Below are 70258 nucleotides of genomic sequence, written 5' to 3'. Positions count from 1 at the left end.
CTATGGACATTAGATGTCATTGACAACGGGTCACGTCATTAGGAGAATGACGTGATGGACAAGACCCAATCCTAAGCATAGCACAAGATCGTGTAGTTCGTTTTGCTAGAGCTTTTCCAATGTCAAGTATCTCTTCCTTAGACCATGAGATCGTGTAACTCCTGGATACCGTAAGAGTGCCTTGGGTGTACCAAACGTCACAACGTAACTGGGTGACTATAAAGGTGCACTACAGGTATCTCCGAAAGTGTATGTTGGGTTGACACAGATCGAGACTGGGATTTGTCACTCCGGATTACGGAGAGGTATCACTGGGCCCACTCGGTAGTGCATCATCATAATGAGCTCAAAGTGACCAAGTGTTTGGTCACGGGATCATGCATTACGGTACGAGTAAACTGACTTGCCGGTAACGAGACTGAACGAGGTATTGGGATACCGACGATCGAGTCTCGGGCAAGTAACATACCGACTGACAAAGGGAATAGTGTACGGGGTTGATTGAATCCTCGACATCGTGGTTCATCCGATGACATCATCGAGGAGCATGTGGGAGCCAACATGGGTATCCAGATCCCGCTGCTGGTTATTGCCCGAGAGCCGTCTCGGTCATGTCTACGTGTCTCCCGAACCCGTAGGGTCTACACACTTAAGGTTCGGTGACGCTAGGATTATTAGGAAGACTTGTATGTGATTACCGAATGTTGTTCGGAGTCCCGGATGAGATCTTGGACATCACGAGGAGTTCCATAAGGGTCCGGAGGTAAAGATTTATATATGGGAAGTTGTAAAACGGACACCGGAAAGATTCGGGGTCATACCGGTATTGTACCGGGACCACCAGAGAGGTTCCGGGGGTCCACCGGGAGGGGCCACCCCTCCCGGGAGGGCACATGGGCTGCATGGGGAAAGGAGCCAGCCCCAGGTGGGCTGGGCGCCCCCCCCCCCCCTTGGGCCCATGCACCTAGGGTTGGGGGGAAACCCTAAGGGGGGCGCACCCCCCTTGCTTGGGGGGCAAGCCACCCCTCCCTGGCCGCCGCCCCCCCCTCTAGATCCCATCTAGAGGGGCCGGCCCCCCTTGCCCCTTCCCCTATAAATAGAGGGGTGAGGGGAGGGCGGCCGCACCACAAGCCAAGGCGCAGCCCTCCCCTCCCCAACACCTCTCCTCCTCCGTTGTGAGCTCGGCGAAGCCCTGTCGGAGTACTGCTTCTCCACCATCATCACGCCGTCATGCTGCCGGTGGAGCTGTCTTCCTCAACCTCTCCTTCCTCCTTGCTGGATCAAGACGGAGGAGACGTCGCTCGTACCGTACGTGTGTTGAACGCGGAGGTGCTGTCCGTTCAGCACTTGGTCATCGGTGATCTGAATCACGTCGAGTACGACTCCATTATCACCGTTCCCTCGAACACTTCCGTACGCGATCTACAAGTGGTATGTAGATGCAAACTCACCCCTTGACTCGTTGCTTAGATGAACTCATAGACGGATCTTGGTGAAACCGTAGGAAAAATTTTAATTTTCTGCAACGTTCTCCAACACCTCCATCTTACAACTATAGAACTTGTCGGAGACTTCATATCTCTCGACCCGGGCATGAGCTTGGAAAACCATTTTCAGCTCCTCGAACATCTCATATGCTCCGTGTTGCTCAAAACTCTTTTGGAGCCCCGGTTCTAAGCTGTAAAGCATGCCGCACTGAACGAGGGAGTAATCATCAGCACGTGACTGCCAAGCGTTCATAACGTCTTGGTTCTCTGGGATGGGTGCTTCACCTATCGGTCCTTCTAGGACATATGCTTTCTTGGCAGCTATGAGGATGATCCTTAGGTTCCGGACCCAGTCCATATAGTTGCTGCCATCATCTTTCAGCTTGGTTTTCTCTAGGAACGCGTTGAAGTTGAGGTTGACATGAGCGTTGGCCATTTGATCTACAAGACATTTTGCAAAGGTTTTTAGACTAAGTTCATGATAATTAAGTTCATCTAATCAAATTATTTAATGAACTCCCACTCAGATTAGACATCCCTCTAGTCATCTAAGTGATACATGATCCGAGTCAACTAGGCCGTGTCCGATCATCACGTGAGACGGACTAGTCATCATCGGTGAACATCTCCATGTTGATCGTATCTTCCATACGACTCATGTTCGACCTTTCGGTCTCTTGTGTTCCGAGGCCATGTCTGTACATGCTAGGCTCGTCAAGTTAACCTAAGTGTTTATGCATGTGTAAATCTGTCTTACACCCGTTGTATGTGAACGTTAGAATCTATCACACCCGATCATCACGTGGTGCTTCGAAACAACGAACTTTCGCAACGGCGCACAGTTAGGGGGGGACACTTTCTTGAAATTATTATGAGGGATCATCTTATTTACTACCGTCGTTCTAAGAAAATAAGATGCAAAAACATGATAAACATCACATGCAATCAAACAGTGACATGGTATGGCCAATATCATATAGCTCCTTTGATCTCCATCTTCGGGGCGCCATGATCATCTTCGTCACCGGCATGACACCATGATCTCCGTCATCATGATCTCCATCATCGTGTCTCCATGAAGTTGCTCGCCAACTATTACTTCTACTACTATGGCTAATGGTTTAGCAATAAAGTAAAGTAATTACATGGCGTTCAATCATTGACACGCATGTCATACAATAATTAAGACAACTCCTATGGCTCCTGACGGTTGTCATACTCATCGACATGCAAGTCGTGATTCCTATTACAAGAACATGATCTCATACATCACATATATATCATTCATCACAACTTTTGGCCATATCACATCACCAGGCATATGCTGCAAAACCAAGTTAGACGTCCTCTAATTGTTGTTGCATGTTTTACGTGGCTGCAATAGGGTTCTAGCAAGAACGTTTTCTTACCTACGTGAAAGCCACAACGTGATATGCCAATTTCTATTTACCCTTCATAAGGACCCTTTTCATCGAATCCGCTCCAACTAAAGTGGGAGAGACAGACACCCGCTAGCCACCTTATGCAACTAGTGCATGTCAGTCGATGGAACCTGTCTCATGTAAGCGTACGTGTAAGGTCGGTCCGGGCCGCTTCATCCCACGATGCCGCCGAAGCAAAATAAGACTAGTAGTGGCAGGAAAATTGACAACATCTATGCCCACAACAAATTTGTGTTCTACTCGTGCAAAGAAACTACGCATAGACCTAGCTCATGATGCCACTGTAGGGGAACGTTGCAGAAAATAAAATTTTCTATGCTTCACCAAGATCAATCTATGGAGTTCATCTAGCAACGAGAGAGAGGAGTGCATCTACATACCCTTGTAGATCATGAGCGGAAGCGTTCAAGAGAACGGGGTTGAGGGAGTCGTACTCGTCGTGATCCAAATCACCGATGATCCTAGTGCTGAACGGACAGCATCTCCGCGTTCAACACATGTACGGTTGGGAAGACGTCTCCTCCTTCTTGATCCAGCAAGGGGGAAGGAGAGGTTGATGGAGATCTAGCAGCACGACGGCGTGGTGGTGGATGCAGCAGCGATCTCGGCACGGCTTCGCCAAGCTCTACGAGAGGGAGAGGTGTTGCAGAGGGAGAGGGAGGTGCCAGGAGCATGGGTGTGCAGCCCTCCCTCCCCCCCCCCTCTTTATATAGGGCCACTAGGGGGGCGGTGGCCAGGGGGAGAAACTTGCCCCCCAAGCCAGGTGGAGGCGCCCCCACCCCTAGGGTTTCCAGCCCTAGGCGCAGGGGGCCCAAAGGGGGAGCACAAGCCCACCAGGGGCTGGTTCCCCTCCCACTTCATCCCATGGGGCCCTCCGGGATAGGTGGCCCCACCCGGTGGACCCCCGGGACCCTTCCGGTGGTCCCGGTACAATACCGGTGACCCCCGAAACTTTCCCGATGGCCGAAACCTGACTTCCTATATATAATTCTTCACCTCCGGACCATCTCGGAACTCCTCGTGACGTCCGGGATCTCATCCGGGACTCCGAACAACTTTCGGGTTACTGCATACTAATATCTCTACAACCCTAGCGTCACCGAACCTTAAGTGGATAGACCCTACGGGTTCGGGAGACACGCAGACATGACCGAGACGACTCTCCGGTCAATAACCAACAGCGGGATCTGGATACCCATGTTGGCTCCCACATCTTCCACGATGATCTCATCGGATGAACCACGATGTCGAGGATTCGAGTAACCCCGTATACAATTCCCTTTGTCAATCGGTACGTTAGTTTCCCGAGATTCGATCGTCGGTATCCGAATACCTCGTTCGATCTCGTTACTGGCAAGTCACTTTACTCGTACTGTAATGCATGATCCCGTGACCAAACACTTGGTCACATTGAGCTCATTATGATGCTGCATCACCGAGTGGGCCCAGAGATACCTCTCTGTCATACGGAGTGACAAATACCAGTCTCGATTCGTGTCAACCCAACAGATACTTTCGGGGATACCCGTAGTATACCCTTATAGTCACCCAGTTACGTTGTGACGTTTGGTGCACCCAAAGCACCCCTACGGTATCCGGGAGTTACACGATCTCATGGTCTAAGGAAAAGATACTTGACATTGGAAAAGCTCTAGCAAACGAACTACACGATCTTGTGCTATGCTTAGGATTGGGTCTTGTCCATCACATCATTCTCCTAATGATGTGATCCCGTTATCAACGTCATCAAATGTCCATAGTCAGGAAACCATGACTATCAGTCGATCAACGAGCTAGTCAACTAGAGGCTCACAAGGGACATGTTGTGGTCTATGTATTCACACATGTATTACGATTTCCGGATAACACAATTATAGCATGAATAATAGAAAATTATCACGAACATGGAAATATAATAATAATCATTTTATTATTGCCTCTAGGGCATATTTCCAACACCACAATATTGTGTGAGCGTCTGCCATGGCAACGAACCCTTGCTGTCAAGCAGGTGGCTGAGAGCTGCCATGAGAGCCTCATCGCTGAAGCCACCCTGGGTCATGACAGCGCCATACAGGTCAGGATGGACGTCGAGGGGCTTGCACTCCCTGATGGTTGTTGCCACCTCCTTCACCGCCTCAGTCATGTTGCAAAAGACATTGATCTCCTCCTCCGTCAGGCATCCTCACTTCCTCTTCCTATCATGGCCGAGGTCAAATGGCTTGTCGAAGGGCTTATCATGGCCATCAAGGACCTCGACGTCCGGGGTCCCAGGGAAGTCTGGCATGGGAGAACCAAGAGGCTCCCCTGAGCCCGTGGCATGCTTCCCAGTTGCGAGCCCGAAGGAGAAGATGTGATGCATCTGGCTGTAGTTCTGTATGGGTGTGTTGAGGAACTCAGCGTCCCTTGGGTGGTCCTAAGAATGAAACACAAGTGTTGTTAGTTGCGATTAGGAGTAGGCAATGGTGGACAGTATGAAAAGGAAGAGGGTTCTGAGCTAATCACGACATGGACGGCGTAGTGCTCTGCCTCCAGAACTATGGAGCAAGTGTTCTCATCCCATGAGGCGCCGCTAAGGTCTCTCGGCTTGGACAATTGGTCCACCTCTCCACATCCTCAGGTGGTTGTACACATGGGTGGCGGACACCTCCTGCCCACAGAACTCGAACACCTGCTTCGCAACGGTTTTCAAGTGCACCTCCTTGAAGCCCTTGTCAGTCCTAACTCCACTAGAGATGAGCTCACACATCTTGTTCAGCATGAACATGTACATGAACAACTGCCACTTCATGTTGTTCGACCTACCATCCTTCTTTGCCTTTGTTGTCGCTACCTTGAGTGCAGCGGCAGCAGCAGCAGGAGGAGTTTGCTCAACGAGCCCTACTAACACATAGACAGAATCAGACGCGAACACCTCTGAATCTGGTGCCATCTCGGACATAGGCTACGAGTCCTCGACAAACAATGGAGCACTGGCTGTGGACAAGACAAGGGCCTAACTAAGATCTTGCGTCTGTGTGGTCATGTCCTACAATCGTAGCACACGTTGACAGTAAGCATAGCACACAACATACCGGACAATCCATGAAAGCAGGAGCATACATGTACATGGTTCATCACTATCATACCAACCACATGCTTCATCACTATCATACTAAGCACATGGTTCATCGCTATCATACTAAGCATACCGGACAATCTATAAGCAGAAACATACATCTACAACAAACATCATGCTACAAATGGACCACCAATAGCTACAAATCACAGATCTAAGCACGAATCAACACAAGCACAAGGTTCAACTTCAAACTCTACTACTAATCTAGCCTACCACATGCTTGAACATCTAACCCTACCACAAATTGCAACCGCAACATAGCAATCAACCATATCAGCTCACAGATCAGAGCACTAATCAACCATGCATCTACATCAAACCCTAGCTGCAGCTCAGATCTAGCTAGAAGGAACAGAGAGAAAGGGGGGTTGAACTCACAGAGGCCATGGCTGCAGCTCGAGGACGAGGGGGGAACGGTCGTAGAAGATCACCGTTCGCCGGTGAAGGACCGCCGACGCCGTGGACCGCCGGCCGATGAATATGCGCCGCTTACCTGCTCGTCGGTGTCGATGCGCGTCGGCGGGAAAGCTCGAAAGGGGGAAGAATGGTGGCGGGAGTTGGGGTGGTGAGGGAGGGGGCTAAATAGGGGCGGACTCGGCAGGAGGTGAGCCGAAATCCTCCCGCCGATTTTTCGGCGACGCGGGCGAGCTCGCGCCATCTCCCTGGTCGCACGAGGAGAGAAGCGCATCGCCTTCCCCTGCGTCGCCCGAGCCAGGCTCGTGAGCTACTGCCAATTTGGGCGTTTGCCCTGGGCATGGCCTGGAGGTGCTTTAAGATTCATGCCATGCGCGCCGCACAGTAAACGCAGGCAACCAAACGGACCACTTTCTTTCCGCGTGGGCCAGGCTAGGCCATATGCAGGCAACCAGACACGACCGTAGTGACAACGTTCAGCTACAACTACTTTGTACACGGGGACGGGTTTGAAGCGCTTCCTTTAGCAATTTCATCTTTGCTATGACAAATTCGTTTTGATCCTTGGGGACATCTGGCATCAGAGAAACGAATGCACCTTCAGGCAAAAGAGTGCAAGCATGACTGAAGTTTTGGCAAGCATCACAAGGACTGTGGAACTGTGGCGCCAAGCAGGAGCAACACACCTGGAGCACCCTTTCTGGGATCCTCCATGAGAGAACAACCTGCTCTGAACTAGCAACGGCTAGTTTTTTTCTGGCCTGTTTTTTGCCTTCTTCCTTTTTAATCCTTGATCGCAAGATCGAACTCCACCTTGTGTTTTTTCCCGCCTGCTCCCTGCTATGAAATCAATATATACCAGCCATCAGCTGGCCCGTTCAAAAAAAAAAAGACAAATTCGTTTCCCTAAGCTTATAAATTCGGTCCCCCCCCCCCCCCCCCCCCCCCCCTTCCCTTTCCCACCTTATAAATGACCCTCTAACGCTTCGCTACGCTCCCACACCGTTACGCCAAGCAACAACCAGTCAAGAACAGCACAAAACCAACTCACACATACTTGCTCCCAGTGCTGAGGAGTAACATATCGACAAGAAGTGCAGAAACAATGAGACCAGGAGCAGGTTTCAATGCGACGGCGGCAGCAACGAACGCTGCGGTAGCTCCTCTGGCCGCCGGCGCCGCGCACTCCGCGTGGCACTCGCCGGTGCCGTACCTCTTCGGTGGCCTGGCCCCGATGCTCGGACTCATCGCCTTCGCCCTTCTCATCCTCGCCTGCTCGTACTGGAAGCTGTCCGGGTACCTGGAGGGCAGCGCCGGCCGCGGTGACGAGGAAGGTTCCGCCACCGACGGCGCCAAGCCGGTGGCGTCGGACCTGCCACCAGCAGCGTGGGAGGAGAAAGTACTGGTGGTCATGGCCGGCGACGTGAAGCCGACGTACCTGGCCACGCCCATGTCAAGCAGAGACCGTAGCAGCAAGGGAGAAGAGGAAGAGAAGAAGGTGTCCATGGCCGCCATGGCTAGCACCAAGGATGCTGGTAATAGTGAGCACAGTCAGAATCGGAGAGAACGAGATGACCACCACCTCCCCTAGGTGTGAGTTTTGCACCCTGTTCCTTTTTAGGCTTAGGTGAGCTGGCGGTGAAGCCTTTTGATTCTTCCAAATAGGAGAAAGTTCATCTGCAGTTCTGGACTATGCAGGGAGAGCGTAACCCCGGTCAGAGCCATGTTTTTCGTGGGGTTCTTCAATTTTCGCAATGACCAAATGGATTAGATCGGCAATCAAGGTCATGTTTTTGTGGATTTATCTCTAACTTTTCCCATAATGGGAGTGGAATTACAGCATGAGAAATGCAGCTTTTGATAATCTTTTTGTCGCCTGAGAAATAGTTGGTGCTCTATTTCCTTTCCTTTTGTTTTCTTGCCTTGAGTAATGGAAATGGGCATATTTTTCTTCTTTCTTCCCTTCCTTTCTATCGTGGCCAATAGACCCCGTGTGTGTGTGTAGGAATCAGCAGGTAGGGCACACACTTCGCATGTATGAGCAAATCAAGGGCAAAGTGGATGGGAGTTAATCGTTTCCGGCAGGACAGGACGCGGTGCGTCGATGGGCATACTTCTCATGATTGCGAATATATGATAGGATCAGCCGATCAGGGGGTACTCTCACTCTCAGGAGAGGAGACTTGCTTGCGCTGTTTGTTTCCTTGTGGCCAATATTGTTTTCAGGATATCCAGAGTCAGCCAATCTTGGGAGACAGGGCCTAGTGAGCAGATTCTTGAAGACGATGTAAGACATCCTCCATGATGTGAACTGTTGACCTGCACCAGTCACTAGGAGTCTAGGATGAATGTATGCTGCTATCACCAGGGGTATGATTAGTGCTTGGAACGATACCTTGGCGCCCAGACCAAACCACGTCTACAAAAGTTTGAAACGGCCGCCGGTGGCCGGAGGCGTGCTGATTCTGTTAGATGCTTTTGGGTTAGGTCGTGGCAAAAAAAAATGTCAATAGGAGTAGGTCGTGGCAAAAAAAATTGGACATTCGAGTAGGTCGTGGCAAAAAAAAAACAGGTCTGTGAGAAACATTTGAAAATAACATTGTTCACGCCCAAATTTGTCTTTTTTGCCACACGCTCCTCGAATGTCCAAATTTCACCAAATTTTGCACGAATGTCACGCAAATGGACATCTTGCTTGCAAAAAAAACAGATTTTTTATTGGACTGTGCTAACCACCAGTCGACTGGTGGTTAGCAACAGATCCGGACGACCTTCGATCAATCCTCCCGTTCGTCCCGCTGCGTCGTTCTAGCTTGCATGCATGCATCTTCATCTTATTTTTTTCTGTGTGTGTTCAGTCCACTAGCAGTTAATTAGAGTTGCTAGTCATATACATGTAGAAAAAACAAAAATGATGATGTCATCAAAGATTCTTCCCAATGCGAAAATTCAAAATGTTTTGTAGCACAAATCATCGCTCTGATTAAAAAACTGTTTTCACGTAAAAGATTCGTAGCGACGAGATCTTCGAAACTAGATCCCATGTTGATATGTTTCGACGACTTTTTTTTGGGTCAGAAGTTACCGCGTGTTCTACACAATTTATCATATCTGTGGTGCCTAAGTTATCATGTTGTTTACACAGAAATTACCGGGGCATGAAAAAGTTTCTCCAACCTTCTATTCACAAGCACATGCGTGCATGCATTAGAAGAAAATTTTCATGTCATTCTAGTTCTCCTTGTTCAAAACTTCAAAATGTTTTATAACTCAAATCGTCGGTCCAATCAAAAAGTCGATTTCACATAAAGTATCTATCACGACGAGACCTTCAAAACTAGATCTCATGTTGATATGTTTTGACAGACTTTTTTTATGCAAATAGTTATCAGGCCCGGGCTAAGTAAGTTATCAGATCTGATGTGTGTCTATTATCATGCTATTTACACATGAGTAACCGTGGTACATTTTCAACAGCTATTTTTTGGACAACGTGGTGTTTGTGCGTGAGTTACCATGCCCGCGGTCCGTATATTACCATGTTATTTACGCATAAGTTATCAAGGTTATGTTTTCAAACAATTGCCTCCCCCGCCATCAAAGTTATCACGGGTGTTTGCACATGATTTATCAAGTTTACGGTGCGTATATTATCATGGTATTTATATGGAAGTTATCAGGAGGGGTTATGTTTTCAAACAACTTCATCCCCTCCCAACACCCCGGACCGTAAGTTACTGTGGTATTTATGCGTAAGTTATCACGTATACGGTGCATACTATACCATGCTATTTGACGGAAGTTGTCGGTGATGTTTTTAAACACCTCCTCCCCCGGGTCAAAGTTATCACGGTATTTGCGCATGAGTTATCAGGTTTATGTTGTGTAAATTATCATCCTAATTACGTAGAAGCTATCGGGTGATGTCTTCAACTTTTTCTCCCTATCAAAGTTATCACGATGTTTACGCATGAGTTATCATGTCTGTGGTGTGTAAAATATCATGCTATTTACGCATAAGCTACCGGGGGTGTATTATACCATATGTAGCCTGATACCTACAAAAATTAACCATGTTGATAACTATAGTACATCTAGCCCGATAACTGCATAGTAAGCATGTTGATAACTATAGTAGATATTGTCTGATAACTATAGTAGATCTTGCCCGGTAACTACAAAATAACCATGTTGATAACTATAGTATATCTAACCCGATAACTACAAAATAAACATGTTGGTAACTATAGCGCATAGTAACTATGTTGTGAGATGGTGGATCTTGCCACTCTTCAAAATTGATGCAGAAGAGGATGGGCGTTGGACATTCCTAATCTACTCAACTCCTCCCAAATCAAGTACACGCTGAAGCATGTTTTCAGAATTGATTGAACATTGTTTTTCTTGATCTAAGATTATTTCTTACGAATCCTCATCATCACCTGCTTACGAAAATATAAAAAAACGAATGTTCAATAAAAATTTCTCCCGAGTGAAAGTAACCTCAGTGCTTGCATGTAATTTGTGACTACGTCAAGTAAATTACCATGTGATTTACATCAAAATTAGCGCGGGTATATTTCAACAATTTGTTTGGATCAACATTTGTGTAGGTACAAAGTCTCGATAAGGTGGATCCTTCGCTCTGTTTATTAGCAACCAGGATCAACTCTGAATGGCAAAGGAAATTTGTTGTCTATGTAGCGTACAAATTAGAAAACTAGTTCAAAAATGCGTCAAAGGTTCTGCTAGCGTAGTGGCTAGTGCCTCTTTGTATCATGAACTGGTCCAGAGTTTGAATCCTGTTCACAATGTAATTTTTTGGCTTAAAAAAGTGCAACAATGAGAGAGAAAATGAGTAACGCCCAAAAATCACGGCAACCTCCCATTAAAAGCCCCTGCTAAAATCGCGGCGACCGGCGACCTCCCACAAAACGTGAAACGGCAACCTTCCAGTAAAACGTGGTCAACGCCCAGCTGTCCCGCCGCGCAAATCGCTACCTAAAATAATAGCCAGGCGATCACGATCCAACGGCTTCGACATCGTCCGGATCTATTGCAAAAATTCGGACGGCAGGAATATAGCTTTCTCGTTTTTTATTTATTTTCTCTATTTTAATCATTGTACTGTTCACTGGGCTTATCTGAACCCGGGCACCAAAGTGGATATTCGTGCATAGCTCTGCATTCCCCAAAATAAATATATGCGAAAACAAAGGTAAAACTTTCCAATCTCCGCTTCCATGCACGCACATAGCCTTTACACGATTGAAGTTGAATGCAGTGAAATTTGGCCAAAGTCGTCAACGAACAGAGTACATCAGATGTGCAACAATAGCACAGCCGTTACAACATATACAAAAATACGTACGACTAAAGCATCTATCAGTTTCTTTCATAACAACACCATCAAGAAGGGAGAACGCTCTTGCACCGATGTCTGCCACGAAAGAGAAAATATGCAACTTTTGGGGGGGGGGGGGGGGGGGGGGGGGGCAAATGAATGCACTCTACTAAATTTAAGCCTTCACAAAAAAAGCTTTAGGATATGGATGACTGGATTGAAGCAAACTTCAGGCCCAAATTTTTTTTTGACAACATGGAAAAGCTTTAGCACTTGCTACTACCCCAAAAAATACCTCGTAACATGCCCCGAAAATATCACATGTGCAAACATGAAATAAAAATGTTAACTGGTTACAGAAGGCATCAATTCGAGTTCAATTCAATAAGTATGCATTTCCGTTTCAATTAAATTTACCTTCAATTCATAAATTCAGAAGTTACTTGGTGTCCCTAGTTTAGTATAATAGGTACACGAAATTACTTGGTGTCTCAATTCTCAGTCCAAGAAACTCATTGTATGTCGCTAGCGCATGGCCGAAGCCATGACCATCCGCCCTGAGCACTTGGAGGACATCGTGAATGTCTTTCATGACGGTGTTGATACGTCTCAAATGTATCTATAATTTTTTATGTTTCATGCTCTATTCATGTAACGTGACCCCAAATCCAACCGAACATGTGCGTCCTCACACATAAATAGGTGACTAGATTTCCTCCCAGACAGTACCGGTGAGGCGGGGGGAGGGGGGGGGCGAACCTGAGTTGTCACTATAGTTTCTAGTAGCCTTTTCTGTTCTAGTAAATGTATATGTGCAATGCACGTTGATATTATGAAGAAAATTAATTACATGTTGATGTTAGGTAGGATATCAATTACGCATTAATTATGTGATTAACACAGACTTGGTATTTGGTTGGTATTAATTGGATGCTAAATATGTTAACCCACAATAAAATGACTTGGTTTGATGGTCGTGATTAATTGGATTCCTTTTTCTTCTCAAGTTTTCAATCTGATAGAACAGACTACTTGTTTTCCTTAATTAATACTAGCAATGTGACTGTGTATTGCAACGGATTCAAAGTAGAATAACTTCCGCTCACAAATTTGAAAGAAAACACTATAGTTTTGATATACATATATCATTAAATATATATTACGTTTCATACCTTTCCGCGGGCTCAGAAACGAATTTTCGCTCATACCTTTCCCTTCTCACCCCCTTGTCACCTACTCCTCCTCAGACCTGGTCACATGTGTCGTGTTGTGCCTGGTGTGTCGGCCAATTAGCATGTATGTATGCCCAGCATGTCGCAGGCCCTGCCTGACACGGCACGACACCTTTATTTTTATTTTTTTTATAGGCAAAAAGACGCGCCAAAGCCCCAGAACAGTCCAAAATGGCCCAAAAGCACGCGGCCCATAAGGGATAAACAGCCCACGGGCTAAAATGTGTTTGCTGAGTGCATATGGCCAGGTCTGCTCCTCCTACGTGTGCGATTCATTTACTCAGAAAAAGAAGGACGTCGATAACTGCCACATGTGTGGCATCTAGTGGAGTTGTGCCACACGCCCTGTGTGGCACGGAGACGATCCCGCTCGCACGACAGCGTTCGAGCGCAGGCAGCGACAGCCCGCATGTCCAGTGTGTGGCAAAATCGCCCACACGTCCGGGCGATCGACCGCACTGCCTGCACGACCTAACGCGCCACTTCGTCCCGGCCTGCCTTCCAACCCCAGTCTGACCTGCCGTCGTCGTCTCCTACCTCTAGATCCCCTACCTCCACCGTCTTCCTTCTCTTGTTGCCATGACAACCAGAGCAGATCCCTAGCGCCTCCCCATCCCCCCCCCCCACTGCTACCCCCCCCCCCTCCCCCCCAACCCCGCCCGCTACGACGAGCTAACAGGTCGATATCCGATCTCCTTTTGTTTCTTGTCCTTCTTCTATCCAGAAAATTGAAATTGCATATTACCCACGAACATGGCAACTAGATCCACGGTGTCATGACAAACACACCATGGATTTGTGTGTATTCACATTTGCCCACCAACGTACGCCAGATCTGCCATATTCTATCCTAGAGTTGAGCTAAGCTTCTGAGTTGGGTTGGTGCGAGAAGTTGCTGCATAAGAATGTGCAAGAATCACTAAAAATAGGGGAAGATAGAAGGAATTTGGGTGGTGCATAGGGAGGGAGGAAAATAATTGCCACTTGTTTCTGATGTTAGTTGCCACCTATCTTTGCCGTCAAGTGCCACAATGTTGTGTTGTTACTTGCCATCATATTATGTTCGATGTTGCCATCGGTTCAAAATGATAGTTGGCATCCAGATTTTAGAAAAGAGAATGAATGTGCATGTCCTACTTGCCATGATATGTTGGTTGTCTATGCAAGAAATGTGATAAGATTGCCATGTTTTCTTGTATGTGCAAACAGAAAGAATGCATTTTGCGGATATTGATGCGTTCTTGTTCATGCAGTGACTGAAAACACAGTGAGAGAAAAAGCGGAAAAATGAATCATGAAGACGGCACTGATCCTTGGTTTTCTCAAAGGCCGGAAACGCCCCCTTGGGATGCAGCGGAGTACAATCAACTCATTTCCGCAAGGCCGTTGCTGCCACTACTAGAGCAATACGCGAGCATCGGTACGATGCATGATCAAAAAAGGGACAGTTGCCATATTTGTGACGAGGAAGATGGCATTCTACTTATGTCCTACAATGTCATTTTTCGCAGGTTCTTATGACCCAACCACACACACGGGGATACCATGGCAAGTTCAGGCACAGGGCGCTAACGCTGACAGATGTACGGGCGACCAACTTCAAATAGCCAATGTGGCAAATCAAGGTAATGCATACGAAAAAGAAACATACTGGTGTGGACATGAAATTAAACTTGTAAGGATGGCAAAGACTTACTTATATGGAAAAACGCAGGACCTTCATGTAGCACGTGGCAACAGGCGGCAACCATGTACCTGCCATCAACGTCGTACACAGGTGAGGCGTATGAAGTGAATTTGTGGACAGTGAATCATGAGAAGGAACATAGGTGACATTGGGGTTTTTGTGGTGATTTAACAAGACGCAGTTGCCATGCCTGGACAGCTGCAGTTGCCATGCCTGGACAGCTGCAGTTGCCTTGACTGGACAACTGCATTTGCCATGCCTGGACAACTGCAGTGCTATGCCTGGGTTACCATGCCTGGACAGCTGCAGTTGCCATGACTGGACAACTGTATTTGCCATGCCTGGACAATTGCAGTGCTATGCTTGGGTTGCCATGCCTGGATAGATGCAGTTGCCATGCCTGGACAGATGTAGTTGCCATGGCAAATCAATTGTAGTTTCCATGTCTAATCAAATGTGATTGCATGTGTCTAAACAACTGTGGATGACAAGTGTGAACAAAAACTTGTGTGGCATGGTTGAACCACTACATGTGCCATGTTGTACAAACTACAGTTGCCATGCATTGACCAACTACTAAATGATCACAGGTTGTTATGGTGGAATGACACCGGCAAACATCTCATGGCAAGCTTCACAGTTGCAGGACAACGCTATTGCAGATAGAGCACAGCAAATTGGAATGACAAACCAGATGCGGTTAGCACATGCGGCACAACAAGGTTAGAAAAATGTGAACCAGAAAAAAGTAGTAGTGCATTTGCTTTTGTGGAAAAGCATGGGGGGAGTGGATTTGTCACGGTGGTGGCAGAAAGACAACAAAAATGCTACCAAGTGGACGCGTGCAAATAGTCATCTATTGTCTTCAGGATTTTTCAATTTTTGTATGCATGTGTGCAACATTCGTGATTGATTCCATTTTCCTAGTGAGCTCGTACCTAGTATCCAAGTTTTGATACTAAAAGATGTTGGTTCCATACCTTGGCAACAGTAACTGCCATGTTTGTTGGACTGCAGCTGCCATGAATGAAAAACTGCAGTTGCCATGCATGGCCACATGCAGATGCCATGACTTGTTGTATGAATGATGTCAAGACAAATCAGATGTAGTTGCTATATTCCGTTGCGATAAACCTGCCATTGAAGCAATGCTTACACACGCACCTATTTTTTTGCAGGGCCTTCGACTACAATCAACAGCGGCGTGGGGACATCTACTGCGGGAACCTCTGAGCACACGGAAGAAGCGTTCCACCAGCCAGTCAACAGTCCTGCCACAAACAATGCAGAATCTGTGTCGGAAATGGCAATCGTTCCAGCAATGCCGACAAGCACACCTTTGCACACCAGCATAAGAAACACTCAAGCAGATGAAACAGCTGTCGATACTGAAGTGAATGATGAAACTGATGACGAAGCACAAGGGGATGAAGAAGATGGGCAATCAGAAATCATGGTACCTCAGCCACCATATGTTGGGCAGAGATTTGATTCATTTGAAGATGCCAAGGAATTCTACCAGAGATATGCAATGTTCCATGGGTTTCCGGTGAACACCGAATACCATAGAAAAATTGAAAAAACTAACGAGTATAGCAGAGGTGAGATGAGGTGCTACAAGGCACGAAAGAACAAGAAGGCTAAAGGTGTTGCGCCCGTCGTGCCGGAATGAAAGAGAGGTATCATTGTCAAGAAGGAATGCCCTGTCCGGTGTAAGCTAAACGTAGATGGAGCATGGTGGGTGGTCACTGAATATTTTTACGAGCACAACCACAAACTCATAAAAAAGTTTGACCTGGTAAAATTTCTGAGCGCCCACAGAGGATTCAGCCCCCTCGAGAAGAAATTCATAAAGCTGCTACATGATTGTAATGTCGGTCCATCAAGAATGGTCCAGATATTGTCCATGATCCACAGCAAAAATGGAACTCTGAGTAGCATGCCCTACATCCCGGCAGATGTCACAAACCTAAAGGCAAAGTACCATAGAGAGAGCAGGTTGGCTGACATAGAAGACACGATAGCCTACTTCGACGAGAAGGCAAAAGCAGATCCTGATTTCTTCTACAAGATAAGATTCGACGATGAGGGCTGTCGGTGTCAAAACCGGAGGATCTCGGGTAGGGGGTCCCGAACTGTGCGTCTAAGGCTAATGGTAACAGGAGGCCGGGGACATGATGTTTACCCAGGTTCGGGCCCTCTCGATGGAGGTAATACCCTACTTCCTGCTTGATTGATCTTGATGGTATGATTATTACAAGAGTTGATCTACCACGAGATCGTAGAGGCTAAACCCTAGAAGCTAGCCTATGATTATGATTGTTCTTGTTGTCCTACGGACTAAATCCTCCGGTTTATATAGACACCGGAGGGGGCTAGGGTTACACAGAGTCAGTTACAGAGAAGGAGGTCTACATATCCAAATTGCCAAGCTTGCCTTCCACACAAAGGAGAGTCCCATTCAGACACGGGACGAAGTCTTCAATCTTGTATCTTCATAGTCCAACAGTCTGGCCAAAGTATATAGTCCGGCTATCCGAGGACCCCTTAATCTCGGACTCCCTCAGTAGCCCCTGAACTAGGCTTCAATGACGATGAGTCCAGCGTGCAGATTGTCTTCAGCATTGCAAGGAGGGTTCCTTCTCCGAATACTCCATAGAAGATTTTGAACATGAGGGTCGTGTCCGGCTCTGCAAAACGAATTCCACATGCCATCGTAGAGAGTACAGTATCCAACAAATCTAATCTGCTGACAACTTTTCATAGTGTGACATCACGCCACGGCCTGGTCATTATTCAAACTATTTTTCTCAACCAGCCACTGCACATATTGCGAGGCGGTTTCCTTGGCACGTCTTGTCGAAGAAGAGACCGTGTCCCCTTATCACGGGATTCTCATCAATACGGGTGTGGGTAACCCAACCGCGCCATCAATCATGGCGCTTGGGGAATAAGCGATTTTAACGGGCAAGTGGGGAGGCGCATAGTTTCTACCGCCTTTATAAAGAGATAGGGATTCTCCTTTTTCACCCACGCCTTCTTCCTCCTTCGCTCATCCATTCTCGCACTCTCGAGCTCCAGTGCCCAAGTTCTCACCTTCTCCGTAAAGCCGTTCGAGACATGTCCGGAGCGGGAGGCAAGTGGATGGCCTCCTCTGTCACGGAGGAGGATATTACGAAGCTCCGGGAAGCCGGATACCTGGCCGCGGACATCGTGCACCAGTTTTCAGACGCAGGGCAGATCGTCCCTACTCTAGAACCCCATGAGAGGGTGGTATTCCTTGCTCACTTCGTCCGCGGACTGGGATTCCCCCTCCACCCATTTGTCCGCGAGATTATGTTTTACTACGGGCTGGACTTACATGATCTGGCCCCTAATTTCATCCTCAACATCTCGGTGTTTATCGTCGTGTGCGAGGCCTTCCTCCGCATTATGCCCCACTTTGGCCTATGGCTGAAGACCTTCAATGTGAAGCCGAATGTGGTGGTCGTCTAGCAAGCAGAGTGTAGAGGCGCCATGGTGGGCAAGATGCCCAATGTCACCTGGCCCGAAGGCTCCTATGTGAAGACCGTGAAGGGGTGCCAATCGGGGTGGTTCTACATCACCGAGCCGCGCGACACCAACTGGGCGGCGGCCCCCGAATTTCGATCCGGCGTCCCCCTGCGGCTTACCTCCTGGACAAAGAAGGGCCTAGCCTGGGGCTCGTCGGTGGAGCTGACCGGACTCCAGACCTATATCAAAAATATGATAAGCAAGAAGATCAAGCTTGTCAACGTGGTCCAGGTCATGCTCCTCCGACGGATCCTCCCATGTCAGAGACGGGCTTTAAATATGTGGGAGTTCGACCCGGCCGAACACCAGATGCTGCGAGAGCTCTTCGGCACGATGCACGAAGACGTCTGGAAGGTGTTGTTCAAGGCCACCGAGGTACCACAGCCCATAGCCGAAGATCGCGGACTCAGCGCAAAGCGCCCCGCCAATCCGGTAAGTTTTACATTTTGCAAGATGCGCATTTCCCCAGTATGTTCATGGGAGGAATCTAAGCCTCCACGTCATTTTAACAGGACTAGGTAGCGATAGCGGAGCGGATTGACTGTCCGGCCCCGCTACCCGAAGATCAAGCATCGTCTCTCTTAACTGAGATGTTGTTCCCGGTGCCCTATGAGGTGCCAGAGAAGAAGGCCAAGAAGAAGGCCACGGGGACCAGGAAAGGTCTCCGGCGCAAGGTTGCATTGGACTCATCGTCCGAAGACACCGAGGCACACTCCTCCAATAAAGACGAGGAGGAGGAAGAGGAAATCCCTCCCCCAACCAGGGGGGAGAAGAAAAGGAAGGCCGCCCCATCTGGGGAGGCCGAAGGGTCCAAGAAGGGAAGGATCTTCCCTCCTGGCCACTCCACCACAGCCGCCTACAGCGACGAGGAGTGGTTTCCCAGGGACAAGCCCCTGGCGAAGTCGTAAGTATCTAGACACTATAATACCTCCGGTACGTTTTGCTTTATTGCTCCTTATCATGCCAATCATACTCGTGTAGTCCAGCCAAAGCCCACATCGACGTATCCTCCTCGGACGGGTCTTTGAGTCAGTCGGCAATGAACAGCGATTCAATCCTGACGGCTTCCACCCCCCGGCCCGCGGACGACAGTGAGGTGTTGTCCCAGAGGATACCGGACCAGGAGGAGACGGTTCTGGAGATGCCCCAAGGCGAAATCCCAGACGTCGGGCACATGGGGGAAAAGACCCCCATGGATTCCAATGACGGGGGCAGCAGCAAGTCTGGGCCCCATCCGGATACTACACCGGAACCTCCAGTGGTTCCACATTCAGGTAGGCAGCCCCTCACTAAGGAGGGCGAGCCGTCTGTGCCGATGACCTCTGTCCATCCAGAGGCATCGGACAACTTGCTGGAAGCGCTTCACAGCGCTTCCATTGATCAAAAGCACCGCACTGTAATGAGTGCGGTGATTGAGAAGGTTCGGTCCGCCAAAAGCGGATTGACCGAAGCCTATGCCAGCCTTCTAACAGGCTTTGAGGTAAGTAATCAAATTATTAGAAAATATCATAGCATAGACAGTAGCCCCTGATGCTCTTTTTGGTGTTCGGAACGAAAGGCCGAACAAAGGATCAATCATTCACAAGAGTCTAATAAGAACATGTCTATAAGCAGGCGTCGCTGCTGGCCACTGCCGCTCGCACTGCGGAGGTCTCCGGACTAAAGTGGGACTTGGAGCGGACCGAGGAAGAGCTCGGCCCCGTGAAGAGGCAGCTCGAGGAGAACAAAGGTACATAGTACCCTGTCTGTATGTTTGATAAAGAAAAAATGGTTTGAGCTCATGAAAACGTCATGGACTTTTAATAGGGGCCGTGACCGAAGTGGCGGCCCTTAAGAAGGCGCTGACCGAGGCCGAAAACAAAGCGACCAAGGAGCGCACCGAGCACGAGAAGCAAGAGGCTCGGGTTGATGAGGTCTAGGAAGAGCTCCAGGATTTCGTTAAGAAATACGAGTCCCTGGAGCGTGACTCTAAGACGCAAGAGTCCGAGCTTGCGAAGGCCCTCCAGAGCACAAAGGATGCCAAGGCCGAAGCTCAGAAGGCCCTCCAGGAGGTTCAACCGACCAAGAAGATTGCGGCGGGTAAGACATTCAATATGCAAAGCAAGCATGTGAAGGAGGCTTTCTTTTTACTTACCCAAATTTGGAGCTCTCCAGAAGCATTCGTAGATCTGTCGCATAGTATATCTGATGCCGCAGAGTTCTACCGAGCTGAGGAAGGGAGCTCGACGGAGAAGTTGTTCTGGTCTCAGTACATTGGGGCCAAACAGCCGATGCCCTTGAGCGACCAGCTGAAGCAACTGGTCGAACTACACAAGGTGGCCGAACTGGCCATGAAGGACCTCATAGTCCGGATGTGGCTTGCCGAGCCCCTGCCTAGCAACTATTTTGGCCTTGTAAAGCGGCTTGTGAATGCCTACCCGAGGCTTGAAGCCATAAAGTGGTCCGTCTACATTGAAGGTGCGCGCAGGGCCTTCGCCCGTGCGAAAGTGCACTGGGCAAAGATGGATGCCGAGAAGCTGGTGACGGAGGGGCCGTCGAAGGGCAAGGAGCACCGCCACCCTGAGAAGTATTATGAGGGTGTCCTGAAGGGTGCCCGCTGTCGGTGTCAAAACTGGCGGATCTCGTGTAGGGGGTCCCGATCTGTGCGTCTAAGGCTAATGGTAACAGGAGGCAAGGGACACAATGTTTACCCAGGTTCAGGCCCTCTCGGTGGAGGTAAAACCCTACTTTCTGCTTGATTGATATTGATGATATGAGTGTTACAAGAGTTGATCTGCCACGAGATCATAGAGGCTAAACCCTAGAAGCTAGCCTATGATGATTATGAATGTTGTGATCGTCCTCATATGGACTAAACTCTCCGGTTTATATAGGCACCGGAGAGAGCTAGGGTTTACATGGAGTCGGTTACAAGGAAGGAAATATAATATCCGAATCGCCAAGCTTGTCTTCCACGCAAAGGAGAGTCCCATCCGAACACGGGACGAAGTCCTGAGTCTTGTATCTTCATGGTCCAACAGTCCGGCCAAAGTGTATAGTCCGGCTGTCCGGATACCCCCTAATCCAGGACTCCCTCAGTAGCCCCTGAACCAGGCTTCAATGACGATGAGTCCGGCGCACAGTTTGTCTTCGGCATTGCAAGGCGGGTTCCATCTCCGAATACTCCAAAGTAATTATCGAACACTTAAACCGTGTCCGGATCTGCAAGATGATCTTCGCATACCATCGTAGAGAGAATAATATTTCACAAATGTAATCTGCTGACAACTTTAGACAACGTGACACGACACTACGGTCGGGTTATTATTTGAACCGTTTTCCCACAACCAGCCACAGCGCATATTGCGAGGCAGTTTCCTTGGCACGTCTTGTCAAAGCAGAGATCATGTCCCCTTATCACGGGATTCCCATCAATACGGGTATGGGTAACCCAACCATGCCGTCTATCATGGCGCTTGGGAAATAAGCGACCCTCAACGGGCAAGTGGGGAGGCGCACCGCTTTCGTCGCCTCTATAAAGGGATAAGAGTTCCCCATTTTCACCCACGCCTTCTTCTTCCTTCGCCAGTCCATTCTTGCCTCCTTGAGCTCCAGCGCCCTAGTCCACGCCTTCTCCGCACAGCCAAACATGTCTGGAGAAGGAGGCAAGTGGGTGGCCTCCATCATGAAGGAGGAGCATATTGCGAAGCTCCGGGCGGCCGGATACTTGGCTGCAGACATCGCGCACTGGCTACCGGACGCAGGGCAGATCATTCCAACTCCGGAACCCCACGAGAGGGTCGTGTTTCTTGCCCACTTTGTCCGTGGACTGGGATTTCCACTTCATCCCTTCGTCTGCGGGCTCATGTTCTACTACGGGATAGATTTCCATGATCTAGCCCCAAATTTCGTCCTCAACATCTCGGCGTTTATCGTCGTGTGCGAGTCCTTCCTCCGCATCAAGCCTCACTTTGGCTTGTGGCTACGAACCTTCTGCGTAAAGCCAAAGATCGTGAGCGGCCAGCAAGCGGAGTGCGGAGGCACCATGGTGGGCAAGATGCCCAACGTCACCTGGCTTGACGGCTCCTTCGCAGAGACCATGAAAGGGTGGCAATCGGGGTGGTTCTACATCACCGAGCCGCGCGATGCCAACTGGGCGGCGGCCCCGAATTCCGATTTGGAATTCCCATGCGGCTCACCTCCTAGGAAAAGAAGGGCCTGGCCTGGGGCGAGCCTGTAGAGCTGACCGGACTTCAGAACTGTATCAAGAATATGACTGACAAGAACATCAAGCTTGTCAACATAGTCCAGGTCATGCTCGTCCGCCGAATTCTTCCGTGCCAAAGACGGGCTTTTAATCTGTGGGAGTTCGTCCTGGCCGAACACCGGACACTTGGAAAGCTCTACGGCATGACACTTAAGGACGCATGGAAGGTCCTGTTTAAGGGTACCGAAACACCTCCTCCCATGTCCGAGGACCGCGGACTCCATGCCGCGCAGCCCCCTCGTCCGGTGAGTTTTCTAATCATCACCATATGTAGTTTTCCCAGCATTCTCATGAGAGGATATTAAGTCATCGTGTGTACTTAATCAGGAGTACGTGGAGACGGCGGAGCGGATCAACTGTCCGGCTCCACTGCCAGAAGGTCTGGCAACCGCTCTCTTGACGAAGATGCTAGTCCCGGCGCCTTATAAAACGCCGGAGAAGAAGGCCGAAAAGAAGGCCCCGGGGACCAGGAAGGGTCTACGACGCAAGGCCGTACAAGACGCCTCGTCCGAAGACGACGAGGCACACTCCTCCCATAGAGGGGAGGGGGAGAGGGAAAGGGACGCCCCATTCGGGGGGGGCGAAGAGTCTAAGAGGGCGGCCCAGGGGATAAGGAAGGGTCCCTGGCGCAAGGCCGTCATAGGCTCATCGTCCGAGGACGACGAGGCAGATTCTTCCCACGGAGGTGGGGAGGACCACGAAGAAATGCCACCTCCCCGCACTGGGGAGGAGAAGAAAAAGAAAGCCGCCTGGAGGGGGAGGCTGGGACACCTAAGAAGGGAAAGGTGTCCCTTCCGGATTACTCCACCATGGCCGCCTACAGCGAGAAGGAGTGGCTGCCCAGGGAGAAGCCCCTAGTAAGATCGTAAGTATCCATACTTCCATTGTACTTTAGTGCGACTTTGCTTCATGGTCTGTTATAACGCCGAACACGCATATGCAGTCCGGCCAGGGCCCATCCCGAGGTATCCTCTTCGGATGGGTCTTTGAGCGATTCGGTGATGAATTCGCTCTCAATGGCCACTTCCCCTCGGCCTGCGGATGACACGGAGGTGTTGTCCCAAAGGCTCCCTGAGCAAGGGGAGGTGACTCTGGAGACGCCCCGGGGTGAAACCCTAGACGCCGGGCTCACGGGGCGCAAGGTCCCTGCAGACTGTGCCGACGGGAGCCGCAGCAAGTCGAGCTCCCGGCCAGAAACTGTACCGGAACCTCCAAAGGTTCTGGATTCGGGCAGGCAGGCCCTCGCTAAGGAGGGCGGGCTGTCCGTGCCCACGACTTCCATTACACCCGAGGCGCCGGATTGTGTGCTGGAAGCGCTTCACGGCGCTTCCATGGATGAAGAGCACCGTACTCTTATGAGTGCGGTGATTCAGAAGGTTCTGTCCGCTAAGAGCGGACTAACCGAAGCCTGCACCAGCCTTCTAATAGGCTTTGAGGTAAGTAATCAAAGATGTGTGAAATTATCGCCTAATAGACAGTAGCCCCTGAGACTCTGCTTGGTGTTCGGAAAGAAAAGCCAAGCCGAGGGTCCATTTTAATCCGCAGGAGTCTAATATTAAATGTCTATGTGAATAATCAGACGGAGCTGGTTGCCGCTGCTGCCCGCACGGCGGAAGTCGCCGGACTCAAATGGGACCTGGAGCAGGCCCAGGGATAGCTCATCCTCACGAGGAGGCAGCTCGAAGAGAAAAAAGGTGAGTTATACCTCGTTCACATATTACAAAGAATAGAAAATTTTGGTGACCCTAAGAAAGTTTCATGATTTGGTAATAGGGGCCACGACCGAAGTGGCGTCCCTGAAGAAGGCGCTGTCTGAGGCCGAAGATAAGGCGGCCACGGAGCGTATTGAGCGCGAAAAGTAGAATGCTAGGGTGGGCGAGGTACAGCAAGAGCTCCAGGAGCTTGGCAAAAAGTTCGAGTCCTTGGAGCATGACCTCAAGACGAAGGAGTCTGAGCTTGCGAAGGCCCTTGCAAGTGTGAAAGATGCCAAAGCCGAAGCTGAAAAGGCCCAGCAGGAAATCCAGGCGGCCAAGAAGATAGCGGCGGGTAAGACATTTTTTATGCAAAGCAAGCATGTGGAGGAGGCGTTTCTTTTACTTACCAGAATTCGGAGCTCCCCAGGGGCCTTCGCAGATATACCACGCAGCATATCAGATGTCGCGGAGTTCTACCGTGTCGAAGAGGGGAGCTCAACGGAAAAGTTGTTCTGGTCCCAGTATGCGGGAGCCGAACACTCGATGCCTCTGAGTGACCAACTGAAGCAATTGGTTGAACTCCACAGGGCGGCTGAAGTGGCTATGAAAGATTTCATAGTCCGGATGTGGCCTAGTGAGCCCTTGCCCGCCAGCTACTTCGGCCGGATAAAGCGGATGGTGAATGCATGTCCGCGACTGGAAGTGATCAAGCGGTCCGTTTGTATCGAAGGTGCCCGCTGAGCCTTTGCTCGTGTGAAGGTGCATTGGGGCAAGCTGGATGCGGAGAAGCTGGTGAAGGATGGACCGCCAGAGGGCAAGGCGCATCGGTATCCAGAAAAATATTATGATGGCGTTATGAAAGGCGCTTGTCTCGTGGCTGATGAATGTACCAAGGACACGATTTTGGAGTGAATGTACTTCTGTCATTTTTGTAATATAAAGATGAAGTTACTTACGCTATGTAGCGCTTTTTGATTTAAAATATTACCTTCTCTGCGGTTGTTTATAAAATTCTGAAAGTAGGCCAGTCGTCGGCTTCCGCCCCCATATAACTAGTATCGGGGTGTTCCTGGAAAACCCAGACACTCTTTATCCAAATATTTGGTTCCTAAAGGAGGTGTTTGGCATAGTGAACAAGGCAATCGGACTATACGGCTTTATAACTTTCACTTAGCCATAGAAGTCTATAATTTTAAATTTCGGCGAAGCCCCTAGAATTCGGAGGGCCGAATTGGGGCGCTATATACGCCTAGATCGGACGAGGCCGATTCCTCACCTAAAGCGGAAAAATCTTTAAGGATTTTAAGACCTCTCGAACAGCAACCAGCTCTCGCCACATCATGCCGGTCAGTTTTCGACTTTCTCTACTGAGGTGCTTGTTCGGAAGAACCGGGACACAATCGCAGTAGTTCTCCATGCGCTACCTTAGCCGATATAAAGGAACGTAAGGTACCAAAACAAGGGAGCCGGGCTAACCCAACTATTGACCCAAGACATGATTCAGAGCTGATGCATATAATGCTATAAGTTCGGGGTGCCGCACTATCAAAAGTGTTCGGACTTACCTTGCCGTATTAAGGGGGCGACGTAAGAAGCCCCTGGCAACCTAAACGTACCAAACTGTATGGATGCAATAGTAAATAAACATTTATGGAAAAAAATGTGCAGATAGGAATAATAAGCTGACGCTGTATATAATCTCCCATTGATGTACAATACGTCTAAGCGTATGTTTACAATGAATGCATTAAGCAGAGGTAAATAGGACTATTTGACATGTCCTATCCAAGGGCAGGCCACATATAGGTATATAAAACAGGTATTAACGATCGTGAATAGATTCCACCTGGGTATCCCCTTTGTGCGCGACACCTTTTGCCTCCTTGGATTTCTCTCCTGTGGAAGTCCGACAATCCGGCTCTTCTGAAGAGGCTGCCTGAAAGCAGGTTCCTGAAAGATAAAGGGGGTTATTAAAGTATGTTGCGGCTGGACCGCACTGTTGACTGTGCCACTATTGCGCCTTCGCCTATGCCCATGGTATTTTGAGTGCGTAATTGTGTACACGCGACACGAGTGCTGCCTTAGTAGGGCTGGAGCAGAGGTCGGACTGCTATTCGCGCTCTTGGCGTGCCTGGCGATCCTGCTGCGGGGTACTTCTGACTCGCTTGACGGTGTTCGGAGTTGTTGTCGGCGGATTGGTGGTTTGCTGGGGGGAAGCTGCTTTGTACTTCTGCCACGAGGGCTGCAGTATGCTCTTCTGTACGGAGAGAGCGGTCCACCGTTGACTGTTATGACCCCACGAGGTCCTGGCATCTTGAGCTTAAGGTATGCATAGTGTGGTACCGCATTGAATCGAGTGAATGCGGTTCGTCCAAGTAGTGCGTGATAGCCGCTACGGAAAGGGACGATGTCGAAGATTAACTCTTGGCTTCGGAAGTTATCCGGAGATCCCAAGACCACCTCCAGTGTTATGGAGCCCGTGCAACGGGCCTCTACCCCTGGAATTACACCTTTAAAGGTAGTTTTGGTGGGCTTGATCCTTGAAGGGTCGATGCCCATTTTGCGCACTGTGTCCTGATAAAGCAGGTTCAGGCTGCTGCCTCCGTCCATAAGGACTCATGTGAGGTGAAATCCGTCAATTATTGGGTCGAGAACCAATGCGGCTGAACCGCCGTGACGGGTGCTGGTAGGGTGATCCCTACGATCAAAGGTGATCGGACAGGCTGACCATCGGTTGGATTTTGGGGCGACTGGCTCCATCACATAGACGTCCCTCAGTGCTCACTTTCGTTCCCGTATGGGAATGTGGGTAGCGTAGATCATGTTGACCGTTTTCACCTGGGGGGGGGGGTAAATTTCTTCTATCCTCCCGTGTTCGGACGCCAGGGCTCATCGTCATCATCGTTGTGCAGCCCCTTGTCCTTGTTCTCGGCATTTATCTTGCTGGCCTGCTTGAAAACCCAGCAGTATCTATTAGTGTGATTTGCTGGCTTATCCGGGGTGCCGTGAATTTGGCATGAGAGGTCAAGTATGCGGTCCAGACTAGACGGTCCCTGATTGTTTCTTTTGAATGGCTTTTTCCGCTGACCGGATTTTGAGCCACTGAATCCGGCATTGACTGTCGTGTCTTCAGTGTTATCGCCATTGTTCCGATGCTTATGTATGTTACGCCGTGGCTTGCCGTTATTGTTGCAGACGCCTGAAGTGCTTGAGTTTATTGGCGTGGTGCTGCTGCGAGCCAACTAGCTATCCTCGCCTGCGCAAAAGCGTGTCATGAGTGTCATGAGGGCCACCATGGATTTTGGTTTTTCCTGGCCGAGATGCCGGGAAAGCCACTCATCGCGGATATTATGCTTAAAGGCTGCCAGGGCTTCGGCATCCCGACAGTCGACAATTTGGTTCTTTTTAGTTAGGAACCGAGTCTAGAATTTTCTGGCTGACTCTCCAGGCTGTTGGGTAATGTGGCTCAAGTTATCAGCATCTGGTGGTCGCACGTATGTGCCCTGGAAGTTGTCGAGGAAAGCGTCCTCCAGGTTTTCCCAACTGCCAATGGAATTTGCCGGCAAGCTATTTAGCCAGTGCCTGGCTGGTCCTTTGAGCTTAAGGGGAAGATACTTGATGGCGTGTAGATCGTCTCCTCGGGCCATGTGAATGTGGAGAAGGAAATCTTCAATCCATACTGCGGGGTCTGTTGTGCCATCGTATGATTCGATGTTAACGGGTTTAAACCCTTCTGGGAATTCATGATCCATTACTTCATCAGTGAAGCAGAGGGGGTGTGCGGCGCCTCTATGCCGGGCTATGTCGCGACGTAGTCCGACTAAGTCTGGTCGGTTGTGTTCGGCCCGGCCGGATTTATTGTTAGTGTATCCGGTATGACGGTCATCGTCATGTGCTGTGGCACCCCCGTGATCCGTAGATCGATCTTGGTTGTCTTGCATTGTTTTCCATTCTGTCTCTCAGGTCCTGCGTATTGCGCCGGGCCATAGTAAACTGGCATGGGGGTGCGGGCTGGTATTCGGGCTGATATGTCGTTTTATCCCGGCCACGAGGTGGCCGGTCAGCCGTGTGGCACTCGAGTCCATATTCCTCGGCTGCCAGGACTTCTGTCCATCTGTCTGTGAGCAGGTCTTGATCAGCTTGGAGCTGCTGCTACTTCTTTTTCAGGCTCCTCACAGTGGCCATAAGCCAGCGCTTGAAGCGCTCCTGCTCCACGGGGTCCTCAGGCACGCCGAACTCGTCGTCGCCAAGGCTAATCTTGTCTTTCAAGGGGGGCATGTAGTTGTCCTCCTCCGGATACCCGTCCGTCGCCTGTTCATCTGGGCTGACCTGCCCGTCTTCCTGCTCGGCCTACTCGAAGGCAGGCTGATCGGGGTTGTATTCATCTTCGGCGCCGTCCGGATTGTTTTTGTCTCCAGTGCCGGTATTGCTGTGGCGGGGCTTGGAGCAGCGCTGGCGACGCCCATGCTTTTCTTTCTCCTTTGAGGGGTTATCCTCCATTGCCTCATCGCCATTGGTTTCTTTCGGAGTGTCCACCATATATATGTCATATGAAGAGGTGGCTGTCCACCGCCCCGTGGGTGGTGGTTCTTGTTCTTCTCCTACATCGTTGTCCAAACCGTCGATGTCTTCGGAGTCGAAGTCAAGCACATCGGTCAAATCATCGACCGTGGCTATGAAGTGGGTGGTGTGTGGGCAACGAATTTCCTCCTCGCCAGCTTCTGATACGTCTCCGTCGTATCTATAATTTTTTATTGTTCCATGCCAATATTCTTCAACTTTCATATACTTTTGGCAACCTTTTATACTATTTTTGGGACTAACATATTGATCCAGTGCCAAGTGCCAGTTCCTGTCTGTTGCATGTTTTTTGTTTTGCAGAAACCCAATATCAAACGGAGTCCAAATGGGATAAAAACGGACGGAGATTTTTTTTGGAATATTTATGATTTTTGGGAAGTGAAATCAACATGAAACAGTGTCCTGGGTGGTCACGAGGTAGGGAGGCGCGCCCTACCCCCCCCCCCCCCAGGCGCGCCCCTGACCCTCGTGGTCCACCCATAAGGCGGTTGACGCTCTTCTTTCGGCACAATAAAGCTAATTTTATGAGAAAGATCTGGGCGAAAGATTCACCCCAATCGGAGTTACGGATCTTCAGATATAAAGGAAACGGTGAAGGGGTAGAATCAGGGAACGCAGAAACAGAGAGATAGATCCAATCTCGGAGGGGCTCTCGCCCCTCCCACTCCATGGGAGCCAAGGAACAGAGGGGAAACCCTTCTCCCATCTAGGGAGGAGGTCAAGGAAGAATAAGAAGAAGGGGGGCCCTCTCCCCCTTGCTTCCGGTGGCGCCGGAGCGCTGCGGGGGGCCATCATCATCACCGCGATCTTCACCAACACCGCCGTCATCTTCACCAACATCTCCATCACCTTCCCCCTTCTATATCCAGTGGTCCACTCTCCCGCAACCCGATGTACCCTCTACTTGAACATGGTGCTTTATGCTTCATATTATTATCCAATGATGTGTTGCCATCCTATGATGTCTGGGTAGATTTCTATTGTCCTACCGGTGATTGATGAATTGCTATGATTGGTTTGAGTTGCATGTTTTATTATTGGTGCTCTCCGTGTCGCGCAAGCGTGAGGGATTCCCGTTGTAGGGTTTGCAATATGTTTATGATTTGCTTATGGTGGGTGGCGTGAGTGACAGAAGCACAGACCCGACTAAGTAGGTTGTTTGCGTATGGGATAAAAGGGGACTTGATACTTTAATGCTATGGTTGGGTTCTACCTTAATGAATCTTTAGTAGTTGCGGATGCTTGCTAGAGTTCCAATCATAAGTGCATATGATCCAAGTAGAGAAAGTATGTTAGCTTATGCCTCTCCCTCAAATAGAATTGCAATAGTGATTACCGGTCTAGTAACATAGTCAGTTGCCTAGGAATAATTCCACAACTCCTACCACCACTTTTCCGCACTCGCTATATTTACTTTATTTGCATCTTTATCTAAACAACCCCTAGTTTATGTTTACATGTTCTTTATTGTCTTGCAAACCTAGCCTTTCACACCTACAAAGTACTTCTAGTTTCATACTTGTTCTAGGTAAAGCGAACGTCAAGTGTGCGTAGAGTTGTATCGGTGGTCGATAGAACTTGAGGGAATATTTATTCTACCTTTAGCTCCTCGTTGGGTTCGACACTCTTACTTATTGAAAACTGTTGCGATCCCCTATACTTGTGGGTTATCAGCTTCCCACTCGAGCCGGACATAGTTCGGCCAAGAGTCTCCTAACAAAGAGAGAGATTTTAACGAGTTTAGCGTGTCACCAAAGGGCGAGTGCTGGAAGATATCCGCAGCGGTGAACTCCATTACCGGAGCCCAACTAGGTTCGGCAGGCTCGGAGGTGTGCGGACTGGAACCTACAGCCGGATATGAGTCCGGGGGTCCGGTGTCACAGGCTTCCTTGGGGGTGAAGTCTGTGTTCGGCTCTACCGCCGATGGGTGTGCGGCCTCCGGGGCGGGGTCCATCCACCCGTCCTCGGGCGATGCAAACTGCCCTGGATTTAGGTCCGGGGCTCCTGCAGGGGCGATATCCCGAGCGTTGTCCGTCAGCAGGTCTAAGCCGTGCCCATCGTGACTGTCCGGCGCTCCTGGCATAGGCCCGAATTCGTTGAAGATCAAGTCTTTGCGGATATCGGACATGTAGTTTAGGTTTCTGAACCTGACCTGATGGCTAGGGGCGTAGCTGTCGATCTGCTCCAGATGGCCAAGCAAATTGGCCCGCGGTGCGAAGCCGCCAAACATGAAGATCTATCTGGGGGAAAAAGTCTCACCCTGGACCGCGTTATTGTTGATGATTGAAGGAGCCATCGAGCCTTGCATCGACGACACAGAGGAACTCTCAATGAAAGCACCAATGTCGGTGTCAAAACCGGCGGATCTCGGGTAGGGGGTCCCGATCTGTGCGTCTAAGGCTAATGGTAACAGGAGGCAAGGGACACAATGTTTACCCAGGTTCGGGCCCTCTCGATGGAGGTAAAATCCTACTTCCTGCTTGATTGATATTGATGATATGAGTGTTACAAGAGTTGATCTACCATGAGATCATAGAGGCTAAACCCTAGAAGCTAGCCTATGATGATTATGAATGTTGTGATCGTCCTCACACGGACTAAACTCTCCGGTTTATATAGACACCGGAGAGAGCTAGGGTTTACATGGAGTCGGTTACAGGGAAGGAAATATAATATCCGAATCGCCAAGCTTGTCTTCCACGCAAAGGAGAGTCTCATCCGGACACGGGACGAAGTCTTGAGTCTTGTATCTTCACGGTCCAACAGTTCGGCCAAAGTATATAGTCTGGCTGTCCGGATACCCCCTAATCCAGGACTCCCTCACCCGCCTTGTGGCGGATGAATGTGCTAAGGATGTAATATTTGAATGAATGTACTCATGTCATCTTGTAATATGAAAAACAAGTTCATGTGCGCTATATAACGCATGTTGATTTAAAATATTACCTTCTGTGCGGTCGTTTATAAAATCTGAGAGTTGGCCAGTCGTCAGCTTTTGCCCCCATGTAGCTAGTACCGGGGTATTCGGGATAAATCTAAACACTCTTTATCCAAATTTTTGGTCCTTTAAGGAGGTGTTTAGTGCAGCGAACAAGGCAATCGGACTATACAGCTTTATCACTCTCACTTAGCCATAGAAGTCTACAATTTTAAATTTTGGTGAAGCCCCTAGTATTCGGAAGGCTGAACTTGGGGCGCTATGCACGCCTAAATCGGACAAGGCCGATTCCTCGCCCGAAGCGGAAAAAATCTTTAAGGATTTGAGACCTCTCGAACAGCAACCAGCTCTCGCCGCATCATGACAGTCAGTTTTCGGCTTTCTCTACTGAGGTGCTCGTCCGGAAGAATTGGGACACAATCGCAGTACTTCTCCCTGCGCTACCTTAGCCGATATAGCAGAATGTAAGGCACCAAAACATGGGAGCCGGGCAAACCCAACTATTGAACCAAGACATGATTCGGAGCTGATGCATATAATGCTATAAGTTCGGGGTGCTGCACTGTCGAAAGTGTTCAGAGTTTTCTTGCCGTGTTATGGGGTACACTGAAGCCCCTGGCTAACTGAACGTACCAAAGTGTACGGGTGCAATTTGTAGTAAATAAGCAGTCAAGGAAAAAGATGAAGAAAATGTAATAATAAGCTGACGTTGTATATTTTTCCATTGTTATTTAAATAATATGTCAAAGCGTATGTATACAAGTAGTGCAATGAGCAAAATAGGACTATTTAACATGTCCTAGCCAAGGGTAAGCTGCGTGTGGGTATATAAAACAGGTATAACGATCGTTATCAGAGACCACCTGGGTATTCCCTTATACGTCAAAGCTTCTTACCTCCTTGGTTTTTCCCTCCCATGACGAGTCTGATAATTTGGCTATCTGAAAGGGCTTCCAGAAAGTTGGGTCCTGAAAGAAAGAAAATGATGAAGGAATACGGGTCCTGGGGCGGTTGAGCCGCATTGCAGACCGCGTCATAACCGTGCCTCCGCCTATGCCCATGGTATTTTTAGTGCGTAATTATGTACGCGTGGCACAAATTTCGCCGCTTGACTGGGACTAGGACGGAGGCCGAATTGCTAGTCGAGCTCTAGACGTGCCGGATGATCCTGTTGTGGGGTACTCCGAACTCGCTTGATGGTGTCTGGGTTCTTCATCGCCGAATTGGTTGTTTGCCTAAGAAGGTTGTTTTGTACTTCTGCCGCGAGGGCCGCAGTGTGCTCCTCCATACGGAGCGAGCGCTCTGTGTTTCCATTAACTATTATAACCCCGCGAGGTCCTGGCATTTTGAGCTTGAGGTATGCATAATGTGGTACCACATTGAATCTGGCGAATGCGGTTCGTCCGAGCAGTGCATGATAGCCACTGCGGAAGGGGACGATGTCGAAGATTAACTCCTCCTTCGGAAATTGTCCGGAGATCTGAAGACCACTTCCAGTGTTATTGAGCCCGTGCAACAGGCCTCCACACCTGGTATGACACCTTTGAAGGTGGTTTTTGTGGGCTTGATACTTGAGGGGTCGATGCCCATTTTACGCACTGTATCCTGATAGAGCAGGTTCAGGCTGCTGTCACCGTCCATAAGGACTCGCGTGAGATGGAAACCGTCGATGATGGGGTCGAGGACCAATGCGGCCGAACCTCCATGACGGATACTGGTAGGATGGTCCCTGCGATCGAAAGTGATCAGACAAGAGGACCATGGGTTGAACTTTGGGGCGACTGGCTCCATCGCATAGACGTCCCTTAGTGCACGCTTCCATTCCTGCTTGGGAATATGGGTTGCGTATATCATATTCACCGTTTTTACCTGGGGAGGGAATTTCTTCTGTCCTCCTGTGTTCAGTGGCCGGGGCTCCTCGTCGTCATCGCTATGCAGCCCCTTTTCCTTATTTTTAGCATTCAACTTGCCGGCCTATTTAAACACGTGATGTCTACTACACAACCTTCTTATTGTAGACGTTGTTGGGCCTGCAAGTGCACAGGTTTGTAGGACAGTAGCAAATTTCCCTCAAGTGGATGACCTAAGGTTTATCAATCCGTGGGAGGCGTAGGATGAATATGGTCTCTCTCAAGCAACTCTGCAACTAAATAACAAAGAGTCTCTTGTGTCCCCAACACACCCAATACAATGGTAAATTGTATAGGTGCACTAGTTCGGCGAAGAGATGGTGATACAAGTGCAATATGGATGGTAGATAAAGGTATTTGTAATCTGAAATTATAAAACAGCAAGGTAACTAATGATAAAAGTGAGCGTAAATGGTATTGCAATGGTAGGAAACAAGGCCTAGGGTTCATACTTTCACTAGTGTAAGTTCTCTCAACAATAATAACATAGATAGATCATATAACAATCCATCAACATACAACAAAGAGTCACTCCAAGGCCACTAATAGCGGAGAACAAACGAAGAGATTATGGTAGGGTACGAAACCACCTCAAAGTTATTCTTTCGGATCAATCTATTCAAGAGTTGGTACTAGAATAACACCTTAAGACACAAATCAACGAAAACCCTAATATCACCTAGATACTCCATTGTCACCTCAAGTATCCGTGGGCATGATTATACGATATGCATCACACAATCTCAGATTCATCAATTCAACCAACACAAAGTACTTCAAAGAGTGCCCCAAAGTTTCTACCGGAGAGTCAAGATGAAAATGTGTGACAACCCCTATGCATAGATTCCCAAGGTCACGGAACCCGCAAGTTGATCACCAAAACATACATCAAGTGGATCACGTTAATATCCCATTGTCACCATAGATAAGCAAGGAAAGACATACATCAAGTGTTCTCAAATCCTTAAAGACTCAATCCGATAAGATAACTTCAAAGGGAAAACTCAATTCATCACAAGAGAGTAGAGGGGGGAGAAACATCATAAGATCCAACTATAATAGCAAAGCTCGAGATACATCAAGATCGTGCCATAGAGAGAACACAAGAGAGAGAGAGAGAGAGAGAGATCAAATACATAGCTACTGGTACATACCCTCAACCCCGAGGGTGAACTACTCCCTCCTCGTCATGGATAGCATCGGGATGATGAAGCTGGGCACCGGTGATGGGTTCCCCCTCCGGTAGGGCGCCCGAACGGGCTCCCGAGAGGTTTTTGGTGGCTACAGAGGCTTGCGGTGGTGGAACTCCTGATCTATATTCATATTCGATGTTTTTAGGGTACGTAGGCTTATATAGGCGAAAGAAGTCGGTCGGGGGAGCCTCGAGGGGCCCACGAGAGGGTAGGGCACGCCTAGGGGGGTGGGCGCGCCCCCCTATCTTCTGGCTTCCTCGATGCTCTTCTGACGTGAACTCCAAGTCTCCCGGATCATATTCTTCTTAAAAATCACGCTCCCGAAGGTTTCACTCCGTTTGGACTCCGTTTGATATTCCTTTTCTTTGAAATACTGAAACATGCAATAAAACAGCAATATGGGTTGGGCCTCCGGTTAATAGGTTAGTCCAAAAAGTAATATAAAAGTGTATAATAAAGCCCATAATCATTCAAAACAGATAATAAAATAGCATGAATGCTTCATAAATTATAGATACGTTGGAGACGTATCAGCATTCCCAAGCTTAATTCCTGCTCGTCCTCGAGTAGGTAAATGATAAAGAAAGAATTTATGAAGTGAGAATGCTAGAAGGTGCACAAGTTTGATCAATGATAATTTCAATCACCTTTTCTAGCATGATTATATGTCATAACAGTAGTTCATCTCATAAAACTTGTCAAGATCAAGTAACAAGCAATTCACATGTTAAAGCATAGACCAGAAACTTTCTTGAAAACTAGCAAACTTCATTCTTAGTCATCAAACAATTACAATTCATCTTATTTTCAGGAATAGCAAACTCCACATACTCAACTATCATATAGTCTTCTACAATTGCTAACACTCACGCAATACTAATGGTTATGGAGTTTTAATCGGACACTGAGAAAGATAGGGGCTTATAGTGTTGCCTCCCAACGTATTCACCTCTGGGTGATGTCAACAATAATAGTTCATGCTAACTTACATCCAATTGGATATATATATCAGGATCACTCCAACACAAAGTGCTTGCCAAAGGATAAAATGAAAAAGGGAAAGGTGAAGATCACCTTGACTCTTGCATAAAGTAAAAGACATAAGGTAAAAGATAGGCCCTTCGCAGAGGGAAGCAGAGGTTGTCATGCGCTTTTAGGGTTGGATACACAAAATCTTAATGCGACAGAACGTCACTTTATATTGCCACTTGTATATGGACCTTTATTATGCAGTTCGTCGCTTTTATTGCTTCCATAACAAGATCGTACAAAGCTTATTTTCTCCGCACTAATAATTCATGCATATTTAGAGAGCAATTTTTATTGCTTGCACCGATGACAACTTACTTGAAGGATCTTACTCAATCCATAGGTAGGTATGGTGGACTCTCATAGCAAAAACTGGGTTTAAGGATATTTGGAAGCACAAGTAGTATCTCTACTTGGTGCAAGGAATTTGGCTAGAATGGGGTGGAAAGGCAAGCTCAACATGTTTGAATGATCCATGACAATATACTTTAACTGAGATGTGAAAAAACATAACCCATTATGTTGTCTTCCTTGTCCAACATCAACTCTTTAGCATGTCATACTTAATGAGTTCTCACAATTATAAAAGATGTCTAGGATAGTATATTTATATGTGGAATCTCTCTTCCTTCAATATTATTTCATGAATTGTTCAAATGACCAATACAATGCTTGCTAACCTTCAGTAAAATTTACAACCTCTACTTCTTAGATGTGAAGTCATTACTCCCCATGGGATAAGCAAATGAGACATATATAATTTCAGATTTATGACATTCAACTCATTCAACAATTTACTCATAGGATATAAGTGAAGCACACGAGTAAATGACAAACTACTCCAACAAGATATAAGTAAAGATCAATGAGTAGCTAAATAATTACGTAACTATGCGAAGACTCTCTCTCATTTAAGAATTTCAGATCTTGGTATTTTATTCAAACAGCAAGCAATGCCAAATAAAATGACATTGCAAGGATAGCATAACTCATGTGAAGAAGCAAAAACTTAGGCTCAACCGATACTAACCGATAGTTGTTGAAGAAAAAAGGTGGGATGCCTATCGGGGCATCCCCAAGCTTAGATGCTTGAGACTTCTTGAAATATTATCTTGGGGTGCCTTGGGCATCCCCAAGCTTGAACTTTTGTGTCTCCTTAATTCCTCTCATATCATGGTTTCTCTTTTTATCAAAAGCTTCATCCACACCAAACTCAACAAGAACTCGTGAGATAGGTTAGTATAAACCAATGCAAAACCTTATCAATTTCTACTGTAACAAATCACTAAAATTATTATTCAACATTGCATACAAAATGTCCCTGCATATTTAACACTCCTCTCCTCAAATAGAATCATTAAACAAGCAAACATATGCAAATAATGCAACCATAACAGCAATCTGCAGTATACTAGCAAAATAAGCATGGTAAAGGCTATCCTTGAAATTTTTATTGAAAATAGAGATGCAAAACATTATTCTAAATAACACCAAGCAAATACTAACAAAATAAATTGACACTCCAAGCAAAACACATATCATGTGGTAAATAAAAATATAGCTCCATGTAAAGTTACCGATGAACGAAGACGAAAGAGGGGATGCCTTCCGGGGAATCCCCAAGCTTAGGCTCTTGGTTGTCCTTGAATATTACCTTGGGGTGCCTTGGTAATCCCCAAGCTTAGGCTCTTTCCACTCCTTATTCCATAGTCCATCGAATCCTTACCCAAAACTTGAAAACTTCAACCACACAAAACTCAACACAAAACTCATAAGCTCCGTTAGTATAGGAAAAATAAAACCACCACTTAGGTACTGTAATTAACTCATTATAAATGCATATTGGTGTTATACCTACTGTACTCTAACTTATCTATGATTCATACCCTCCGATACTACTCATAGATTCATCAAAATAAGTAAACAACACATAGAAAACAGAATCTATCAAAAACAGAACAGTCTGTAGTAATCTGTATCAAACATATACTTCTGGAACTCAAAAAATTCTGAAATAAATTGGTGGACCTGAGGAATTTGTCTATTAATCATCTGCAAAAAGAATCAACCTAAAATCACTCTTCAGTACAAAAATGGCAGCTAATCTCGTGATCTCTAAAGTTTATGTTTTTTACAGCAAGATCACATAAACTTCACCCAAGTCTTCCCAAAGGTTCTACTTGGCACAAACACTAATTAAAACATGAAACCACATCTAACCAGAGGCTAGATAAATTATTTATTACTAAACAGGAACAAAAAGCAAGGAACAAAAATAAATTGGGTTGCCTCCCAACAAGCGCTATCGTTTAAAGCCCCTAGCTAGGCATGATGATGGCAATGATGCTCACATAAAAGATAAGAATTGAAACATAACGGGAGCATCATGAAGCATATGACTAGCACATTTAAGCCTAACCCACTTCCTATGCATAGGGATTTTGTGAGCAAACAACTTATGGGAACAATAATCAACTAGCATGGGAAGGTAAAACAAGCATAACTTCAAGATTTTAAGCACATAGAGAGGAAACTTGATATTATTGCAATTCCTACAAGCATATATTCCTCCCTCATAATAATTTTCAATAGCAGAATGAATGAATTCAACAATATAACCAGCACCTAAAGCATTCTTTTCATGATCTACAAGCATAGAAAATTTACTACTTTCCACATAAGCAAAATTCTTCTCATTCAGAATAGTGGGAGTATCATAAGAGACTTGAACACTAAAAATTGTTTCCACATTAAAAGAGTAATGTTCAGAAAAAGGGTAATCATAATCATGACAAATTTTATAAATATAATCATCACTACTTTTTATAGCATAAGTTTCATCACAATAATCATCATAAGTAGCAACTTTGTTCTCATCATAATCGATGGAAACCTCTTCCAAGATAGTGGAATCATCACTAAATAAAGTTGACACACTTCCAAATCCACTTTCATATTCATCACAATAAGATTCAACATCCTCCAAAATAGTGGGATAACTACTTCCTAAAGTTGACACTCTTCCAAACCCACTTTCATCAATATAATCATCATAGGTAAGAGGCATGCTATCATCATAACAACTTTGCATATCAAAACTTAGGATGCTAAAAATATCATCTTCATTAAACATAGCATCCCCAAGCTTGGGACAAATATTAATTTCAGCAAATATATTCTCAAATATTTCATCCTCATCAAACATAGCTTCCCCAAGCTTGGGCCCTTTCATATCATAAGCATAATCACTCTCATCATTGAAAATATGGATAGCACCAATAGTATAGCAATTATCATCATCACAATGAGTAATAGGAGCAACATCATTTGGGAGGGATACCTTTCTACCTTTGTTGCTCCTTATTTTCCTTTTCTTCTTCACATTATGTGTGGGTTCAACCTTCCTCTTTGAGCTCCTTATTGACGAGATTGGTTGAATAGAAAGCTCCTCCTCGTTACCTCCCCGGCAACGGCGCCAGAAAAGAGCTTGATGTCTACTACACAACCTTCTTCTTGTAGACGTTGTTGGGCCTGCAAGTGCATAGGTTTGTAGGACAGTAGCAAATTTCCCTCAAGTGGATGACCTAAGGTTTATCAATCCGTGGGAGGCGTAGGATGAAGATGGTCTCTCTCAAGCAACCCTGCAACTAAATAACAAAGAGTCTCTTGTGTCCCCAACACACCCAATACAATGGTAAATTGTATAGGTGCACTAGTTCGGCGAAGAGATGGTGATACAAGTGCAATATGGATGGTAGATAAAGGTATTTGTAATCTGAAATTATAAAACAGCAAGGTAACTAATGATAAAAGTGAGCGTAAACAATATTGCAATGGTAGGAAACAAGGCCTAGGGTTCATACTTTCACTAGCGCAAGTTCTCTCAACAATAATAACATAGATAGATCATATAACAATCCCTCAACATGCAACAAAGAGTCACTCCAAAGCCACTAATAGCGGAGAACAAACGAAGAGATTATGGTAGGGTACGAAACCACCTCAAAATTATCTTTTCTGTTCTATCTATTTAAGAGTTCGTACTAAAATAACATGAAGCTATTCTATCCGCTCAATCTATCATAGAGTTCATACTAGAATAACACCTTAAGACACAAATCAACCAAAACCCTAATGTCACCTAGATACTCCATTGTAACCTCAAGTATCCGTGGGCATGATTATACGATAAGCATCACACAATCTCAGATTCATCCAACCAACACAAAGTACTTCAAAGAGTGGCCCAAAGTTTCTACCGGAGAGTCAAGAAAACGTGTGCCAACCCCTATGCATTGGTTCATGGGAGGAACCCGCAAGTTGGTCACCAAAACATACATCAAGTGGCACGTGATATCCCATTGTCACCATAGATAAACACGACAAGACATACATCAAGTGTTCTCAAATCAAAGGCTCAATCCGATAAGATAACTTCAAAGGGGAAACTCAATCCATTATAAGAGAGCAGAGGGGGAGAAATATCATAAGATCCAACTATAATAGCAAAGCTCGTGATACATCAAGATCGTGCCATAGAGAGAACACGAGAGAGAGAGAGAGAGAGAGATCAAACACATAGCTACTGGTACATACCCTCAGCCCCGAGGGTGAACTACTCCCTCCTCGTCATGGATAGCACCGGGATGATGAAGATGGCCACCGGTGATGGGTTCCCCCTCCGGCAGGGTGCCGGAACGGGCTCCCGAGAGGTTTTTTGTGGCTACAGAGGCTTGCGGCGGCGGAACTCCCGATCTATCTTGATATCTGATGTTTTTAGGGTACATAGGCTTATATAGGCGAAAGAAGTCAGTCGGGAGGTGCTCGAGGGGCCCACGAGACGGGGGGCGCGCCTAGTAGGGGGGAGTGCACCCTCCTATATCCTGGCCTCCTCGAGGGTTTTCTGACATGAACTCCAAGTCTCCTGGGTGATATTCTTCCAAAAAATCACATTGCCGAAGGTTTCATTCCGTTTGGACTCTGTTTGATATTCCTTTTCTTCGAAATACTGAAACAGGCAATAAAACTGCAATATGGGCTGGGCCTCCAGTTAATAGGTTAGTCCCAAAAGTAATATAAAAGTGTATAATAAAGCCCATAATCATTCAAAACAGATAATAAAATAGCATGAATGCTTCATAAATTATAGATACGTTGGAGATTTATCATGTAGTAAGGTCTGCATCAGCTTCTGAACGCATTGAATCAAGCACCTCAAATCGTTGGTACTTCAGGTCAAGGCAAATCGCGTAGTGGTGAACACATTTGTCATGTGGGTCATGTGGTGCAAGCTCCTAGAACATGGGAAACAGTACCTGCAAGTAAAATAAAGGAAAAGAAAAAGCAGAGTTCACATCAAAAACAGCAATGATGTAGTTGGCAAAATGATATGTAAAGATATTGCCGGATGCAGTAAGAGGTACATGAATGACAAAGCAGCAAGTGTCCAAAAATATGCCCATGGAGAATGTTTTTTGCCATGTGTAATTAAAAGAAGTTTCCATCCATGTATGAACAAAGTTGCCCAGTATTTTAATTGAAGTTGCCACATAAGTTGCATTAAAATCAGTCAAACTTATTTTACATGGCAGCTGTTGCCACATGAAACATGTGTCACAAAACAGTGTGTAGCCCACATGTGAAGCATAGCTACTGACAAAACATACTATGTGAGAAAAAATGTGCAAACAAGAAGGAACACTCACACATTTCTTCATTGTGAGCTTGAATTCACCATGCGCAGCAAAATGCTTCCTCGGGATTTTATGGTGGAAGTCACCATCCCATATTTTGCAGGTCACACTGTACTGCATGATCGTTTCGTCGGGACAAATATCCATATGCTTGTTGATAAAGTCAATCCCACACACAACTATATTCTTCGACATTTTACCAAGTGGCCTCACAGACTCGGCAAGATCACCCAGGTCGATGTACGTCGCGTCACATTGTATGATTTTGGTTCTGTCAAAACATGAGCTGTATGAAAATGATATAACATGAAAGAATCATGTCTACTAATTAAAATAAAAAATAAAACGTAAATAAAAGCATGGCTAGAATAGCAAAGGAAAAAAATAAAAGAAAAGCAAGTGAGGGGTTATGTGGTGTGGACGTTACGCTTTCAGCACCGCGCGTTTCCAAAACGCTTGGCAATATCATAAAGATGGTTCTGCTCCTTTGTGGCCTTGACTTCGGGCTCATAGTCATCCGCGGGGGGTGCGTGAACTACCCTATGCTGCCTCACAGATCCAGGGGTGGCACTTCTAATGGTATCCTTGGATATCGACTCAGCAGGCACGTTAAAAAAGGATGCAGAATATGAAATGTAGGTGCAAAAATAGTGAGTTGCCATGTGGAGACAACTCTAGTTGCCTTGTATAGTGCACTGTAGTTGCCATGTGGCAACAACTGCAGTTGCCAAGTACATTTAACTGAAGTTGCCATGTTGCAACAACTCCAGTTGCCATGTGCTTGGCGAATGGAATTGCAACGTGGCAACAACTGTAGGTGCCATGTTGCAGCAACTCCAGTTGCCATGTACATCAGATGAGATTTGCCATCACCAGTGACAAACCAAAAAAAGCTTGTGACAAACGTCAGACTAAAAAAATGTAGAAAAAATAATGATAAACACACAAAAAAATGTACCTTGCACTATCGGCTCTGCAAACTTCACAGCCTTCCTGCCACTAGCCATTGGCTGCGCCATCATTGGGGCCATGCCTGCCGGGAAAGCAAAGGCAACTGGTGGAGAATCTTGCACCACTGGTTCATCTTGACTGCGATCAATGCCAAGGCTACAGCTCGGTGGGGTGAAGGCCATTGGGTGCCTCTCCTCCCTACCAGCCTAATCCCGAACAAGTTGCTTGGCAGAATCCAGGGGTGACAGATCAACAAACATTTCTGCCTCATCTGCTGCAGTATCATCATGCTTATTAGCAGGGTGGGGCGTGCTGCCACCGGTATCATTCACAACATTCTTGCCAATCTTCTTGTTTGGGTTGTACGGGACACCAATGTTGACTGGGAGCTTCGAAGTGTGCAGATTTAAGCTGGGGTTCTCCACGACGGTGAAAGACGCGGTCTGCTCCGGACGTTCACCTCCGTCAGTCGTGCCTGGCTTGCTACATGCGTCAGTTGTACTCCAGACTTCCGTTTTCTCCATAACATTGCTTTTGGCAGGTGGTGGGAACAGTGTGGAAGCAGTCACATAATCAGAGTCATCTCTGCTGCTCCTAGCTACATCTGGTGCATTGGGTATGTCTACAGGTTGCTTGTGGGGGCTACGACTCCTAGGTGGAAGACCAGCTCGCGCAACGGTCGTCGTAGTAACCTCTGGACCACCAGAAGCTGAAGATGTTGTGCCATGAGTCTCACCTGTGGATGGCATATCATTCTGAATTGTCACCACGGCCCCTTCTTTTGTGGATGCATAAGTACCAGCAGCCACGCGCTTGGAATCCGTATCAGATGAGCGGGGATCTTCCTTGCTTAGGTTGAACTCGGGAGCGTCCACTTCAACACTTGCTGATCGAGTGGCATGGGTCACAGCAGCATCCCTCATTGCTAGCAGAGTGGGCAATATCTCAGCAGTCCTGGCAGATACTGACTCATCACTCCCAGATGTACGGATGCCTGTTATTGTAGCCTGCACATCTGCAACCGCGCGGAGATGGTCGACCGCTTGCATCAGAGCTAGTGGGAACAGTGGACGGTGCAGCAACAGTTTTCTCGACTGGCGCCTCATGAACATTTGAGTTGCCACTTGTCGACAGCTTTGAATGAATGCGTTCGAGTGGGTCTCTAGGGTTCTGCTTGGTCACGCGTGTAGTAGTCTTCTTCACCCTGCAAGAAAGCACATGAAGAGTATAAAACTTTGAACAAAATAGTTGCCATGGTAGTCATCTTAAAAAATGAAAAAATGTGTGATGTGCCAGAGCTGCCATTTGAGAACAAGATATGGATGAGCACACAAGACAAATGTAGGGGGTGGAAGCCAGTGGAGAGCTGCTAGTTGCCATATGAGTGGAATAAGAATTGCCATGTGGCCTAGTTAGCAATTGCCATGCAGAACAAACAGGAGTTGCCATGCAGCAAAAAATAAATCATGAGAAAAAAAAAGTAGTTGCCATGTGGGACTGATGGCAGTAGCCCATGTGGCAAGTTGAATAGCTGCATTGAAAAGCAGACGGGTAGTTGCCGCATAAATGTATCAACTAAAAAAGTTGTGTATGATCTAGAATGCATCAAGCAAAAAAATAGCACTATGATAATAAAAAAACAGGGAGAACCTACTTCTTGATTGTCTTCCTCAAGTCTTCCAACACGACAGGATCCCCGGTGTTGGACGTCAATGTACGAGGAGACGACCTAGTGGAAGTGGTGTCACCAGCAGTGGGAGCACCCTTGTTCAATCGAGCAGAAACATGGGTTGGCGTTGGTGCTTGTTTCTTCTTAACTGCTCGTCCACCAGCTGTCGCCTCGCTGTAGTGGAAAAAATGGCAAAAAGGGGTACAAAGTGTGAGACACAAAAATCATGCCGCGCTTAGCAAACAATGAAAAGAGGGTCGGTCTGTTAAAAAGGAGAGACAAACAAAACACTAAATAGATGTCGAACCTCCTCCTAGCAACTATGGGATCGGTCCTAGACCTCTTGCCAACAGAGCCCTGTCCAACATCCTCTGGAACCCTGCCCCTCTTTGAGGGCGACACCCCCTTGTCTCTCGCAACTGTCTGTTCAATGACTTTCTCCGGTGGGGGGACATCTGGTGCAGCCTTGTCCTTCTTACCACCTACACGAACTTCAACATGTTCATCGTCATCGGTTTCATGTTGCACATTCTCCATGTCGTCATCATCGCCCTTGTCGAGACCATCATCTCCATCTAGTTCATCTTGCGTGTCAGGGAGCTCCTGGGAGCTGTTGTAGTCGTACCGGTCATGGCAACCAGTTGGCCGATGTGTTCGTTCTCCAACAAATGGTGTGAACTGCCTCGCAACCGCTTCGCTGTCAGAGCCATTAAGTGTCGTCCAACCCTCAACCAACTTCCCGAGCAAGTTGGTCATGCCGGAAGCAAACCGCCCAACTAGATGCTCAACTGGTGCCCTCGCCTGAGCACGAAACAAAAAGTAACAGTAACCAAAACATATTAGAGTCACGTGCGTAAGAACAAATAAACCAAAACAACCATAGAGATATATCAAAAAAAAGAAAAAAAAGAAAAAAACAAAAATAAACATCCTTGATTACCTTAACAGGACAAGATGGAGCTGAATGCACATCCATCCACTTGCCAAAGTTTTAAGGCCCACCAAACACACTGTAGTCTATAGCATGCTTGGCCATCAGCTGGAAATCAGCAAAAACAACTAAGATGTGTAAGAGAAAATAAGGAACAGTGACTAACAATGCATGTATTGCAAAAAAGAGGGGAAAAGAAGAAGTTTTGACACAGATGGCGGAGTTCCCATGTGGGGTCAGACATGGGTGCCATGTGCAGACGGCCATGGCTAACAAGGTATTTATCTCTTGTTAGCCACAGATGGTTGCCGTATGGGGATTTTTTTTCATATGTTATGCAGCATCGAAATTGAAGAATGTCGTGCAAGAAAGGAGGCAGAACTAACCTGCAGTTTCCCATATTTCATATCAGTTATCTTGTCTGCGGCAAGCACAACCTTGATAGCATTGTACGTCCACGCAGAGACAGCAAACTTATGTGGAGGCGGCGGGCCTCCTATCCTAGTAAAGTCAATGGTGGACAGATCAAGACAATCGACATACATGAGCTGGTATACATAATAAAAAAGAAAAATATGTCAGTTGCCATCATGCTATGTTGAAAAAGAAGCTAATGTAGATTCCTTCAATCATCAAGTTTAAGGGGATGAAGGAAAAAGATTTGCCATCTATCTGTGTTAGTTGCCATCATGATGTGTTGGCAGTTGCCATCTTGTTATGCTGGTAGCTGCCACAAGCTCAACATCATGGTTTCCATGCAAATTGTACAGCAGAGAGTAGATGTATGAAATGAATACTTTTTTTGTGTTGTTGAAAAATGTTATTGCCTTGTAGGCAGCAACTACAAATGCCATGGATCAAACAAAAGTCACTTTCACATGTAAACAATTCACATAAACAATGAAAACAAAGGATTGCCATGCACGATCTTGTACGGTTCACACTTATCAAACAACTGCCATGTTGATTTGGGAAAACATTGAACCGTGGTAAGCGTATTTGCAAAAGAGTATGGGAAAATACCATTAAGTGCAAGCGACAACCCTTCTGGTACATCTTGTTTGAGAATGCATCATGCAGGAAGTCAGCGATGAATTTACACCAATTCATTTTCTTCACATCTTTCAACTTCGCCTGCACAACACAAATTTCAGGATAAAAAGTTGCTCCATCAGCATTCAAATGAAAGCATAAAAAAACTGGAAGTGACTAGCTTCCAGATGACATCAAAATCAAAAGATTGAAGGAAGAAAGAAGTAGAGATAGAGCATTCACCAGGATGGGGAAGCACTTGTTGCTTGGGCGAAGAGATGTGGCAGGCACAAAAACAGTTGAGATCATGTACATGAGGAGCTTCATCTTAAAAACCTCGCCATGGGTTTTCATGCCCTCCAGCGAAGTTGCCAACATAGTCGTATTCGGCATGGATGCCATCCCAGGAAACAAACGGGCGAATAAGGCTTCCTCGATCTTATTATTCACCTCATACGGGACTTTGATTTCTCCACGGGGCACACCCAAAGTGCAGAACACGGATTCCTCATACAAAGGCAGTCTTCCACGTCCTGGAATCACAAATTCCCTGGAGGCAGGATCATAAATCTCACTGAGCCAGTCGCATACAGGGTTCACTAGGTTCTTGCACCGAACATCCATCAAAGCCTGCATCCCCATCTCACCGGCAGCTCCCTTTTGCTCATCAGTGAATCCGTCGGTCAATATAGTCAGGCGTTCTTGCGAAGCCCTATTGCGATAACTTTTCTTCTTCTGCATAACAGAAAAAGGATCATTTGTTGGCATCTTTCAGTGTCGTGAAAATTTAGTTTCTAACGGAAGATTGAAAACTCAATCTGACATTAAAACATATGGGGGTGGAAAAGTGACCTCATCGTCATCTTTTGTCCGACCAATCGGGCGATTCTGTTGTAGTAAATCAATGAAGTCCTCATCATCTTGATGGTCGTCGCGAGCCATTGTGCTAAGGTAAGAACAAAACACACGTTAGGGTGAAATGAAAATACATCCGACGGATATAGAAAGAAATGCATAAAGTAACTTCACTCGATATCTTCGATGAACAAAAAATGAAAACTCAAATGGTTGGCCCGAAGTTTAAGCATTTGAAGAGGATAGTAATTGCCATGTGATGAACATGCACAAAAAGACAGAAAAATAATCAAAATGGAAAAACAATTACAGAAACATGGCAACTGGACGTGTATGTGCTTCTGAAGAAAGTAGTTGCCAGCTAGTAGAATCTTCTTGCCATATTGGCTCGTTTGAAAGTGGCAAATGAGGCAGATCATAGGAATACCCACCCCCTAGGACTGTCCAACATGAAATGTGGCAACTAAACACATTGGCTTAATAAAAAATGTGCAGATCGTAAGGCAATTTAAAAATGTTCAAGTTACCATGTTAGCACAAGGCACTCCAAAAAAGGGCAAACATCTTCCACTACACAAAACATATAATGTGGCAACTCACACCCTGGCCTCATATGTTGCCATGTATTCACAAACAGCAAATGTACTAGGTTCAAGTTGCCATGTTAAACATAATGCACTCCAAGAAAAGGGCGGACAACTTCCACTGCACAATATGTAATGTGGCAACTCACACCCTGTCCTCATATAAAAATGATTGCCATGTATTCACAAGCAGCAAATGTATTAGGTTCAAGTTGCCATGTTAAACACAAGGCACTTGAAAAAAGGGCAGACAACTTCCACTGCACAACATGTAATGTGGCAACTCACACACTGACCTCACATAAAAATGAGTTGCCATGTAATACAGTCAAAATATGTTCAGATATCACAAGCCAGCATGGCAAACGCAAACTGAGTCTATTGTACAGTGAATGTGCCATTGTCCTGCATATGGCATGGCAACAGCCATAGTGTGTTCACAAAATAAATTGCCACATGGAAAGCATATTTGTGACACCGCGACGGCGACAAAACTGCGCAATGCCACCCTAAATGGCAAGCACGCGACTCCACCGCCGACGGGGACGCCGGAGCACCGCGAATCGGCCGGAATCTCGAGGAAACTCGAGCAAAAATTGACCACGAAGGGAGGGGGCGGAAATCGCAGGCAGGAATGTGAGCACGGGAGGGAGCCTTACCTTCAATATGTGGCTCTCCGGCGACGACGCTCCGGTTCGGCGAGCCCCACCAACGGCCGCGAATGCGGTCGACTCTTCCGCCGCCGCCGTCGTCGCCTTCTCCTCTCGGTTTCCCCTCAATCGAATGCAACTGGTGTGGATGGGTGGGTTGGGGAGTAATGAAAGGGGAGGGGAGTAACTGAACCGCGAGGGAAGAGCGAAGTGGCGAGACGTGGGAGACGGCAACCGAAGTCGCGCGTGGCGTGCGGGCGCAACGGCAGTTCCGCCGCACGCCCCGACTCGCAATCGCTGATTTCAAAGGAAAAACAGCGTGCGGACAAACTTCCTTACACGTCACACACGCGATTTGTCCTACATGACCCACAGAATCAAACTTTTCCTGCAAGATTCCGCGTGGGCGATAGCGTTTCCGAAAAAGAAACGCGTGCGATCCGGATCCCCTCCTCCCTGGTTCGTCAGAGGAACCCAGTCTAAACGCGGCGGCGCCCTCCTCGTTGCCGGAGCAGGGCGAGGCGGCGCTCGACCTCCGCCTCCTACCCCCACCTCCACTGCTGGGCTCCGCCCCGGGGCTCCTCTTCTGCGTCCCGAGCCCTGACCAGTGCCATACAGGCCACTCAACCAAAACGAGGTCAGATTTCTCAATTTCCACTCGGAAATCCGAACCGTGGTCATCTCCGTCGCCGCCGCCTGCCGCCTGCCGCCGCCATCGCCATGGCTTCCGCTCTACGGGCCCTTCACCACCGCCTCCCCCGCTCTCTCCACCACTCCAATCCCCTTTCCACCTCCGCCTCACCTCACGACCTCCGCGAGCTCCTCCGCATCCAACGCATCCTCGGTGACCCCGCAGCAACCACCCAGCCCACGCAAACGCAACAACGCCCACGAGCCGCCGCCACCGCAGACCTGCACCGACTTCTCCACCGCGCGGCCGGCCTCACCACCGCCGAGGCCACCTCCCTGCTCGGCCGCATCCCTAACACCCACCGTCTGGAACACCTTCTCCAAGAACTTCGTGGCCTGCGCCTCCCGGCGGGCGAGATCAGGAAAGCTCTCGGGTCCGACCCCGACGGACTCCTCTCCATGGAGCCGGGCGAGCCGTCCCGCCTTGTCGAGCTCCTAGACGAGCTCCGCTGCCGGGCGCCCATCAAGGACCAGGTCCTCTCTCACGGCGTGCTCAGCGCCGCAATCGCCGCGAGGCGGCGGGTAGAGCTCCTGCACGAGCGCGGGCTGAGCCGGCGTGACGCGCTGAGGGTGATCTCCGTTGAGCCTCGGGCAATTTTATATAGCCTGGACGATGTGGAGAGGAAGGTGGAGTTCTTGGTGGGCAGGATGGGGTTTGAGATTGGTTGGCTGGTGGAGTACCCAGAGTTCTTGGGGATAAATCTCGACAGGTCGATCATCCCACGGCACAATGTAGTGGAGTATTTGGCGTCGGTGGGTGGGCTTGGGGACCCCATTGAGATGAAGCATTATGTGAGATTCAGCCGCCTCAAGTTCTACAATCTGTTCGTGAAGCCATACCCGGAGTGCGAGAGGATTTTCGGGGGCCTAGTCAGGGAGAAAAAGGATGAGGTGAGGCGGCAGCATCCGGTGGGGTTGTGGAAGCTGTTTAAACCGGCGAAGTATGAGATCACTGAGGAGAATGTGAAGGACATGAAGTTGGTTGTTGAATCACTTCATTAGCTCTGTTCAGAACACCAACTGCTACCGATTTTGAATTGGGCTGCTCATGATTCTGGGGATATTTGTGGTGGTAACAATGTGGTTCGTATTGTGAAAGCGTATGTTTGAATTGCAGTGCATTCTGCCAGCAAAATGTCATCTGTGCTGATCAAACATGGAACCGATTGGAATCTGCAAGATAAGTAAATCGAGCCCTAGGCTCCTAGCTTAAGGTTGAGGTCAATTATAATGACCCCATCATGATATGGTGATCAGAGCTGGTCTCATCAGGAAGCAAACAAGATAATTGTTTGATGAAATCTGGCAACTTATGGAAGGCTCATCTCAAGTTACCAACAAATAGGTAACAGAGGCAGTCATTCTTTCTATATTTTGAGTAATCAATGATCATCAGGGAAAAAAATACTCGATAGGTTGCCAAAATGATTATTAATGTTGGAAGACTTGTGAACTTGTGTGGTCTTCTTGGATAAAGGTTATTGTGATACAAATTAGATAGGCGGCTAATTTTTCACCTGAAGTTTTCGCAAAATCAAACTGAATGAATAAGCAGATGACATAATGTGTGTTGTTTTGCTTGGAATTTGTGTACGAAGATGGCAGATGATAGCAAAAAGTGATGGATCTGGAAGAAGAAAACAGCAGCGAGGCTAATACACAGTTTTAATATTGTCATTAGAAGTGAGGGAAAAAATCACAGGTACTCAGGTAGTATGATTTTGTTGCTGGTTCTTGCATTATCTGTTTAGCACAGAGGATGTAGGATTTGTAAAATGGTCATGCTTCCTAACTTGTATCTGTGACACTCTCTCCACCTAATCTGCTATAGATCCTAACTCTTTCTCTATTAGATTATTTATTTCATAGGAAATGCCAAGCTGATTGTTGCCATTCCCCGTAGATATAAATAGAGGAGATATGACTCTTGGTTATTTTGAATCGCAAAAGCTGACCTCTGGTTCTATCTGTCGTAGTGCTCATTGTCCGCAATGCACAATATCAATAATAGTGTACTCATTTAATACTTTTTTTGTCCGTGGAAATTTTCAGTTTTGCGTTTAGAAGTTGATCTTTTTGTGATCTATGACATAAAGTATATTATTTATTTAGTTTTGTATTTCTGGTTATTACATTGGCAATGTCCTGTTGTATGAAGACTCTGGTTTGGGTACAGTTTTACCCTTCGAAGAATATTAGCTTGCTGAAAGCTTATTGTTGAACCCATTGGCACATTGAAAGATGTCCTTACTTCACATTCAAGGAAAGATAGTTTGTTGATGCGTTGCTGCTTTAAGGAAACACTAGGGGGATTCGAACTTCTGATTGGTGAGCTACACAACATGCCATCGTGGTCAATTTTTCACCATAAATGTTTTGTTCTGTGATAAGCTGCTATAAAAGCGAAATAATTCATTATCTTCGTAAGTCATCATAGCATTTAGAGAGTAGTCATATCTGCGCTTCTGCAGAAGTAAAGGTGGAGGGATGAGGAAGCTTTCTGTACTGTTTATAGCCATGGTGATTTTTGCATTATGCTGTTTTATGCGTGTATCAAGTACGGAATCTGTCCGATGTAAAGTTCTCAAGCTATAACCTCATGTGCAATGAACATGGATCTTCTTCTGTTGTCAAGTGTGGAGGTTTTCCTTTTTACCGCGCAATAATTAATGATACAAAATGGAGCTGCCGGAAAGTAAGCCTCCTTTGATTTGGAGGAATTTTGTAGGAACTCTACAAGATATGATTCTATAGGAAAAATCCTTTAGGTCTCCTTTGCTTTGTAGGTTTGTAGAACCTTTATAGGAATTCTATAGGATATGATTTTCAAAGGGAAAGAAAATCCTTCGAATCCCTTTTGTTTGTAGAAATGGATTTCAAACCTCATAGGAAGCTTTCTGTACTGTTTATAGCCATGGTGATTTTTGCATTATGCTGTTTTATGCGTGTATCAAGTACGGAATCTGTCCGATGTAAAGTTCTCAAGCTATAACCTCATGTGCAATGAACATGGATCTTCTTCTTTTGTCAAGTGTGGAGGTTTTCCTTTTTACCGCGCAATAATTAATGATACAAAATGGAGCTGCCGGAAAGTAAGCCTCCTTTGATTTGGAGGAATTTTGTAGGAATTCTACAAGATATGATTCTATAGGAAAAATCCTTTAGGTCTCCTTTGCTTTGTAGGTTTGTAGAACCTTTATAGGAATTCTATAGGATATGATTTTCAAAGGGAAAAAAAATCCTTCGAATCCCTTTTGTTTGTAGAAATGGATTTCTATTCCTACGTAGATAGGAACCAGTCTTTCATATTTTGAAGGAAAATAACATTACTACTCTATGGATCAAATGGCATTTTTTTATAGGAATTGAGATACATGTCATCTCACTTCTTATGATTTTCTATTCGTATAATATTCCTATCTTTTTTTTTTTGAGGAAGGTATAATATTCCTATCTTGAAGGGGAGCCTTGGCGTAGCGGCAAAGTTGTTGCCCTGCGACTATGAGGTCATGGGTTGAGTATTGAAAATAGCCTCTTGCAAAAATATATGATAAAACTGTGTACTATAAACCCAAAGTGGTTGGACCATGTGCAAACAGAAGCTATGTGCGCCGGGCTGCCTTTTTTTTATTTCTATCATATATGAACCAAAGAAGACATGAAGTTGATGGTGATGACGTCCTCCATTGGACCCTGGGTTTGAACTGCGTTCACTCCTCATTCCATCTCAATCTTCTTCATCCATCGAAACCTCATAGGTCAATTTGGTTTACAAAAATTAGAGACAAAAATAATGTCGTTGGGGAGCCTTGAACCGCACTCTGCACCAGCTCAATGAAACCAACAAGTGATCACCTCATTCATACTTTTAATGAGAAAGTATTTATGAGTAAGCTTGCAAAATGATCTTATGTTATGGAATGGAGAGAGTACATGCTAGTGCTTCCATAGCCGTGCATTTACGTAGGTGCAGTTTTTCCAACATTGGAAGTCCGTTGGTTGTAGCATACTAGTACATTTTTCGGAAACGACCCAGATCTTCTAAAAGCACCCCTCTCCACGTCTCTCCAGGTTGTTGATGCAGATCACATAGTTTCAGGATTTTGTTGACGGCGGCATTCTCATGGTGGACCTATTTCCTCGGGCTTCATCGTTGCGACGACGTTTGCTCCAACGCTAGCGTGGAGCTTGGAATGTAGTTCAGGAGCGGATGCAGATTGTGGTATGTATTGGCGGCATATGAAAGATGGTGGATCTTGTGCTAGGTTCGTGGCAGGCACGCCTGGTTTCCTCCTCCGACGTTTTAGTCTTGCGGGGGAGCCAAATCTGGAGTTCGATGACGTGTCCAGGATGTTGCCCCGGTTTAATTGTTCAACGGCAATAATTTCGGCTAATATATTTCGCCTCTATTAGCGAGCCACCTTGAAGGTCCGCAAAATTGCATGTCAGCGTTGAAGCCGTGTCAAGCTCGAGCATGAAGGTGAGTCATTTTATTGTAATTTTTTATGGCTGTTGTGGTGTTGTCAGAAAGACAGAGACATGTGACGGCGTTAAAGCAACTCCAACGGGCCGACCCAAACGGACGGCGCATTTGTCTGCTTTTTGTCCGTTTGGGTCGGCCGTCCGCCCGTCGTCCGTCCTCTTTTAGATTTGGGTTGGCAGCGCGCCCAACGCGCCGACCCATTTCATGACCGCGCGCGTTTTAGATCATGCCAGCGGCCATGCCAGCGCGCGGGAAAGGTTGGCGCGCGCGGGGGAAGTTTGACCTAGCGCGCTGGCTTTGGCGCTCCAGAGCGTGGGAAATGTTCGCGCGCGCATTTTGGCGCGCCACGGCCGGCGCTCGTTATAAAGGTGGCGCTCCCTCCACAGTCAGTCCGCCACCGCCGCCCACTCGTCTTGCCCCCTCTCACTAGCCTCGCCGCCTGTGCGCCACCATGTCGATGCGCATACTTGACGCTTCGGATTTCCGCGGAGTCCGCGAGCGCCCCTCCGTCACCTTCTCCGCTGAGATCTTGTTTGACGAGAAACGGCTCATCCTCGGCACCTTCGACACCGCTGAGCAGGCGGCCCGCACGTACGACGCGGCGGCGTGCCGCCTCCGGCGGCCGAGACGGGAAATGAATTTTCCCGACGTGTCGAGCCAGCGGGCGCAGGATCTGACGCCTCTCCCGCGGCTTTTCACCGACGAGGATCCCCGCAGGACGTGCAAGCCTTGCTGGTGTGGCGCGAACGCTTCCCGCAGGACATCGTCGACGAACGTCAGTTCTATGAGCAGAGGAGGACGGAGCGAGCCGCCTATCGGGAGGGCAAGCGTACGCGAAAGCTGACCGCTCAAATAAGACTGAGGCTGCGAGAAACATCGGGGTAGGACTTCGCGGACGAGCATGCTGATGACGCCTATATTCAGACGTCGGAGGAGGACATTACCGAGTCAGAATCGAAAAGCGACGAGTAGTTGATCTTTTCTTTTATCTGTGTACGCAAGAACTATCTATGTATTCTTTTTTATCGGAAAAAATGGCCGGCGGCGTCGGTCACGAAGCCGGCGGTGAAGGTTGTGCACGCGCGGAGAGGAGAGAGGGCGCGCGCGCATCCGTTTTGTGTCCGCGCCGACGCAAATCCTGCTCAAAAATGGGCCGAGAATGGGTCGGCAAACGGACAAAAGCAGACGCGCATCCGTTTGGGTCGGCGCGTTGGGCCGTCTTTTATGTCCACACCAATCTAAATAGACGCGGGCGGACGAAATGGGTCGCCCGATTGAAGTTGCTCTTAGTGTCCGTCCGGACGTTCAAGGTGTGTGTGCGGAGCCGGACTTTGGGTTTAGTCAGGCATACGTGCGTGACACATACGCCGCAGCACGCTTCCAGCATAGCCGCGCCGCCGCACTCCAGCCCCGCCTCTCGTCTCCTCCGGCCGGGCGCGCCACGCGCCGTCCCCCACCGCGATTGCTCGTCACCCGACTCCCCCGGCTAGGAACCCTCCCCCGTTGCTGCAGCTGGGCGAGGAGGGCGCTCGACCTCCGCTTCCCCCACCCGCACTGCTGGGCTCGGCCCCGGTGCTGCCCAAACAATGCCATACAGGTCACTCCAGGAACAAACAGTTCCGTTCCCACGAGGCTAGTAGAAAGGTACGTGCCCTCAGCCCCGCCCCCTCCGGCCCACCAGACCCCCCAGGTCCACCTACCCAATCCACGACCGCGAGGAACGGCGCCGCGACCACCAACCAAGCCCGTAGCCGCCGCCGCCGTCGCCGTCCCCAGCGCACCCACAGCGACCGGCCCCCCTTTCCCTTTCTCCACGAGGTGCATTTATACGCTCCCACAGCTTCCTCACACTTCCTGTAACTCTCGCTCTCAGCTGACTCCCGTCAATCTCGATTTGCCAGCCCTCCGCGACGCCGGCGAGCCCGACTGCACCCCGTAGCGGACATGGGATCGACGGCGCTCGGTGGTGCGGCTCCGGCGCGCGCCGGATTGGCCCCCAAGGTGACGCCCGCTCCTTTTTTTCCCCTTACTTTCTATCCCGTGCAAGCTCTGATTGCTTGGGAATTGAATGGGGCCATGTATTGGCTCTCACCTGTAGTTGAACCCGATTAGCTGTACTGTATAATAAACATATGCTGATATGCCCGAACTCCATGGAAATTACATCGGACTAACGTTTTAGCAAAAATGGTTGCTTCGGTAGGCGGTAGTGGTAAGCAATTTTGAATTTGCTAACTGAAGTGTCTGAGAATGGTATGATGACATCTCTTAAATGGGAACATGAACTGTACCTTAGAGTGGGTGAATTAGTCATAACGGGTGGTCCTTTGACCCAACTGTTGCATTGTTCCAGCAATTGCATCCTGTTTCGTCATGAAATTGCTTATTTTTTAACTTAAGCGCTGAGGTGATTTCTTATTTCACGTGTAGAATGGAGTCCTTGGATCTACTTTCAAGCCATGCGGTGTGGTCAAGCTCAAAACAACTCCTAAGGTGAGTTTTATTCCCTCTTATTTTCCTAATAAAGATTTCTTTGTTTACTGTCGTACTCCACATACTAAAAAAATGTCTACATTAAAGGTTGGACGCTCTTCAGTCTGTGTGAGGGCATCCATTGCTTCTTCACCACAAAAACAGTACTCTCCCAAGACACCAGCAGTTCAATCAGGGGAGGAAGTACGCATTGCAGTGCTAGGAGCCAGCGGTTATACTGGGGCTGAGGTTGTTCTTTTTTCCCTGTCATTTTCCATTTGTGTTGACTGCTTATCATCCAGGTCTAGTGGTAGATTGTTTCACCCGGCAAACATGTAAACAAGGGGCACATTCTTGGCCATTATTACCAAAAATCTGGCAGGGTGGGATTAGTTTAGTCGCAAACCCAACAAGCCAATCCACCTTTACTCCTATGCACTTATCTTTTTTTGCTTTTCCGATGCAACATTCCGTTGCTAGTATTCCGATATTTTGATCCTTTTTCGGTTCAGTTACTAATGTGGCATGGTACATTTTTGCCAACAGATTGTGCGGCTTCTAGCAAACCACCCTCAGTTCCGCATCACAGTGATGACCGCAGATAGGAAAGCCGGTGAACAGTTTGGATCTGTATTTCCTCACTTGATAACACAGGTAAGAACTTCTCTTCACTTCCTCCACATTTGATGCGTCATTCTTGTGCATCAAGAATTAGCTGAACCTTTCAGCAGTAGCACATTTCTGTATATGCATTTGTGTTGCCATATGTTGATCCTCTTTTAATATTGCAGGACCTGCCAAATTTAGTTGCAATTAAAGATGCAGATTTTTCAGATGTTGATGCTGTTTTTTGTTGCTTGCCGCATGGAACAACACAGGTTGGTATCTTCATCATACTTTTTCTGAGATGTTTTCTATCAATTGCTGAACTTATGAAGGAATCCAGTTATATGCTCTGCTGTCAATTGGGAGATCAGATTTTGTACTGGACACACTTAGAGCAATGTCTGATTGCAAGTTTTTTATCAGGAAATTATTAAAGGTTTACCCAAGCAACTGAAGATTGTTGATCTCTCTGCGGTATGCTCTACACAAACTCATGCTTTATCTGCATAGGTCCTCGGTTGCTATTGAACATCCAATCATTCTGACTTACCATGCTTGCAGGATTTCCGATTGCGTGACATCAATGAGTATGCTGAGTGGTATGGCCATGCTCATAGGGCACCAGAACTTCAGGTTTTCTTGACTACTGTACCCTACAGATTTTTAATATACCAGCCATTGGTCACACAAATTTTGAAGCTACCAAGTTCTGAAGTTCCAGTTTCGACATTTAATTACCAACTTGGATTCCTATTGACATGTTCCATCGATTTCTTTGTATATTACATTTGGGGCTTCAGTTAGATTCCTTTGTAGCCTATGATGTTTTTTACTCCTCTCCTGTCATTATGTGTGTTTGTTATGAACTCATTTCCTTTGTGTTCTGTGTATCTTTATATTCAGGAAGAGGCTGTTTATGGTTTGACGGAGGTTCTTCGAGATGAAATAAGAAATGCACGGCTTGTTGCCAACCCGGGATGTTATCCCACGTCTATTCAGCTCCCTCTTGTTCCTCTAATAAAGGTTAGAATCAATATAAGTTCTTAGTCCTCCCATTCTTTGATCAAAGCAACACAAGTTTAGACTCAATAGCCCCCACTCGTGTGATATATTTACAAATGTACAAAGAATCTCCATTTTCTGTAGCAAAGGAAGTAGATTTGTCAAAATATTCTGCCTCTAAGGCACGCTCCTTTATGTAAATTTAAAAATGTCATCAGTTTAATATTACCTCCATTCCAAATTGTAAAATGTTTTGGATATTTCAATATGGACTACATATGGATTGAAATGAGTGAGCAAACACACAAATATACATTCAGAAAAAAGTTAGAACATCTTATAATTTGGAACGGAGGAAGTAGTCTTCTTAGTATCTAGGTTATGGACATACCTTGTCTCAACATGGGATTCAGAACAGGATCAGAGGTTCTAACCATATTTTATTTTACCTTGCAGGCAAAACTGATCAAGCTGAGCAATATAATAATTGATGCAAAATCTGGGGTTACCGGGGCAGGTATTTTTTGAAGATACGATGACTTCAAAATATAAGCTTGTAATGACTGGATCAATAACCGAAATGCTCCCCATGACATGTATTTCTTTAGGACGTGGAGCTAAGGAAGCAAATCTTTACACCGAGATAGCTGAAGGCATTCATGCTTATGGAATAAAAGGCCACCGTCATGGTAACCCTTTTTTCCAAACATCTCAAGTCTGACATTTGTTCTCCTTTGGTAAAGTGGCTTTAGTATGGCCTTACTGACAATGAGATAAAACCATTTCAGTTCCTGAGGTTGAACAAGGATTGTCAGAGGCTGCAGAATCCAAAGTTACTATCAGCTTCACTCCAAATCTTATCTGCATGGTAAGCACATACTCAAAGACAACTCCAGGTTCTGCAGTTTGTTCTGTGCTGCACCTGCACTAAAGGCATAAGAAATGTGTGGAGTTCAGTTGTTAAATCAAATCATTTATCTGTATGATGAACAGAAACGTGGGATGCAATCTACTATGTTTGTTGAAATGGCACCTGGAGTGACTGTCAGTGATTTGTATCAGCATCTCAAGTCTACTTATGAGGTTTGTTTGTTTGACCATGTGGATTAAATTATCTATCTGCAGAGAGCTCTCCTATTTTACAGTTTTACCACATAAATGCTTTTTCTTTTGTTAGCATCATTCTGCGTGTGCATCTTTTCAGGGTGAAGAATTTGTCAAGCTGTTAAATGGCAGCAATGTTCCTCACACACGCCATGTTGTTGGATCAAATTACTGTTTCATGAATGTCTTCGAGGACAGAATTCCTGGAAGGGCCATCATCATCTCTGTCGTAAGTGTTGCATCAATCTATAAGTTGCTCAAAGTTAGCGAAATGTTGCAGACTTAAAGATGCAAAATCCTTATTTTTCTTGTTCTTCAACACTGCAGATAGACAATCTTGTGAAAGGAGCATCTGGCCAGGCCGTGCAGAACCTCAATCTGATGATGGGACTGCCTGAGAATATGGGGCTGCAATATCAGCCCCTATTTCCTTGATATGTTGTGCCTTTGTTGTGCTCTTTCTTGATGATGCTTTGGAGTTAAGCACCCATCTCTGTTTTCCGTTGAGAAGCAAAGAGCTGAATGTCGGAGTGTAACCAAACTCGCTCAACAGCAAAACTTGGTTTGTGCTGGTGTAGTATTTAGAGATGTGCAACAATTAGCAGTTGAATAAGAGAGTGAACTGAGTGGCTTGGTGTAATGAAAGTCCGAAGGCTATTATATCCTATAGTGGATTGTTGTCATGAGATCAATAAAGCAGTGTAAAACCCGATTCAGAGACATCAACCATTGCTGTCAGCATTGGATATAGTTAGAAGTGTGTTACTTTTAAATATTAAAGGATAAATTAGTTTTCAAGTTCTTTGTCAAATTTTATCTTGTGTAATGTGACCAGATCCTAAACTTTACCACAATAATGCTACTGACTGGTCAATTGTGTTTCTGTCCTTTCTAGCCTATCAAAATACCATGATTTATTTCTGAGTTAACTTTGAATCTATTTAATTAGTTACCATCTGTTGTTTGGAATGCCATGGTAAAGCTCCAGCAGTTAGTTCTGTTGATGTAAATGGGCTTGCTATAAGGTTGACTTTGTGTGGCCCGTACCGTATGCAGTAGTGACTCAAGAGGAGCCTATTTGAGAATTGCTTGTGTTCATTTGATTTAATATTTACATGATAAATGTGTGTAGATGCATCGAAAGAGGAGCCCAGAGATTATTATTTTTATTTCCCATTGTTCTTCTATGTCTGGGTGATTCTTTCGTTATGCTGTTGGGTGCTATCCACACAATAGATCTTTGTTATTTTGACATATGTAATATGTTAGGGGCTGCAAGCCTGTCATGAACTCTGAACTTCTAAATTGGTTTTAGAAATGTATGGTCAGGTTTCAGTAGTTCTTCAACCAGAAGTTTTAATTACTTTCTTCATTTTCTGGAGTGATGATAAAAAAAATATAGCTCCAAATATTATAATTTTGTCATTTTTTTACTGGTCAATCTGAGGGCAGGCCTGGCGCAGTGGTGAAGTCCTCCCCACTTGTGCCAAGAGGTCCTGGGTTCGAACCAGCCTCTCTGCATTGCACTTTGCAGGGGTAAGACTAGGTTCCTATAATCCCTCCCCAGACCCCACCTTGTGTGGGAGCTTCTATGCACTGGGTCTGTCCTTTTTTACTGGTCAATCTGATGTTAATGTTGCAAAATCTAAGAAAAACATAATAATTTGATGCGACTGTACAAACTTGTCAAAGATATAGGTACATATATCGATCTTTACAAAATATCAATTGGTAAATATATGACTATGAGGGAGGCTGCAATGATAAGTCCAAGTTGTTCATTGCATTAAGGTGGGTTAGCCTAATGGTGAAATAGGAATATTAAGTTGTCATTTTGAGTATTGTTCTTCAAGGGCTCTTAACTCTTCAGTTCTTCAGTACCACTTATTCTTAAATTTTCTTGCTACTGGGTCTTGTTAGGAGATGTATCTAGGCCCTCCTAGCAAAATTTTGAGTTAAAAATTAATTGTTGATGCTTTCTTTTTTGGTTGTGCTAATCGAAGATGCTATGTTCTGTTTGACTTGAAATGGTTGTAGGCTTGGAAACACTTCTGCACTACTTTATTAACCTTTGACCTTCAGGCTTCAGGTCTTTATGCATATTCTCTGACTTCTGGTTCGTTCTCTGGTTTATTAATGTATTTTTGTTTTGTTTGACTTCTCAGTTTTTTGCATTCACAATGCATATGAAATATGGAAGTATGATACATGTTCTTCTGTTTTAAAATTTTAATCAACTTGTTTAGGAGTATTTTAGGGAATGGTAAAATGCAGATGGGCTTTGGGTTAGCCAAGATCATTGTAAGTCTTTATAGTCTGCATTTCACACTTATTTGATATACCTACAAGATAAAATGAAACCAGCCTTCATGTTTTTCTGTTGCTTTATTTTCATGATAATATCATAGCTGTGGAAATATCAAAATGTATTTTCCCCACTTGAGCTTGAATAGGTAAAGAATGTTTTATGGCAGTTATTTTAGTGTATATTTATTGAGAATATTCATATTATCTAAGGGCGATAGATAGGTTTCAAATGCTTGCTGCAGCACGAGAACCTACTGGAACTTTTATGACTCAGGGTAGTATGCATGTTCCTCTTACCTTTTCCTTTCACCTCAGTTTCATCTTAGTTATGTTACTGTACTAGCTAGTTAACTTTTCTGTAGCATGGCTGCAGCAAACTTTTTTTGTAGCACCGACTTTGCAGGTAAGGTCTTTGTTTTGGATGCTATTTCACGTGTTCAATATACTTTTCTTCACCATTACTTGTTTACGTAAATGTATATACAGTTCAGTAAATTAGTATTTATAAGTAAAAACTTTCCATGTATAAATCTTACTCCCTCCATTCTGAATTATAAGATGTTCTAACTTTTTTCTGAATCAGATGTATATAGACGCGTTTTAGTGTGTTTGTTCACTCATTTCAGTCTGCATGTAGTCCATATTGAAATATCCAAAACGTCTTCTAATTTGGAACAGAGGTGATACTCCCTCCGTTCCAAATTATAAGATGTTCTAACTTTTTTCTGAATCAGATGTATACAGACGCATTTTAATGTGTTTGTTCACTCATTTCAGTCTGTATGTAGTCCATATTGAAATATCCAAAATGTCTTATAATTTGGAACAGAGGTGATACTCCCTCCGTTCCGAATTATAAGATGTTCTCACTTTTTTCTGAATCAGATGTATATAGACGCGTTTTAGTGTGTTTGTTCACTCATTTCCGTCCGTATGTAGTGCATATTGAAATATCCAAAACGTCTTATAATTCGGAACAGAGGGAATACATGTTATTGTTTGACTAGTTAATTAGCAAGTTGTTCACAATGAGAACCATTGATTGAATACTTATGAAATATATTGTATCGGAGATTTGTATTCCTGGGTATTTATCATATTGACATCTGTATGCAAGCAATCAGTAATATTCCATCATTTGGTTCGACTTGCCATTATCCTTTTTTCTCAGTTGAAAGTGACACCATTGTACAAGTATAAACTGAAAGTCACAATGAAAAATATGTTGTGTAAACATTTGAGCAAAGAATCAGGATTTCGTGCCAAGTGAAGCTGCCATCCATAAATTTCCATGATACGGTGTTCCAAAAAAAATTCCATTATTATAGTGCACATAAAATTATCCAAGTTAACATGGCAAAAAAAAACATGAAATTCGTCCTTGATATGTACTCCCTCCGTTCGGAATTACTTGTCGCGAAAATGGATGTATCTAGAACTAAAATACGTCTAGATACATCAATTTCTGCGACAAGTAATTCCGAACGGAGGGAGTAGAACCAAGAAGGGGATAGTAATGTTTGTGCAGATGAGCAGTATTCTTACTGAAGCTCAATACATAAGTAGCTTTATTAGTGTTATTTAATATTAATAAGACGACAACAATGTTATTTCTCCATACATATTTTATTAGTGGTAGTCCTATGCTTGATATGTGGGCTAAGGAGAATTTTATGTTTGTCCCTTCAGATTTGAATGGGTTCAAAGGAAACAATTTTGTAATTTCGCTTCCTCACGATGCAATTGGACCTTCTAGAAGTCGGAAAGTTCCTTTGTATTTTTGGTATGTTCTAAGACCCCATATTCTTCATTTCTATGCCTATCAGAGACAGAAGATTACTATGTAGGTATTTCACAAATCATTCTGCAATTTGGCTGCAGAATGTTTGGAAGTTCCTGATTCTTTCATGCAGCTAAAAGGGCAACAACAAACAGGTCTATAAACAAAGCACATTATCTTGCTCCTTCCAATTCATTTCCCTTTGCCAGCATCTTAGATATCATTGTTTATTCCCTCCTTGATCCTCTGTGTGGAACAAAGAGGCAAGAAGAATAGGTCCTTTTTTGGTGGCGAAGGGGCAGTGCAAAAGTACAGCTCATTCCTTGCACGACCGGTAGATTCGAGTCATGTGCAGCCCCTAATTCCCTGAATATACGGAAATCAGTTCCAATTGATGAGGATATCGGCATCAGATCACCCAATGACTCAGATTTGTCGGGTCATTGAAGACCGATGTTGTGCAGAGTCATTTGGATTTCACATGCTCTCTGATTTTGAAGATATGCCATAATCTGAAAAGAAGATTGGAAGTGCCCACATGTGAATCTGTGATATGGTAATCTTGGCTGAAACTGTCACTTGGTTGACCACCAGACAAATGTCATATTATACTGATGATAGTTATAACTATGTACAGGTTTTCTCAGTCCTCAGTTTGTATAGATCTATATTGCACTGTTTGGGTGCTCGGAGCTTCTTTCTTCTATACACACCTTCACGGAAGGTAAATGATTGGTGCAATTTTTGTGTATCAGTGGCTTTGTTTCAATTTGATGATGTAGTATCATAAGCATGAAACAGACACGAAGGTTGCGGGCAGATGCTGTTGAAGTAGGTGATGGAAAGCTGTACATTTTGAGTATAAGATGGCAAGCAATCGGGGTACACGGAGGACTGGAGGCATTGTCCAATCCCTCTTAAGCATTTAAGAATGTCCAGATTCCCTCCATCATGGTCGTGCAAGCCTCTCCTTGCAGCTCTCTAGTTTATTGGGAGTGGATTATTCCATTCCAACAACATTCTCCACAATCATAATGCCTGATCCTGTATTAATTGCTAAGATAAGCCCATGTTTGTCCTGGCTTTGATTTGAGCCTCAGAGGCATGTTTTTTTTCCTTGTCCTGTTGGTGCATCGATGCTGCGGGAGAATTCTCTGCAATCATTGAAACCGGCCTTGAGACACTTGCCACTCGAGCTCTGATTGGCTTGACTTCTGAAGATGTGTGATCTTGGATAATTCACTATCTTGTTGTGTACCAACTAGCAGTTGAAGTTTTCTAAACTCATTATTTGCCCATCCCCAGGCCATACTTGGAAGGGTCGTTGTCAGCACAGGTCATACCCAGCCGTGGGTGTCCATTTCTCTAGGCATGATCCTGCATTTCTTAATCCTGCAGCTGCTCTGTTTTCCTTCAGCATTCTCATCAGTATAAATGCACCTGTCCTAACCTGCATTTTTGCTTCAGGAAGCACAAGTGTATCAAACAGCCAAGTCCTCTCTCACACCCTACACTTATATCAGGATGGAGTCTGGAGGAGTGATTGCTGAAGCGGGCTGGGACTCGCTTGGCCTGACGTCGCAGGCTGAGGAGTCGGAGATGATGGAGCAGCTGCTTGGCACCTTCCCCTCCAACGGCGAGGAAGAACACCAGGAGCTACCTTGGTCTGTTCAGGCCACACATGCATACTATGCCCACTGTAACGGTAGCTCTAATGCATACAGTTCCGCTAGTAGCAACAGTGTTGGTAGTCTCATCCTTGATGTGCCGTCGGATTATGGGGGCTTTTATTTGGGCGACTCAAATGGGATCGGCTCCTGCACCGCCGCACTTGACCTGAACATGGTTCATGAGCAAGGTGCGGCTCAGTTTATGGATGCCATCTTCAACCCTTCATATGGGAATGGCGATTCAAGCTGCGACAATCTTGGAGACTCGAGCATGAACTTGCTTGACTCCATTGACACGTCCAACAAGAGAAAGCACCAGGATCAAGGGAAAATAGCTGACCAAACAAGTGTGAGTGTTCAATGCTTTGTTCTTTTTTGTACAAGGGTCGTTTTAGTTGCCCGGTGTGAATGCTTACTGCTTGAATCTTTTTGAAATGCAGGGTCGGAAATACTCAAGGAAGGCGGACTCGAAGCGGACAAAGAAGGCCATGCAATGTGAAGGCGACGATGGCACCACTGCTGACACAAGCAAGCAAAGCTTGAGCTGCTGCACGTCTGAAATTGACTCTAATGCTTTTCAAGAGCCTCCTGTTGCCTCTAAGCCGAAGGGCAAGGCTCAGGCTGGCCGCCAGACAACCGATCCCCAGAGCCTCTATGCAAGGGTATGCTACACATCATCCTCTCAGTTTTCTGCTGAGGAATGTTTTACTGTTAATTAAAATTAACAGTTACTCATGCTCTTGTTGGTTGGATACAGAAAAGAAGAGAAAAGATCAATGAGAGGCTGAAGGTACTACAGAACCTTGTTCCGAATGGAACCAAAGTAAGCATCTCAGCAACATGTCCTTCATAGTTTTTTGGGGGAAATTACTGTAAAATGAAGGGCAACAACTCAAAGATCAACACTTGTGCTATCTTGCAGGTAGATATCAGCACTATGCTTGAAGAGGCAGTGGAGTATGTGAAGTTCTTGCAGCTTCAAATCAAGGTGAGACTTTTCCACAGTTCTGTTCAGAACTTCATCCATTTCGAATGCATGTGTTAAGACTTCAGAGTTACTTAATGGTTTATTTACTACCATGTGCAGCTCCTCAGCTCCGATGAAATGTGGATGTATGCGCCAATTGCGTACAACGGGATGAACATTGGAATCGACTTGAACCTCTCTCAGCACTGATAGCACTTCTAACAGTCTAAAAAGCAGCAACTATATACTTAAAAACGCAATTTGGGTTAATTGGCTCAAAAGTGTTTGTTACTAACGCGCAAGCGGTTTCTGATCAATAAGCTATTCCTGGCAGTTGTATCTCTCTCAGGCGTAAATAAGGCCGAATACAATGTTCTCCACAAGCGTTTTTTGTAGCTCCGGTTACTAAAAGGAGTGGCATTGTTTGGCCCGAAAAATACGTGAAGAAGACAGATACTGAATGTTGGAACTTGGAAGAGGCTCTGCAACTTGTGAAGACAAGGAAGGGCAACCTGTTCTTTTTCTCCTTACTTCAGATGCGACTTCGCATGAGAAGGCTGTGTCGTTTTTCTTCTTCTTTTTTCAGGTTTGCTCTAGTAGCAAATTTGTGTCTTCACTGAAATACAGTATTTATAGGGTAATATAATGTGGTTAGCTGGAACTTGGCGGTTGTCAGACAGCTAATAATGCAAGATCGTGGCATGATGCGGCAGTTGTCATATAACATGTTTTGTAATGATTACTGTGATCACATCATTTTCTGCTATACAGTTTGTGTTGAAACCTCAATTCTTGCTGTTGTCGTGACAAAGCGTGGTGCCTTCCTCATATTCTTTTCATCGTTGGATGTTAGTGGAATACTTGTATACTGTTGTATTGCTGGTGTCATCGAATCATTGGCCCGGCATTATTTGGTACACCTGTTGGTTCATGTTTCTTTAATCGGTTAAATTTTCCGGTCCCTTTTACCCTGTTTCCATAGGCATTACAGCCCATGATGCTTTCTTGTACTCGATCTGTTCACAAATATAACAAAGATATTTCAATATAAACTACATACAGACTGAACAAACACACTATATACATCCGATTCAGAAAAGAGTTACACCCGAGTTAACAAACATTCCACTGTGGTGATTTTTGGATACCTAGTTCTGAGTGCCACCTGCAATATAGAGCCCCGAATCTGAGATTTTGGATTTGCAAAAATCAAAAACCAGCTTTTTAAGTTTAAAAAATCACACATTTACATAAGGATCAAAGGATGTATACTTGATGTCTCTAAATTTTCCTGATGAAATATGTTTTGATGTGAGCTACATAAAAAAATTCATGAAATTCATGATTTTTAGCACGTCAAAACATATTTCATCATGAAACTTTACAAACATGGAGTATATATTCCTACAAACAAAAGGGCTCCAAAGAATTCATGGGCCAAATAACTACTCCCTCCGTTCCTAAATATTTGTCTCTCTAGAGAGTTCAACAAGTGACTACATGCGAAGCAAAATGGGCGAATCTACACTCTAAAATATGTCTATATACATCCGTATGTGGTAGTACATTTGAAATCTCTAAAAAGACAAATATTTAGGAACGGAGGGAGTATGTTTCTGCATGGGAAGACCGGGCCACTGCCCATTATGGTCCCCACGAGGCTTTGCTTGGTATAGGTGTGTTCTTTGGGATGGAGTGGACGCAAAAGTTGATAGCATTTCTCTTTTTTTTGAGGACTAGGCCATCGCCCATTATAGTCCCCATCCCTCTTTTTTGAAGAGAAGGTTCCCATCTAGTTCATGGGGTGTTGCAAAAATGGTTGTGCAACTTTTAAGAAATATTGGTGGCATTAAAATATATTCATGATATTTTCAAAATAGTTCATGCATTTCAAAATATTGTTCGTGATATTTTAAAAATAATGTTTACACAATGCAAACATTTTTTGAAAAAGGTAGAGATGTGTTGAAAAAAGACAGAAAAAATACACACAAAAAACAAAGAAAACCAAGACAGAAACCGTAGAGAAGGAAAAAGCAAAGAAAAAAAGAAATAAGAAAACCAATGCAAAATTGGAAACGGAGAAAACCAATGCTACAGTACTGGGCCGACACACGACCCGCGCCAGAGACGAGCCTATCTTAGAGCTCGCATTAAGCAAGGAATAGCTCTCACGATGTTCTTCCGGTGCTGCAGCTAGCGGTATTTCATAGAGAAGCGGTGGTGCTGGATCCCCGGAGGGTTTGAGTCCGTAGCTCCAAGCATGACGACATGGCACAAGGCAATAAGCCCAAACAGACAATTTGATTTCTGCCAGAATAATGTGATTATGATTAACGTACGCAGTATTGCTTACTCGATAGCACACTGGGTTTCAATAATTGTTCAAACGTCACCGTGCGTCCTTTTGAACTGGTCACATCCATGATCCATCGGTCGTAGCATTGTCGACTCTGTTTCTTTCCTGACATCTTTGAGACCCATTCTTGTGATGAACGGGCGGGAATCCATGCACGATCAGTGCAAACTGCTACGTACGTACGTGTGTTGCCTGATATCATTGCACACTTCTGGACCTCTCTTTTTTTGGCAGACATTTTCTGCGCTAGAATTCAATATTCGTCACTAATCTCTCTGTAAAAAAATAAAAAAGCATTTAGACATTACTGTACTTTATTGAGGGAGTACATCAGTGGAGTACTTTTTTTTAGGGTTAATTTGGCAGTGCTTGCGTTGTGTGTGTCCATCGAGAGTTTCCCGGAGAGCTTGAATCAGGACGAGACGCGAGAGAGTCCTCGTTGCTGAATTCAGGTCAAACGTTGGGAACCCAACCTCATCCGAACAACTATGATCGCATCGGCATGTTCAGGCAGCACATGCCTGACGACGTAAAATCTGCCGGCAGGCGGAGGGGCTGGCTGCCTCTGCTGCGTGGTGCATGCGGTCTTCGGTCACCCAAGCGTACGGGCGTGTCCTTGACTTGAGCAAACTGTTCAGCAACCAGCAACGACGTAAAAGCAAAATGTGCAATCCAAACCAGCCTAGCCATCGTTGTCTTGTCAGGCATCTCGATTCCTAGAGCCATGGTATGATAACCTTCACCCACATATATTTAAGCAATATATCTAACATCACCGTCTTCATAACCAAAACTTATTATTTTAAAATGTTTGCAAAAATCTAAAAAAAACTAGCAACGACACAACATCAATGCATCACAAATTTGCATAGCATTGCTTGAGATACAAAAATGACAAATTTGACATCCTTGCAATAATGGACCAAATCTAAAGACCAACTTATTTCATGTACTATTCAATGGTGAATTTGTCATTTTTGGTTTCTAGCTATGTTTCAAATTTGGACTTGAAATTCTTGGACAACGTACATTGATGTTGTGTGAATGTGCTAATCGAATTTTTTTTCAGTTTTTTCTCTGAAATTAAAAATGTGCTATGGGAGTTCAGTGCACCACAGTCACCACAGTCACCTCTCTTTTTTTGGCAGACATTCTCTACGCTAGAATTTAATATTGAGATGTCGAGGGTCGTTCCCGAGCTCCATATTTAGTTATTGGATGCTCATATACCAAGGCGCGCTCCCGATCTGTAGTTATTTCTTCATCACCACAGGATGTTTGTTGTTTATTCTTCTTACCCGTGTCGGTATTCTTTTTTTCCTTTATACTCGAAAGATATATATAACAAAATACATATATAACATTTTGGACTGTACCCATTGTTTGAATCGAATCTGTAATTTGTTCTTGTAGTGCATCCCTACACTGCTGCCTTTTTCTATTTCATTTTTTCTTGTAGGCTTTGGTTTTCTTTCAGTTTGTTGGTATGGGTTACAAAAGCATGAAGATAATGAGAGTAAAGAAAATCTGAATCTTTGGATTATATGACTAGACTAAATTTTCCTGTGTGTTTATGGACTGATAACATACTGATGCACTGCTTAAACGGTATTTGTTCAAGCTACTGATGTTGTATTCAACTATTCTTATAGATATATAGCCAGACTCTGTTTGCAACAAGCTTGGTTCGAAGTGTGCTTCTGTTCCAGTTGCCGAGCTGAAGGATCACCTGGATTTATGTGAAGATCTTCTGAGGCGCGAATGCTCTATTTCTACAGACTGCAGGTGCAATCTTGTATTGTTAGTGGTAAATCAGGCTGGTTTTTCTCTTTGTGCCCTGATGTTTCCTTTTAATAGGCATATCACAATCTCAGAAGCCTTGCATGACAAATATAGCCGTCGGTATATTTTGCTTCTATCGGTATATTTTTTTATGTCCATGCCTCTGATTAAAAAAAAGGGAGGCAACCGGGTGCATGTAGCTCACGCTTGCGCGGGGTCCGGAGAAGGGCCCGACCGCTTTGGGTCTATTGTACGCAGCCTTTCCCTACATTTCTGTAAGAGGCTATGCCTCTAATTGTCAGTATATTTTGCTTCTGTCAATATACTCTGCATAATATGTTTTGGATGGCTGTTCTAACATGAAACTGTTGTGGTAAGTAGTTAAATCACTCCTACGGAGTGTACATCTGGGTTGACATGGTTTAAAAAATGACCAACCGGATGGCTTTTGCAACTTTTGGTTCAATTCATGGGTACCTATCTATGTCTGTCATCCTTCCCTTACTAAGTTTGCTGTATTTCAACATGCTCTGCTTCTGGATGGGGACTATATGAGGATTAGTGTTGTTATAAAGGTGAGATGTCACCATCATGTTTCAGTGGCTCGCATCTGTCTGTACTCATTAGACAGAACTTGTGTTGCAGTTTTTGTTCTGTGCTTCTCCAAATTCTCTCCTGGCCATCGTGTATCTCTCCTACATAACTAGCCCGGTGCCATGTCAGTAGCTAAATCAAAACTTTTAAGATGCTTGTGTAGCAAAATGCGTTTGGAGAAGCTCATTTATCTTTCAGTTACTCTAT

At 45.9% G+C, this 70258-nt stretch overlaps 6 protein-coding genes across 12 annotated transcripts; 4 read left to right on the top strand and 2 right to left on the bottom strand.

Annotated features, from left to right (window-relative positions):
* The first annotated feature begins 7480 nt into the window (after nt 1-7480).
* On the top strand, nt 7481-8266 carry LOC123094507 (protein GLUTAMINE DUMPER 3). Its single transcript, XM_044516493.1, has one exon. The coding sequence runs from the start codon at nt 7570-7572 to the stop codon at nt 8053-8055; it is 486 nt and encodes a 161-aa protein (XP_044372428.1). The 5' UTR covers nt 7481-7569; the 3' UTR covers nt 8056-8266.
* Nucleotides 8267-42225: 33959 nt separating this feature from the next.
* Nucleotides 42226-44957, bottom strand: LOC123094505 (uncharacterized). Its single transcript, XM_044516492.1, has 3 exons — nt 44491-44957; nt 44169-44357; nt 42226-43718 (listed from the first exon to the last, which is right to left on the bottom strand). The coding sequence occupies exons 1-3, from the start codon at nt 44937-44939 to the stop codon at nt 43487-43489; spliced, it is 870 nt and encodes a 289-aa protein (XP_044372427.1). The 5' UTR covers nt 44940-44957; the 3' UTR covers nt 42226-43486.
* Nucleotides 44958-45174: 217 nt separating this feature from the next.
* Nucleotides 45175-48620, bottom strand: LOC123089983 (uncharacterized). The gene is made up of 5 exons (XM_044511492.1): nt 46999-48620; nt 46390-46881; nt 46138-46248; nt 45501-45662; nt 45175-45222 (listed from the first exon to the last, which is right to left on the bottom strand). The coding sequence occupies exons 1-5, from the start codon at nt 47086-47088 to the stop codon at nt 45175-45177; spliced, it is 903 nt and encodes a 300-aa protein (XP_044367427.1). The 5' UTR covers nt 47089-48620.
* A 49-nt stretch (nt 48621-48669) lies between these two features.
* Nucleotides 48670-50502, top strand: LOC123091149 (transcription termination factor MTERF15, mitochondrial). The gene has a single exon (XM_044512559.1). The coding sequence runs from the start codon at nt 48956-48958 to the stop codon at nt 49925-49927; it is 972 nt and encodes a 323-aa protein (XP_044368494.1). The 5' UTR covers nt 48670-48955; the 3' UTR covers nt 49928-50502.
* Nucleotides 50503-54993: 4491 nt separating this feature from the next.
* On the top strand, nt 54994-59475 carry LOC123091148 (probable N-acetyl-gamma-glutamyl-phosphate reductase, chloroplastic). Of its 2 annotated transcripts, XM_044512557.1 has the most exons (15): nt 54994-55226; nt 55310-55409; nt 55839-55901; nt 55989-56129; nt 56427-56534; nt 56672-56758; nt 56910-56960; nt 57048-57119; nt 57390-57509; nt 57945-58005; nt 58097-58177; nt 58277-58356; nt 58482-58571; nt 58693-58821; nt 58920-59475. In XM_044512557.1, the coding sequence occupies exons 2-15, from the start codon at nt 55353-55355 to the stop codon at nt 59025-59027; spliced, it is 1248 nt and encodes a 415-aa protein (XP_044368492.1). In that variant the 5' UTR covers nt 54994-55226; nt 55310-55352; the 3' UTR covers nt 59028-59475. The 2 variants fall into 2 exon arrangements, with proteins under 2 accessions (XP_044368492.1, XP_044368493.1); XM_044512558.1 differs by having other exon boundaries at nt 55023-55409.
* Nucleotides 59476-62405: 2930 nt separating this feature from the next.
* LOC123091146 (transcription factor RSL3) lies at nt 62406-66037 on the top strand. 6 transcript variants are annotated; one of them, XM_044512552.1, is made up of 8 exons: nt 62406-62834; nt 62941-63235; nt 63317-63403; nt 64147-64698; nt 64790-65011; nt 65107-65172; nt 65272-65337; nt 65437-66037. In XM_044512552.1, the coding sequence occupies exons 2-8, from the start codon at nt 63233-63235 to the stop codon at nt 65524-65526; spliced, it is 1086 nt and encodes a 361-aa protein (XP_044368487.1). In that variant the 5' UTR covers nt 62406-62834; nt 62941-63232; the 3' UTR covers nt 65527-66037. The 6 variants fall into 6 exon arrangements, with proteins under 6 accessions (XP_044368487.1, XP_044368486.1, XP_044368491.1 ...); XM_044512556.1 differs by adding an exon at nt 63985-64048 and having other exon boundaries at nt 62764-63235; XM_044512555.1 differs by adding an exon at nt 63481-63633 and having other exon boundaries at nt 62764-63235; nt 63985-64698.
* The last annotated feature ends 4221 nt before the right edge of the window (nt 66038-70258 follow it).

Source organism: Triticum aestivum, chromosome 4B, assembly GCF_018294505.1.
Source record: "Triticum aestivum cultivar Chinese Spring chromosome 4B, IWGSC CS RefSeq v2.1, whole genome shotgun sequence".
Classification (NCBI taxonomy): Eukaryota; Viridiplantae; Streptophyta; class Magnoliopsida; order Poales; family Poaceae; genus Triticum; species Triticum aestivum.
Note: the sequence above shows the minus strand (reverse complement) of the source record. Positions and strands in the feature narration are given on the sequence as shown.

Bases quoted from the DNA above. Each gene is read 5' to 3' on its own strand.
- LOC123091148 (XM_044512557.1), top strand. From the start codon at position 55,353: ATGGGATCGACGGCGCTCGGTGGTGCGGCTCCGGCGCGCGCCGGATTG. The intron at 56,130-56,426 runs GTTGTTCTTTTT...TTTTGCCAACAG, and splicing joins GCGGTTATACTGGGGCTGAG to ATTGTGCGGCTTCTAGCAAA. The intron at 58,572-58,692 runs GTTTGTTTGTTT...GCATCTTTTCAG, and splicing joins ATCTCAAGTCTACTTATGAG to GGTGAAGAATTTGTCAAGCT.
- LOC123091149 (XM_044512559.1), top strand. From the start codon at position 48,956: ATGGCTTCCGCTCTACGGGCCCTTCACCACCGCCTCCCCCGCTCTCTC.
- LOC123094505 (XM_044516492.1), bottom strand. From the start codon at position 44,939: ATGACCAACTTGCTCGGGAAGTTGGTTGAGGGTTGGACGACACTTAAT. The intron at 44,358-44,490 runs GTTCGACATCTA...TTTCCACTACAG, and splicing joins CCCATAGTTGCTAGGAGGAG to CGAGGCGACAGCTGGTGGAC. The intron at 43,719-44,168 runs GTAGGTTCTCCC...GCTTTCTTGCAG, and splicing joins TTGAGGAAGACAATCAAGAA to GGTGAAGAAGACTACTACAC.
- LOC123094507 (XM_044516493.1), top strand. From the start codon at position 7,570: ATGAGACCAGGAGCAGGTTTCAATGCGACGGCGGCAGCAACGAACGCT.
- LOC123089983 (XM_044511492.1), bottom strand. From the start codon at position 47,088: ATGGCTCGCGACGACCATCAAGATGATGAGGACTTCATTGATTTACTA. The intron at 46,882-46,998 runs GTCACTTTTCCA...TCTGTTATGCAG, and splicing joins GGACAAAAGATGACGATGAG to AAGAAGAAAAGTTATCGCAA. The intron at 45,663-46,137 runs GTATTTTCCCAT...TATGTATACCAG, and splicing joins GTTGTCGCTTGCACTTAATG to CTCATGTATGTCGATTGTCT.
- LOC123091146 (XM_044512552.1), top strand. The intron at 64,699-64,789 runs GTGAGTGTTCAA...TTTGAAATGCAG, and splicing joins AAATAGCTGACCAAACAAGT to GGTCGGAAATACTCAAGGAA. The intron at 65,338-65,436 runs GTGAGACTTTTC...TACCATGTGCAG, and splicing joins TCTTGCAGCTTCAAATCAAG to CTCCTCAGCTCCGATGAAAT.